Below are 72089 nucleotides of genomic sequence, written 5' to 3' on the forward strand. Positions count from 1 at the left end.
TTGAAATCCATGAGAAACATAAATACTCACATCAAGTTTTATTAAGAAAAATAAAATAAAGAAAATAATTATTCCTCCGTAAATTATAATCAGCCCAAAGTTTTAGTGAGAATAACATATTTTCAAACATAAACATTAGGGATGTGCGTGGTCCGGTTTGACCGGTTTTTGCTAAGAATCTCAACCAAACCAATGTAAACGGTTCAACGATTTTTTGAACCAACCCGTCCAAATTATTATGCCAAACCAAACCAACCAAAACCAATTAACCGGTTTGGTTTGGTCCAGTTAAACGGTTATCACACTTTTGACATACAATATATTAAAACTTCTAGTAATACTAACTTGCAAAAGTTTCACACATACTTGAAATGAAATATAAAGGGTTGAAAATGCATTAAAAAAAACCGAAAAGAAAAAGTAGAAATTACTATTTTGAATAGTGCATACAATTCGTGTATACCCGACGGGGGATTCATCATTTTAGGATTATAAAAATCATATATATTAGCTTGGTAATTGATTGTTAAAAATTATCTTAAAGATCGAGATAAGAATTTGAATATTTTCAAACTTTTGCAAAGCTAATATTTTATAATTTATAATATTGAATATATATATATATATATATATATATGTAATAAATTAATATAAATAAATGGTCCGGTTTGGTTAAACCGGTTTGATAAAAGTCTAAAACCATGAACCAAATCATAGGAGCGGTTTATGAAAAAGACAAACCGACGATCTAAGTTTTTGATTTCAAACCCGACCAATCCAACTAATTACTTCGGTTTAAACGGTTTAGCCAGTTTAGACCAAACCGTGCACATCCATAATAAACATAAAGTATATATAACCTTCATTGCACTAATAGTTTCAAATTTGTAAAATATACATTGCGAAGGAATAATTTTGACATACCAAAATGTCGATTGAATAAGTATAAGCCATCAGTTAATGCGGAGGTGAGTCATCGAATATATTTTTATTATTGTAAACCTTGTAACTATTAAAAGACACGTGAGGACTGAATCATTCGATAACCCATCGGTTGATCTCAAAAGAAATTTGCCATCCGAAAATTAATAAAGTGTGCATAAAACATATTGTAAAAACAGAATAAACATGAAGCAAACGAATTGCTTTCTTGTCATGAGTTAACTTGTACTTCAAATGATAGTTATCCAAATCGAATCACTTGTCGAACTAAAGATGATCGTAATCAAGTTTAGCTACCGTTAACGGTCAATTCAGATAAATCATTCAAATATACATGTATGACACAAATAATGGATACATGAACAAAACATATATTTTCTTTTTAAGAATGAGAGTCACCCAAATCCAAGTACTTGTTGAGATAAACAAGGCCGTAACCAAGTTCAAGTTTGTTAGTAGCAAATTGGGACCATCATAATTCAAAAGAAAAAACTTGTTTCATTCGATAACTTAATAATAATTATAGACATAATAATAATAAAAAAAACAAATAATGATATAATAACATACATCTAATTAAAAGGAAAATATATCACATAAATCTATGTTAACAAACATGCACTGTTCTCATGATTAAATTTTGTTTAATTAAGATCATATAGTAATTTAAAAGTGAGAATCAATAGACTAACAGGTGTCGAAAGTAATGTTTCATCTAGAAATAAATCTTTATTGAATTCATAATTGAACAACCCATGAGAAAGTATATGTGTTGTTTTCAAGTTTGTTTGTAGCAAATTCAGACTATCATAATTCAAAAGAAAAAACTTATTTCATTCGATAACTAAATAATAATTATAGACACAATAATTATAAAAAAAAACAAATAATGATATAATAACATACATCCAATTAAAAGGAAAATATATCACATAAATCTATGTTAACAAACATGTACTGTTCTCATGGTTAAATTTTGTTTAATTAAGATCATATAGTAATTCAAAAGTGAGAATCAATAGACTAACAGGTGTTGTTTCATCTAGAGATAAATCTTTATTGAATTCATAACTGAACAACCCATGAGAAAGTATATGTGTTGTTTTAGAAAAGAAATCAATAAATTTATTTACTCGTATATGTTTACCTTCTAGTTTGAAAATAATATTCTGGATCTTTTTGTTGATCTCAATGAAGTTGTCGGCTAAATTATTTTTTTTTGATTGTTTCAAATACTCAAAGGAGTTAATCGACCGGATTATGTTTTTAGGGTTTAAAGACTATTGTGCTGTGTTATAATATTGAGAGAAGAGTTGAGAAAAATTGAGAGGAAATTTTATTAATCATTTATAATATAGCCTTGTATTTATAGGCTCTGATGTGTAAAAATCTAGTTAAATTAAAATCCTTAAAAATACTCCGAATCGAATACCACACACAATCGGGCAGTGGACCCGTCCGTATGCAATATAGATTAAAGCAAGTAAAGGTTCGTTCCACGGAGACTACAAAGAGCTAGCGAGTTTTAAGTAGTTAAAAAGATTTTGGTTTTTAAAGACACCACGTCGTCTTGGTTTTTATTTTAAAAAGTTAGTTGATTGAAAGAGTTAGAAATTCCAAAGAATTTATCGAAAAGATAATTGTCGTATATCAACTAGAATTAAAAGATCATCCACTTTGACTCCATGGCACACATTATTTAGGTTGCATCTATATTAAAACCAATTCAACTTGTTGATTTTATAACGAGGTAGAACAAAGAACTCACTAATTGCGCACCTAGCTTATTACCCTATCCAACCCATTAACCAATTTTTCGACCCCTAAGTTCCGGTTACCACCTTCCCTATCAAGACCTACTAAATTGACTAAATTGTTGTGTTATTGTAAACAATCTTGTCTATTGATTTTACCAAACCGTTAACACTTTGAATTCTATTATCTATTGTCGTTTATTGTCTTGTTACCACAAGTCAACACCTATTAATTGTACCCAATTAACTAGAACAATGCACTTCTAAACCTAGATACCTCTAGATCATTCATACATTATCAACAAAATAGTAGATAAGAGCACAAGAACTCAAAACATGAAGATTATGACAAAACGTTTAACAATCAACTTCAATTCTAAAATTATGCAACCATTATTCAATGTGTCACTTCATCTCAGTGGATGATGAAGTTATTTAGCTAGACATAATCATAAATAAATCACAAATAGCAAAAGAAAGAGTAAACATCTTGTACCAAAGTGCGGAAGAGAATGAAAAGCTAAGAAAATCGACGTTTGAATGCCTTGAAACTCACGAGCAACCCTTAGATCTTGGTGGACGAAAAAGCTGCTGAATATTGCCTCAAAGAACCCTAAAATCGACTGGAAGTGAATGTATATCGAATGAGAGGGTTTTGGTCTTGTATTTATAGTGAAATCTCAAAAGAAAATCTGCCGACCTAGTTTATGCGCCGCACAAACCTTACTTTCCTTATTTTGCTCGCCCGATATGCGCCTCATGCTCCTCCTGTGCGCCGCACACCAACTTTTGCCAAATTCCCTGATCAAAATTCCTTCTTGTGCGCCGCATAAACCTTCTGTGCGCTGCATGAATTGTCAGAACTTGCGAAACTTGTATTTTTTGACTTGTCTTCACTCGTACTCGTCCAAGAACCATCCTAATGCATCTTTTATCCTTCCAAATGCCCTTTCTAACCAATGTACCTGTTCTAAGCCTGAAATCACTAACAATACCATCAAAGCATCGAATATACATGTAACTTACACATAATTAAGCTTAGAACGACTTAGAAACGATATGAGAATGTATATATAAATGGATATATCAGGCTCCAATAGAATGTTATAGAGAATATGCTAAGACATAATTAATAAGGAAGTGAATATTCATATAATAATAAAATATTCATAATATTTTTAGAATTATTGTTTTATACAACTATGAATCGCCAAGCTAGTGGGGGACTGGTCTATCTTATATCTATCGTGTGTTTAATATTTTTGACAAAGGATATTCTAAGATGAAGACTTTGATTGTTTGATTCATATGTATAAGATGTTGAATGACGTGTTTGATTCATATTTTAGTTTGAATTTTAAGAACTAATTGCATTTTTGGTCCCTGTGATATCATACTTTTCGCAAGAATGGTCCAAACTTTTCAAAAGTTGCAATTTGGGTGCCAAAAGTATGATTTCTTCGCAGGAATGGCCCAAACTGACGATTCCGTTAAAATTTCACCGTTAAATGCACCATGTGCACCTCACGTGATGAGCAATATCGTCTTCCTGCATAAACAAGGACCAATCTGACAATTAACTGATTCTTTATTTCTTTATCTTTTTACTTTATTTACCTCCTTATCCAAACACATACATCTAACTTATTCTCATATCTTCAATCACAACTCATTTAAAATCTACCTCCAAACCCATTCATATCCATTTTTGTACACAAAATATTAATAGATCTACATAACATTTATATTTATATATACATATATATCTAGAACGTATATTAGAAAGAAAGAAAAAGTTATGAAAATCCATTTTCAGATCTTCAATTTCTTTTTAGAGAAAAAAAAATATATGTGGTGGCGGTAGTGATGAAAATTGTGCTAAATCTATATAACAAATCTTGATTCCTATTAGAGAAAAGAAGGAAACAGGGGTGTGCCAAACTGCTAATGCTAGTGATGAAAATGGTGGTTGAGTGATGATGCTTTGATGGTGACGAACGATGACAACACCCATTCTATAAGATCTATGCGGTGGCGGTGGTGGTGATTGTTTTATCGCATTAGTGGTGGCCGGAGCTCGTGGTGGCAGCGTAGGGTATTGATGGCGAGGTGGGAGATATTAGATAGATTCAAATTAGGTGGTGGTGGTGGGTGGCTCTTCCTTTGTGTGTGTGACTGTGTATGTGTTTACCGAATTACTGCAGCCACCATTCTTCCCACCAGTTGTCTTGCTATTAACTTGTAATGGGAATGGTGAAGAATTCCCATCTGAATCGACGACCGGCCAAAAGTCGCCTGAAAACGCCAACAAAGCCGGAAATCGACCGAAAGTTGTCAGTCTTGCTATTAACTCTCATTATATTGTATGTATATATATATACATAATATAATTTATTTGTTGTTGTTTTGGAATGAGATTTGGGTTTTACGTGATGAGATTTGGATTATGATTGAGAGTATAAAGATCTGATGTGGTTGGAGCCCTACAACTACATATCATGTTCTTGTTTTTCTTGATTTTATGATTCAGATTGAAAGAAAATTTAAGATATTAGGGTTATAATGGAAAAAGAAAAGGAAGAGAAAAGGGGCAAAGGTGGAAGAACTTTATATGCCAAAACTACCCTTCACGTGACATGCACATGGGCACAGTAACGGAATAAAATGGACGGAAGTTGCAGTTTGGACCATTTTTGTGAAAAAATCACACTTTTGGCACCAAAATTGCAACTTTTGAAAAGTTTGGACCAAACGTGCGAAAAGTGTGATAACACAGGGACCAAAAATGCAATTAGTTCTTATTCTAACATTTACTTTTTGTAAAGATTTAAGTTTCAAATTTTGATTTGGAAGTCTACATGTTAAACAAATATTATCTTTGTATGTCATGTTTTGCTAAACAATAATTAAACTTTAAAATACATATAAAGTCTATAGAAAACATTTTTAAAAATGTGATTCAATATTATAAAAAAAACAAAGTTAATTGCAAGATTGGTCCGTGTGGTTAGTCCCTTTTTAACAAAGTATCGTTGTAATGAGGGTCTCTATTTTGAGAATTATTTGCAAGATTAGTCCCTTTTTAACAGAACCTTTAGCGGGTGCTGTCAAGTCTTCACGTGGTCATCAACTCATCACGTGCAGGGCAATATTGTCTTTTCATGCAACACATGGTGATATGTAGATGTCGTTCTCCTTCTATCATTCGAACCTCTTGGACATGTAATAATCCCGGGAGAAGGTTTTATTGTTGTGGAAAAATGGTAAATCTTTTTGCATCTTATATTAATCAAGTTAACAAATTTAATTGGAATCTTGGTTTTAACTATAATAGGGATCAAGTTGTGGGTTTATTTAGTGGTATGATCCACCAATGTGTACAAGAGGATGTTGGTGATAAGTTGGGTGTTTTTTATTGTTTGGTTTATGTTATTAGGTTGATTTGATAACAAATTATGTAAGTGTTGTAACAAACTTTTGCAAATATGGGAATAAAAGTCGATTATGCTGTTTAGTTTCTTTCCATTTTTTGTTTATTTTGTTTTGATGAAATGGCTTGATTGAATGTTCACTGACAATTGAATGACAAATGCAAAGACTTGGTATTCTGCAATGGTATTCAATGGTATTCTGCAATGCAAAAAATTTGGTTGACAATTGAATGTCAAATACCAAAAAAGTTTTTGCAAATATGCAGGAAATGTACCAACAAATTACCAAAAAGAAACTGCTATGGTATTCAATGGTATATCACAAACTCAACTACCCAATATTATGCAAAAAAGCATTAAAATTAAACAACCACATATCCAATATTGTTGCCTGATACATACCAAAAGAAACCATTCTTAACAAAAGACACCATTCTAAGCATAACATATGTCTAAGCATCATGAATAAAACACAAACATAATAGTTTAATATTGATGGAAACAAAAGGATAAACTAAGTTGCTTGAGAACCAACAGCTTGAGAACTTGAATTTGCACTCTTCTTACCACCACCAGCTTGAGAACTTGTAGTCTTCTTACCACCACCAGCTTGAGAAGTTGCAGTCTTCTTACCACAACCCTTGGAACCACCAGCTTCTGAAGTTGTATTCTTTTTTGGACATGTTCTCTTGTTGTGACCATCAAGTTTGCAATTTACACACTTCAGCTTAGCACCAGCCCTTGATATCCTGTCTTCCTTAATTATTTGCAGATCAACAACACTCTGCCTTCTCTTCTTCTTAGGCCTTCCAATTGGATTCTTTTTTTCTTTTTTTTGGGGGGGGGGGGGGGGGTAATTGTTATAAGCCATTCAGACTTAGGCCAGTGCACTTTACCTCTAATTGGATTAATCTTGAAACTGTACATTCTTTTCCAAGTTTGCAGCCAATAAACAGGATTAACATATGACTCTGGGCTTCCTATGGTGCCTTCATTGTCTGCAACATCGAATATAGAGGCCATAACATGCTTACATGGCATTCCGGTCAACTCCCACCTCCTGCATGAGCATGTCCTCAATTCCAAATCAACCACATGTTGATCCATCCATGGACCAACTACTTCAAACGTGGTATGCCCATTGAATGTTGCCTGTTACAATACAAGCTACATAAAGAAAACAGAATCTGAAAACTAATTACAGTAGATTTGAAGAAAAACACATACTCTGTACTTTGTAGCTTCTGTCTTGATTGCTTCAAACATTTCAGTAGCTCTTGGTGTTAAAGGGCCAGCACTTTGGTCAATATCCTTTTGCACTTTGGCAAGTCTCTTCATGTTATATTCTCTAATGAACTCTAAACACAGAATTATGGGTTTCTCCCTACCATCAACTAGTTGCCTATTGTAAACCTCACACACATTGTTCAATAAGATATCACAATTTGCCCTTCCTATACAGACAAATACAAAATCCAAAACAATTTAACAACTATTAGATTGCAAACTGGAAAACATACATGTGCCCTGAATATATAGAAAACATAATGAAACACAAGTTAAAAAGTAAATCCTTGTAAACTTGTCCCCTGAAAACAGACTTTGACCAATGCCTTGGTGGTATTTCCTTTAACCAATTATAAGCTTCTTGCTTCACTTTTTTCAAATCTTCCATGACCTTGTTAAATTCTGCAACTGTGGGTGAGTTTACAGCTTTCCAAAGAAAATCCTGGTAAACTTGCCCCTGAAGTTCAGATTCATGTTCTCATAAATGTGTTTTACACAAAACCTGTGCTCAGCACATGGGAATAATTGTGCAATTGCAGGTATTATCCCCAATATAATAAAGATATATACAAGTTAAATGACTAAAAAGTAAACAGAAATTACAATGTTACAAGTAAACAGAAATTACAATAAAAGATAGAATGTGTTTACCTGTTGCCTATCACTAATGAAAGTAAAGTTTGACATGTGATCCAAGTTTAGATCTTCTCCAAGGCATTCAAGGAACCAAGTCCAGGAAGCCCTATTCTCAGACTCCACAATGCCATAAGCAAGTGGGTAAGTTTGATGGTTTGGATCTACACCAACTGCAATCAACAGAATCCTTGTAGCAGGAGACTTCATGAAAGACCCATCCAAACCCAATAGATCTCTCTTTCCAGCTTTAAACCCAACCTTCAATGGACCCAAGCAAACATATACTCTTCTAAACTGCCTTGTGTCACTGTTAAGATCATGATTTGGTTCAAAGTTAAGCTTGACAGTTATGTCTGGGTTGCATGCTTTTAATTCAAGGATGTAATCCTTCAACATTCCATACTGTTGTGGGTAATCACCCATTATTCTTGCCTTTGCCTTATCAAAATCCCTGTAAATCTTGTGCTTGGAGACCCCTATTTGAATTTTTTTTGTAGTTGATCTCTAAGAAAGCTTGCTTTAACCTTGGACTCTGGGTTTAACTGCTCTTGAATCTGCTTTGCCAAAAACTCGTCATTACATTTTCTTAAGTTTCTTGTTTGTTGACATTTGTGTACTTGCTTATAAGTCCTCACCATCCATGTTCCTTCTCCTTTAGGCTTACCAATATACAATTGCCAAGGACACTTTTCTTTTTCTCCACTAGGTTTAGATTCTTTTTCATTTGATTTTTTTTTTGTCCATTTAATACCCTGTGGACTTTTTATCATTCCTAGACCCACAGTTTCCAAAGGAATATAATTTTTCTTCTGTTTGGGCCCACATGTTGCATCTGATTCAATTGGTCCATCTCCACTAGGCTGCTTCTGCATTTCAGGCCCATCTACACTGGACTCTGCTCCTGCATTTCTTTTTCTTTTGCACTGGGCTGTTCCTGGACTAGTTGAGTAGTCTGAGTAAACATTAGAATTGTACCTTCACATATCACCCTAAATCTTGTTTTATCATTTCTAGTTATTTTAAGTTGCCTCCTAGTTTCTATTGCATGCATGGTAACCATATCTCTCATTTCTAGTTTGGTCCCAAACACTTGACCAAGAAAAAGTGTGCCTTTTTATCAGGATTTGTGGTATGCTCACTTCTTAATTCTTTTAAAGCCTTTTTCCTAACTGCATCATCCTCCTCATCTGTTCCACTATCAAGATTCTCAAAATTAAGATTTTCAGGATCACCAGGTAAGTCTTTCTCCTTTGCAGTTCCTAAATTACATCCTACCCACTCTACATCAGCATCTATGTTATCTCTAAAGTCACTCATATCAATCTCAGGATCTTCCATCCTATGTTCATCATCAACTACAAAGTCAGAATCTTCACTCTTCCCATCACTGTCACCATCCTCCCCATCATCATGAGCCTCATTATCAGGCTCATCATCATCATCACCAGGCTCATCAAATTATGTATTGCCTACATGCTCATGACTGACATCATACCCCTTATTAATCCCACTACCCTGCCCAATTTCTTTTTGAACTCCCACATTCACAAACCTTTCAGTGAATACATCATCATTAAACATTTCATTGACTGGTGTACCACCATTATTAAGTATCTGATTCACCTCATTTGAACATATCCTAGGAGTTTGTTCAATCTGCTTTGGTATATAAGGTGAAATTGTAACAGTTTCTACTTCAATTGCTTCATTTCCACCCACCCCAGCTTCTGTTTTTTCTCCACTAGGTTCATTTCCCCCCACCATAGGCTGTGTTTCAACTTCAATTGGTTCATTTCCACCCACCCCAGCATGTGTTTCAACTTCAATTGGTTCATTTCCACCCACCCCAGCTTATGTTGTTTCAATTTGCAGTTCATTAATACCCAAACCAGTTTGTGTTTCACCTTGAAGTGTTTCACTAAACAACTTCCTTTTACGAACGCCCATATTTTTTACAGGCACATAAGGTTTTGTTAGGGCATCATCTATTTCCTTTAACCAATTAGGTACCTTATTCACAACACTTCTAGGGGTTATCTCTACATTGGTTTTCCAACTTTCTATGTATACTTCTATAATTTTGGATTTGGATTTGCCAATAAAACTCATCAAATTCCTAACATCATCGTCACTACCTAAAGCATGCAGGCCACAATCAAGATTATTACCAGGTTACTTAAAGTGGTACCACATTGGAATTTTTTCGCATACCCTATTTCTTTGAGCATAGCTTCTAGCTCGAGAACAGAAAACTCATCTCCATCTACGGAGTCTACATAATTGACCTTACCATTGATGTATTTCCTCCCTAGAACCGTCGTGAACCACCCAGCATGATGAATTTTCAAAGAAAAATATGTAGGGGATGCACCTACAAGAAAAATGAAATTTATGTATATTTTAGTATAAAAAATCACATACATACATCCATTTTTGTATATACTATATTATATATGCAGAATAAATTAAAAAAATGAATAAATAACTGAAGAAAATGAAAAACTAAATCACTCACCATATATCTAAGCAACATTCCATGCTTTATCAGTTGATCGAAGCAGCCACAACATTGTTGATCATTAATGGATGTTTGGAGTTAATCGTATTTTTGAAAGAGTTTTGGAGACTTAATCGATTTTTTAGTTTAATAAAATTAGGGTTTATTTTGGTATAAAAGGGGGAAAAAGACTTAGTGGGCGGGTGGGGTGGTTTATTACTTTTCTGCCCATGCACATGCCGATCACGTGACGACTTAACGTACCCTTCTAACGGAGCCGTCCAAAAGGGACCAAATGTGCGAAAAATAGTCAAAATAGGGATCTTTTTTGCGAAGATAGTCAAATAGGGACCCCTTTGCGAAATAATACAAACCACAGGGACCAAGTTTGCAATTAACTCTAATATAAATGTCACATATGGTATTTTAGTTTTCTATGTAGCTATTAGACATTTATGCAGATGGTTGATTTATAAATACTAATTAGTAAATGTACGTGAAAGTTTATTTTAATATAAATGCTAACAAATATTTTGATATATTTTAGATATATCGAGTAATATATTATTTATTTGATAGTGCGTGGAATTTTTTTTTAGCAATTTAATTAATAATTATAAAAAACAAAAAAGTATTAATAACTAATCAATTATTTAATAAAATCTATTCTTTAATGAAAAAACTAAAAAGTATAATTTAATGATGGATTATAAAAAAATCGAAATTAATAATACTTGTTTTACCATTACTATTAGTGATATTAGTTTTTTTTTTTTTCGTATTCTACAATTTTATCGGTTAATTAAGTTTTTTAGTTGGTTAATAAATCGTTAAATCAATAGTGTTTTAGTATAAAAAAAAGAAGATGATATATAGTTAATTTCAAGATTGGTCTATGTGGTTTACACACTTTAGTAATGGGGGTTCCTTTTCAAATTCATTAGCAATAAAGGTCTCTTCAATGTTGTGTGAAAAGACGATATTGTCCCTACCGTATTGTAAGGAGTAGACTTAACGTCACCCGCTAACGGATTCTGTTAAAAATGGACCAATCTTGCAAAAAAAAATCTAAAAATAGGTACCCATTGCAACGATAATTGAAAAGGGCTTGCCATTGCTAAAATGTACAAACCATTAGGACCAATCCTGCAATTAATTAAAAAATATTAACATCTGTGTTTGTTTTTATAGGTAAACATTCCTGAACTTTATCCATTTTTTCATTTACTTTATCGTGAGTTGTTTTTCGTAAGTCCCGGTGTTTGTTTCACATGAGTTGGCGGTAGAGGTGCAAAAAATAACCGGTTAACCTAACCGATTCGAAAGTTAACCGATAACCGAAACCGGTTAGGAACCGATAAGATACAAACCGATTATAGGTTACCAGTAACCGCCAGTTAGTAATCGATTTCCATTTTCCAAACCAAAAACCGATTAAAAACCGGTTAACCGATAACCGGTTATTTTTTATAATTATAACCGGTTCACCGGTTAATTTATTATACAAAGATGTTTTGTGAATGGATATGAATCATATTCTAGTACTGTATCTCTGGAACGTGACTCATCAAACTCTTATTAATCTCTAAATCCTCCTAATACATTATGAAGATAACATGTGGTATCCACTAATTCTTTTTTCTAATCATGCCCCCTGATTTTTACACATGTAATCATCTCATAGTTAAGATAATTAAATAGGCTATTTGGTTAATAGGATTGATCATTTCCGACAGAAAATATGAGACATGGTTTATGTCCTAAAAAAATAGAGATTAGTTTCCTGGATTGTAAAAAACTTTAACCGAATGTCTATAGTAGGAAATAACTAAAGTTGTGTGTATTGTATGTAAACAACTCGAAATAATGTTTATCGTATGTAAGAATCTCGTTTCAACCAATTAAAATCTGACAAGTGGCACCTGTATATGGTTGCCAAGTATGTTTTCTTACATACAATAAACATTTTTTCGAGTTACTTACATACAATACACATGACCACGTATCTTTAGTTTTTTCCTACTAATCCCAAAAAAATAAAATGAAATTGGGTCACTTGTAAACCATACTTGTCTTGGGTGGAGAACGTTATCCTAAAATCTACCAAAAGGTACAAATAGGAAATCCGCAATAATGTGACAACTGAGAATGGCATCGTCTTCTATACTACCATTCCCATTCACGCCGGTCACCGGAAATACTAAACGCCGGCAGCAGCAGCTAATTCACGCTTCCGCTGACCGCCAGGCTTTATTCAACCGCATTGCTCCTGTTTACGATAACGTAATCAATATTCTCCATTTTTTTTTCTCTTTTATTTTGGTATTTTTTATTCAAAATTTTCATATAAGATATATTATAATATAACAATTTATATATTTGTGTGCAACAGTTGAATGATGTGTTGAGTTTGGGACAACATAGGATATGGAAACGAATGGCAGTTGATTGGAGTGGGTAACCACTTTTTTTATTTTTCTAGTTACAGTTTTTTTTTATTAATTTATTGCAAATGTTAGTTGTAACGATTTAGTTGTTACTAAGTCAGTAGTTAAACGTCATTGCCCGGATTTGTCCTTCAAAGAGGCCATATTTCTATTTTGTCTGTATCAAAATAATTGTCATACTTTTAGTTAATCATTTCAAGCTATATAATGACGCCGTACTTTCACGTTTCTACTCGAGGTAGTTATTGAACTTTTGAATTTTGTTCAGTATATCGTCATTATGCAAACGGCTACGGTTTTAATATCTAAAGTTTAATTATGTGGTAGTTTTTTTAAAAATATATTTTTTTAACTCTGTATAGAACAGAACCGTCAAAATTATAAAGTTTAATGGTTGACGAGTGAAAGCTAAATTTTTGTCAATTTAAGAGTGAATATCCAGTTTCCGAAAAAAATAGGGACTAAATCTCATATTAGTGACAGATTCATTGTATTTATGGAATGGAGGATAAGGGAAGTTATTTGTTATCATGTATCATAGTATCTGAATGCATTTGTCGATTTGTGTTTTTAGGGCGAAAGAAGGGAGTAATGTGTTGGATTTGTGTTGTGGAAGCGGGGATTTGGCATTTCTCTTGTCTCAAAAGGTTGGACTTAAGGGTCAGGTTGGTTTTTCATTTTTTTCCCCTTCTCTGATGCATTTATATACATTGGTAATCTCGTTCTTTTATCTATAGTCGAATATTGTAGTCGGTGTATGATACTAATGAATCTTGCTGCCTGATCTCATAATAAATTTGAGGTTACTCTACTAACAATAATAGAATCCATAAATACCGTTTTGTTCTTTATCACTAAAAATCTATAGCCAGGTTTCCCAACCAGTTACGTTTTTGATCCAGAGGTACCTTTGTGCTTGTTAGCGATCTTTAATAGGACACATGAATCACCTGTAGTTAGTTTCTTTTGAACAGCCTTATGTTTCTACTTTATGCAGTATCATTCTTCTATCATTATCCTATTCAACACAAAAGAAACATACTTTTAATTGTAATTTAATAAAGCATGGTATATTTCCTAAAATGCACCAAAAAACCTGGCAATCATCTAAGTTTAATGAGAAAATAATGCATTCCCCAGGGGTATGATATTAGATTCTATGAGAGAGTATTAAAAAATATATATTTCAGTTTTTGCCTAATCATCCTTCTACCCTCTTTGGATATGTCAAAAACGAGCTGATGACTACAGGGGAAGCGGTTGACTGCATTCCATGTGTCCAGCTTAGCTGGCCAAAAATATTTTGATCAGTTTTGACTCCTTTATTCATTTGATAATGTTCAATTCAACCTAATGGTCCAATTTTAAAATTTCAAATATTATTTCTCACTGTTAGTGTATATTGTCTTTTTTATTTTCATTATTTTGGGGGAAGACTTGAGATCTTCCGCTCAGAAGTGCGCGTGGGTTCGTACCCCACAGCCACCAGCTTCTTATTGTTAAAAAGTTGTTTTAGCTGTTAACATCTTATATTTTTCATATTTTTATTTAAAGGTTTACTATGATCCCAATATCTTCACTGATTGACAACATTCAGGTTATTGGCCTTGACTTCTCAAGTGACCAACTAGCTGTAGCTTCTTCTCGACAGCAATTACTCTCAAAAATCTGCAACCGCAACCTTAAGTGAGCATTGGTATATTTAGCTCTTGTTTGAGTAAACATTGTATTGGTGAATGCATATTTGTATTAAAGATGACACTTTGACCCAATTACTCATGAATGGGTCGATTTTGGCCAATAGCCAGTTAAGGCTCAAAGTATGTATTTAATGTGTAAAACCTTCTAAATCATTTTCTTAAGGATTTAGATTATTTCTGAAATGATATAGTTTTTGGAGTCATCTTTTACACTTGTACAAAGATAAAATTTTGATATATAGTTTTTCTGACCCATACCAATACATTACCAGTTTGGACCCGTCACCCAATCACATTTTTTGCCACCTCTGACTTGTATGGTTTATACTCATCACTGTTGGTGATCTTGTAATGTGTTGTAGGTGGGTGGAGGGCGATGCGCTTGATTTGCCATTTTCTGACTGTTATTTCGATGCACTTACCATGGGCTATGGGCTAAGGAATGTAATCGACAAACGTAAGGCAATTAATGAGGTGTATCGAGTTTTGAAACCTGGGGCTAAAGCATCAATCCTTGACTTCAACAAAAGCAGTGACGAATTTACGACATCTATTCAGGTTTGTCTCAAATTGCAAATGTCTGACTCGTTTGTCCATCTCATAAAAATCACAACAGTTCGACTAATAAACCTCCCATATAAGTAAATAACTGCCTGAAACTGCATGTTGATATTAATTTGGGAAATGAACTAGTTGTTTGTCTAACTCCATAATGAGGCAGATTAAGTTTCAACTGGTCATTTTGCTTCTTATTATGCAAAGTTGAATTGTTTGCGAGCTCTGTGGCAGGGCTGGATGATAGATAATATAGTTGTGCCTGTAGCTGCTGCTTATGGTCTTTCAGATGAGTATCGATATCTGAAGAGCTCAATTCAAGAGTTTTTAACTGGTTGGTTTCTTATTGTTCTAAACTCTGGCGATCCGCTTGTATTTTTAAAACGGGTTAACAACACATAAGTTAGAGGTGGCAATATCAATACATGATAACAGATCACTTCCGGCTGGATTTTATTGATAAAAGTTCGAATGTACAAATAGGACAAAAAAAGGTATATAGATGGCAGGTCAAATGGATTGCAATTCACTTAAAGTGTATTTAGATGCTCACAAGTGCCACAACTTTTCAACTTATCATGTATATAATACAAAAGATTTTGTAATTATTTTTATGCTTTAATCACTCACCAGAAAGACAAATTTGACCCATATATGCTATAAGATAGTTAGGTTTGAGTCAATTGTATCGTTTCAGATATTGGCTTCCTCTCATGCTACATCTACAGTAACCACAAAATGAAAATGTTGAATGAGCAAGAAGACTAAGATCTAGACTTTAACTTTGTCACATTCTTTATATCTACATGTGTGCTTTCTTGCTAAAAACTCTGTTACTAATAGGTGATGAGTTGGAGCATCTTGCTTTGGAAGCAGGATTTTCAAGTGCAAAACATTTTGAAGTCGGTGGAGGACTCATGGGCAACTTGGTTGCTACACGATAAATCAAGCTTGAAAATATGCCCTTACAACCATTTCAACCATATGAGCTTCAAAATGATAAACCGTTTTTATATTACTTCATGCATTGAAATTTAGTATTTGATAAGCTTTTTATATGCATTTTCCCTTGTTTAAGAAATGTACAATATATAGCTCTGGAATTGCAGGAAACCATCTTACTCCTGAAATTGCAGGCCGTTCTGCATTTTTGATCCGGGGACAATATTAAGGTCAATATACCCTGTTTCTTTCATGGAAAAGTAAAATATAAATAGCAACCAATTTCGAACAAAGTTGATCGTTGGGGCTACAAATGACTGAATGAATGAATCAAGACTAGCTAGAAAACAATTACTTCATGATAGAAAAAAAAAGTGGTAAACCTGTGATACCTAAAGAGATGAATCCAAATAAATCCCAAACGATAAATTATCTAACTGAAGAAAAATTTCAATGTGTATAGCACTTCCTGAAGTACATTGAGTTTCCAAACCAAATGTTAGAAAATCGAATGACCCAAATGAGAAAGTGAATGCTTGTTTGATGATTTAGCACCCTTTTTGGAATAGCCAACCCAGATGTCAATATCCAGAGAACAGCTGTAGCTTGGCTATATTGTGTAGTTTGTTGTAATGAGAACCTTCATCACCAGAGGTACCAGTAGACTTAACCAACCTTGTTGCTAAGCTTAGTTGTCCAGTTTACAGTCAAGTTGGTAAATCTGGCTTCCCAAATGCTTAGAGGAGTGGCTCACGAGATCTAGTTATGTGATGAACTGATGGTTATCTTGGGCAGAAATGGCTGCCGGAAACTGTAGCAACTGATGAAGAATTATCCCCATGACTATAACCAAGTAACGTTTGTGTCATGCTGAGCTCCATCGTTTCCTCATCTGTAAAAGGGAGATTAGAGGGAACTGGTAAAGGTTCATCATCTTTTGCTAACATTCGTAGTGCCGTTGACATGGATGGTCTTAAAGATGGAGTTTCTTGAACGCAAAGAAGTCCTACGTGTACCACTCTTTTTACATCTTTCATGAAATGGATGTTAGGATAAATATGCATCATCAGGTTTGGGTCGAAGATTTCCTCCTCTGTCCTTTGCTTGAAAAGCTTCCATACCTGTTCTTCCATGAACAATATTTGACTAGGTTTATAATGTCTAAAATACCCTTTTGTAAGGAATATGCGATGGTAAATTGACATATATCTGAAAATGAAAAGGTGTCTTAGAGTATGAGGCGCTATATGTATACTTACAATACACACTACGCTGTCAGTATATTCTGTGTTTTTGCTTTTGTTGTTTTCCATTCCAGTGATGATCTCCAACAGTAGCACACCAAAGTTATAGACATCGACCTTTTCGGTTAAATGACCATGGGCTAGGTACTCTGGAGCAAGGTACCCACTGAGGCAATTCAAAAAGCACACAGATAAGTTAGCTTACTGTATTACTGTGTTATTTTACTATAAATGAATAGATTGGCCCAAAAAAGATGATATCATCTAAGTGGAAATTATTTTGTATCAATTTATCTTCCGATTCTCCCTCTCTCTTTTAACACGAGTGCAGATAACTTGGAGATCCGTCTTTACAAAAAGTATCTTTAGCAGTATAATTTTGTATTTACAATATATGTAAGATTTGGCGAATCAAAGCCAGCTTTACATCCAGTTTTTGGTTCTTTTTAGTTCATATACATATAACAACGCTAGGTAGAAAAAGTTCACCAAATCAAGGTACTTACAGTGTCCCTGCAATGGCGGTGCGTACGTGGCTCCGATCTTCTTGAAAAGACCTGGCCAACCCATAATCAGCTACTTTGGTACGAAACCTCAGGTCTAACAGGATATTAGAAGCTTTGATGTCCCTGTGGATAATCCGATTGATGGGATTTTCATGAAGGTACACCACGCCTTCTGCTATACCAATAATAATCCCAAATCTCTTCTCCCAGCTTAATTCCCTGCCTTTTGTTTCATCTGTAGAAGTTCGCATTTTCATAATTACTTCTCAGGTAATCAATCTTCATGATTTCAAAAAGTGAAAATCATTTAAAAAAAAAATTAAGTTACCAAAAATAAAGCGGTCAAGGCTCATGTTAGGTAGATATTCATATATAAGAATGCTTTCAGGTCCTGAACAGTTTCATCCCAACAGCCTGACCAGATTCTTGTGTTGAACACTGTTAATCATGTTAACTTCATTGTAGAAATCTGCTGCTCTGAATTTGTTATTTAAGAAGAGCCTCTTCACAGCTATTTCCCGTCCATCTGAAAGAACCCCCTGAATGAAATTAACCATTTGGGTAAGTTGTATAAAGGCGTCTACAAGATTACAGGAAAGCTAAAACCTTCATGCTACTAGTAAGTTTCTCTGAAGAGGCTTGACATACACTGATAGACGACAACCTTAGATGTGGTAATTTTAACTTCTGTGGTTATTCGTTAGTTGATTTTGGTCATACCTTATTTCCAGTGGGCCAAGTGGATAAATTAAAAGAGTTGCTTAACAGATAATAGGACAGACTGGTAAAATGGGTTATAAGTCATCTAAAGTGTAACCTTAATGCATAAATACACTCTAAATCATCTTTATTTAAAAAGGCAGATGATTACTGAAAATTTGTGATTCTTGAAATCATATATGACACTAACATTTTAAGAAATTTAGAAGTTTTGATTAAAAGTGTTTCAGGTCACTCCACCTGCTCCGACCTGTCTCTAACTTAATCTGTTATGAACTGCTATCCAACCCGTCCATTTTGCCAACTCCGGATGATTTAATTATTGTGGTTTTATTAAAAGGCACCTTGTAGACAGTCCCAAATCCTCCTTGCCCGAGCTTATTGGACTCATCTCAATATCCTGTTGCTTTCTCGCTAGTGGCGTATTTGAAATTTAAACTACTATCTGTAAGAATCTTAGCTAGTTCTTCGGCATCATAAGAAGCTGAAACATGAAGCAACTGTTTGTTTGTATTCACACTAAATATCGTGTTTGCTGTTACTAAAGTTTTAACAAGTTCACAAACATGCTCTGGGCTTGGCATTCAAAAACATGAAGTTTTGGAGTCGCATAAAGCAACCATCAACATAAATTCTACTCCCAGTTTTTGGATAGCAATTAGGAAGAACAACACGCATTTGGCCATAGCATAATTGACATTCTTGTAAGGAGAGATCACCGTAGCATTGGACAAGGCCATAGTTTCTGTCAAGCCCAGTCCCTGCAGTAGTTGATGCATTAAGCGTAGTTTGTAATTGGGCAGCAAGTGTTCTCATTACACTGACAAAGTTCTGAACAAACGCTAGTTTATCATTATTTCTGTCATCACAATACCTGTTGATGACTAGCTTGGACTCTGGCATCGATCACCTTGTGATCTATATACTAGTAGTTGAATTATGATCAAAGCAATGAAAAATGCGGGGGTGTGTGCTGATTTCCACATCATCTAGATTATTGATGTAACGGCGAGTAGCATAGGTTATTGATGTAATGCGGTTTAAATGTATTGTACATCATGCATTAATACGAGACAAAGTACCCGTGCGTTGCAACGATGAGATGGTAGGGGTAATAGGTCATAACGTATGATAAGTTATAGGAAGTGATAAGCTATAGAGTGTGATCGCCAAATGCCTTAGCCGTCCGTGCTTCGCCTCGGATTTAAAAATTCGTCGTAAGTATATTGAATGCCATCTCTAATGAAAGCGCATGAAATTTTAAGAATACCCATATAACTTTTATAATTTATCGATGTACGGTTCTTGAAATAAAAGATTTTGAATGAATTAGAGAAATAATATGATTTATGGAGAAGAGAGAAAAATAAGTGGTTAAGATTTCTTATAAGGGTATTATATGAATGTTGAATGTTGAAAAGTTGAAAGTTGAAATGTGAATTTGCTTTATAATACGAGACAAAGTACCCACGTGTTGCGGCGGTAAGATGGTAGGGGTGATATATAGGTCATAGGAGTTAATATGTCATAGAGTGTAATACCTAAATGCTTTAGTTGTACAGGCTCCGCCCTCGGATTTAAAAAGTCGTACCGTGTACCTGCTCTAGGGTTTAGGGTTTGAAGGTCGAGGGTTAGTCGATTTAGGTTTTGAAGGTCGAGGGTTAGCCGATAGGCTAACACTCGGGCTTCAAACCCTAAACCCTAGAGTGGGAACCCTCATCCGTTTTAGGTTTTTAGGGTTTAGATTTTCTTGGGTTTTTAGAAAGTATCCTCCCCCTCAGATTAGAAATTAAGCTTTAGGGTTTAGTATTTAGGGTTTTACATTGCGTCCTCATCATTTTTTAACTTTATAAGTAACTTACCCATGGGTAGTTTGTACTTACCCATGGGCAGGTTATACAACTCACCAGTTCCAGGTCTTTCCTACACATGTGTAGGTTGTACTTACACATGTGTAGGATGAACGTGATGGGAAAAAAAACGAAATTTAAAAAGTCGTCAAAAGTATATCGAATCGCATCTCTAATGAAAGAGGACGAAATTTCAAGACTACCCATGTTTTTTTTTCCGTCTAACGATGTACGGTTTGTGAGATGAAAGTTTTTTAATGATTTAGATATTTTTTGATTTAATAAGAGGAGAGAGAAAGAGAGTGTTAGACAATTTTTTTAATAATGACAAACATGCCCTTCCTGATCTTGATAAATGGAGGGCTGAGATTGGTTCTCGCATTCTTTTTTTTAGTGGTTCTCAAAATAACTCACCCCTACGTACCTATGTACAAATTGGCAACGGTGGATGATTTTTAAAAAAGTTTGTAATCTACCGATAAACTAAAACAGGATTGTAGACCTCTTAAATCGACATGTGCTATAATCTTTATACGACATGTATCTTTTATAAATTAAATTATCTATATTTTATTCTTTAGAATAAATAGATAAAAGTAATCAAACTCTATATTTATCTAGATTCTATACATATATAAATAGAAAGATATTAGGGGGTGTTTGGTACATGTGAATGACAAAGAATGAAATTAAAGAAAAGAATGGAATAGAAACACTATAGAATGATTCATCTGTTTGTTATGACGAGTGAATCAATTTTTACCAAAAAAAAAAAAAATCCCAAATAATAATAAAGCATCTATCCTATAAAATGAAAACTACAATTAAATTTAATATCATCACTCATTGTTGAAATTTTGAGTACCCCACCACAAGCTTTCATATTCCAAGACTCCATCTAAATAGCCACGAACAATTTTTGTTTTTCTTTACCCAAATTAAAAGTGAAGACAGTAATTTATTAAAGCAATACTCAAGGCTTGGTAGATTTTGAAGGAGGAGATCGAGATGAAGTGGCAGTGGTGGTGGTTCATGACGAGGTAGTTGCTGATGATGACCGAAAATGGATGGGCTAGTGATAGTGGTATGTGGGTTTCATGGTAGATACTAGAAGTGGTGGGTGATGGTGGTGACCGCCGGTAATGTTCGGTGGTGGTGGTGATGTCCAGTGGGTTTCAATGGTGGAGATCCAGAAGTGGAGGTGATGGTTGTGGGATGAAGTGTGGTGGTGGCCTGGTTGGACTAGTTTTATTCACATGAGAATGCTCTTAAGCTTAATTTCATCGTTCTCATCTTTTCACAGGTTTTTTTTGAAGGAACGCAAAAGTGGGAAAGAGAATGATAAAATGATTCTCTATTACCATTCTTTATGCACCACAAACAAGGGAATATTTCTTTTTTCCTTTCTCCCATTTCCTTTCTATCCTACCAAACACCCCCTTATAATATGGAGATTGCATTGCTTAGAATATATCTTAAAATTTGTTACTGTTTTTTATTTAAAGAAAATGATAATAACAACCCTAAATGTTGTCATTAACATCTTATTACATGCACAAAAAGTAGTATTTTATATATCAATAACCTTCCCCTGAATTTTCGCAATATAAAGTACAAAGTTTAATGTATCAAATTAATTAATACGGACAATCCTAAAGGTTGTCATTAACAAAACTCTTTATTTAAATGGGGTTTGCTAAATACAGCCCTTAGAGCTGTGTTTAAGGTGCATAAATTGTTTGTACATTTACCATGAAAATCAGGGGGCGAGCTTTTAATATGGAAAATACAAGTTTTTTTATGCACGTTAAATACAGCCCTTAAGGCTGTATTTAGCATTTCCCTATTCAAATACTTTTTATGGAGCATCCTAATCCTAAATGGAAACTAAATCTTAATAACTAAAGACGAATTCTAGCTTAGTTGGGTTGTACTTCTATAACTTTCTTACTTTATATTACCATTAAGTTATTTAGTATGTTTTTATAAATTGTTTTATTATTTATATTTATATTTTCTTTTATAGCGACATACAAAATTAAAAAAATATATATTAAATCAATCCGTGCATCGCGCACAGACATTAACACTAGTTATAGTGTATATAACATTCGTAAACTTCATTCGGTGCTCGGTACATGTCTCAAAAAGTGATGATGACTAACAGTTGGCTTCTCCGACCACCGGTTATAGATTGTCTTATATACGAGTATATAAAAATTGTGTCTTATTATGAAAATACTAGTCGTAGCACTCGTACGATTTACGGTAGTTATACAGATTGTATCTTAAAGAAATTTGAACATGCCTAATACATGATTCGTGAGTATGAAATAAATTGTGGTTAAAGTAAATCAATGACCGAAGCTAAAGTATAATAAACAATACTAATAAATATTATATTTATATTTATATTTATAAAATAAAAGACAACTGATCAAATAGCTTATTAACCAATCATAGCTCTCAATTTTATCAAATTGGGAAATGATGATATCATTATTAATTTAATTATAAATTAAAATTCTTAATATCATTATCAAATATATTAATATGTTATATTTATATTAATATTTGTAGAGAAAACCTCACCAATTTATACTTTTTTTAAATTTGTTTTCCATCAATAATTTATTTTTCACATGAAAATATAACTTAAACATAACTATTATATGGATTATAAACTTTGAATAACTTAAACAAATATAGTATGAATTTAAATATTACATGAAGTCAATTAATGTGACAACCGTCACCTGGGCGTATTTTCGCGATGTTCTTTTCCGGTAATTTTAGTTCATTTTGTTTGTGTACGTCCTTAGTCTTTAAGACTTTATTAATGGAATAAGTGAGTTGATGTTCTTTTCGGGCTTAATGAGCATTTTTGGAAAGATTGTGTGTGAGCTCAAGAACCGAATGAATACTAGTTGTCTTATAGAAATGTCAATTTAAGTAATGTACTTAAAAATTTAATAATTAAAGTTTTGATTATCAAGTACGGCCGTGTTTATAGTCGTTGGAAAGCTATTAAAAAGTTATAAACAATTATGTCGATACAATGAATTAATGAGTCTCGACTTTTCTTAATTTTTCTAGTCAAACGAATTTTACGTAAGGTCAAGAGTTCTTTCTGATCTTATTAAGTTCAAAAGAATTCAACTCAAAGATAATTAAGGTCAAAAGTTGGTTTTGTTGTTGTTAATCACGTACATAAAGTTTTTAACTTTAAGTTCCACAAAACTTAAGGTCAAAGCTTGATAGTCAATAAAACCCTAGTTCCTCCTCTCACTCCTGATTTCACACTTTTCTTTCTCCATCCTCCTTTTCCCCCCTTCTCAGCCGCAACACACACACACCTACGAACCATGTTCAATCTTCAATCTTGTCTTCTTTTCTTTTATATCTTGAGTAAGTTATATTGAATATATGCTTGTTCTTCATAAAAAATCATGTTTTCTTTCATATATATATATATATATAGGTTTTAGGTAAAATAAAACAAGTATTAAAGTAAAACATATAAAACAATTGGTTTTTCTTCACCAGAAATCACTGTGCATCATGATAATCATCGTGCACCAATATATATGTGAATCTCCGTGCATCAGTTTTATCATGATCTAAGGGTCCAGATCTTATCTTATTTGTTTTACATTAATATTTGTTTTACAATGACTAACCCCTATATATATATATATATATTCGACTGGTATGTGTAAAAACCGAATCTGAAAGGGATTCAAATCAGATTCAAATCGAAAATCAGAGATTTGGGTACAAAAACATGAAGAATCAGTGTTCCTGTGTTTGTTACCGTTCAAATCCTCCATGTTTCTCTTCAATTTTCGTCATTTTTGAGCTGGTCAGAATGAGTCAACTGGTCCTTTTTCTCCTTATGTTCATGCGTTCAAACTAAAATTAGGGTTAGGGTTTCTGATTTTTGATCCTTGTTGCCTTGATGTTATTCTGTTCGTCCTCTTCTACTTTTGCTGCTTAACTTTGACCCTATTTGATTAAGTTCAATGGATTTTAAGTAAAAGAGTTTTTAACCTCAATGATGTATATTTCGAACTCAGAGTTTTTTTTTTTAAGTTCAAGGAGTTAAGCTCAAAGAATTTAAGGTCAAGAGATTTTTATAAGTGTAACGAATCGATCAGATGTGTTTTACCTCAATGATATTAAGTTTATAGACATTTAAGTTCAATGAGATATTAAGCTCAATCGTTTGCATCTGGTCGCTTTCTATCATTCTAATTTAATCTCAATGAGTTTTAAGCTCAAAAGGAATGTTTTAGTTCAAAGGATTTAAGTTCAAGAAACTTCTTATGTGTCGACCGCTAAGTTAACCTCAAAGAAATTTAAGTTCAATGGAAATCAAGTTCAATGAAATTAAGCTCAAAGACATTTAAGTTCAATGGGCTTATGGATGTCGACCAAAACCTTTAAGCTCAAAAGATTTTAACATCAAAGACTTTTAAACTCAATGAAAGTTTAAGTTCAAAGCTTTTACCCTCAAAGCTTTAACTTCAATAAGATTAAGTTCAATGAATATTAAGGTCAAAGCTTTAAGATCAACGAAATTTAAAGTCAATGGAATTTAAAGTCGGAGAAAAATTAAGTTTAATAGTCAACGGCTTTTCAAATGTTTCAAGTACTACGATGTTATATATATATATATATATATATATATATATATATATAACACGATTTTATACAAGACGCATTTCTTAAAACACTAGTATAGGACATAGACATGTACAATTAAGTAAATACTTACTCGGTGACTTGTGGACAGTGTAGGACTTTTGGACAGATAGTGTTCGTATTTCAGGTGTACTTGACTGTTCGTGTTCTTATTGGTTGATTCTAGGGTGCTTGTGCTTGTGCTGCTTTCAGGTGAGTTTCGTAGCATCTCATTAATAAGAATTACTTCTTCTCATCTCTCAATTCTCCTCTCCATATTATAATACGTTATCATCACGATAGCCTCTAAACACTTATAATAATAAAAGAAAATTTATTCGGTCGGCAGAGTCTCTTGGAACAGGAGACTACTTGAATTCGTAAAAACAATAACAAAATATTGAGTGGACTCAAGATTTTTTTTTTGTTGGGCTACTAAGATGATGCAGAAGTAAAACAAACGTTGAAGGTACCAATTCATATTCATATTTACTGATTGAGGTAAATCTGCTCCTTGTTTAAATTTAATATATATTACTTAAATTAATATATATATATATATATATATGTTTCTATTATTGTTTAAATTTAATATATATTACTTGAATTTAAATTACATCTTTATTGATATTAAACAGTCATTGAATGAAACAAATTTTTTCTGTTGAATTATGATGGTCCGAATTCACTAATAATAGTATCTGAACTTGGTTACGACCTTATTTATCTCGATAAATATTTGGATTTGGGTGACTCTCATTCCTAAAAAGAAAATACATGTTTTGTATGATTCTACTATTTCTATTATACATATGTATATTTGAATGACTTATCTCAATTGACCGCTAACGGTAGCTAAACTTGATTAAGATCATCTTTAGCTGGACAAATGGTTCGATTTGGATAAGTATCATTTGAAGTACAAATTAATTAATGACAAGGAAACAATTTGTCGGCTTCATGCTTATTTTGTTTTTACAATTCATTGATAGAAAAAAAAATGTGATTTTAAATCGTTATTATCTTATGTATTAAATTTGATTAAGCTAATTGAAGATATTTAAAAGGAATCAAGTGAGTGTTTTGTTTTTCCCGGTCGGCTTAATTGAATGATACACTAAGATCGCTAACTAACGGCTGGATTTCTTTACAAACTTAACACCGATGAAAACGTTTTTTTCAAAAACATTAGTTTAACTTGATTGGTTTATGATTTTGATGATACGGTTAATGGTTTATTTATTTTTTTTCCCGAAAGTTTATAAGAAAGACAACTATCTTTACGATCTTTCTTTCTCATGTGTTAGTTTTTACTATATTTTTCAAAGGTTTTTTCTATTCGACTCCGTCATATATGTTACAAACATAATATTCATGAATAAACACTTGCTCATCTGGAAATTAGGAGTCGATGGTTTAATACTTTGATTATAACAACTGGTCTGATCAATTAAAAACAAGTTTGTGAGTCAAAATTTTGGATGACAAAAAAAAACACGTTGCATTGAGGTATGTCAAGGTAACATCCAAGAAAGATTATTTATTTGGTTTGTTTATTTATTTACTTCCAAAGATAAATTTTATGAGTCGACATGTTTGGCTCGATAAGCCAACCAAAGATGTGTATCTTTATAATTTTGGTATATTTTTGTGCTATCATCTTTTAAAATCAATATATTTTGCTTTTACGGTACATGTTATGTAAAACGAGAAACAAATAAATTCAAAGATTTTAATATTATTATTTTTGTATAAATTCGTTACTGTGTATTTGTTCTTATGACTTCTTTACACGGATATAACTTTGATTTCTCTATGAGAATCAAAACAACATAATCAATTATATTTGGTGAATATGGAGTTGCCATATGATTTTTCAAAGCTGAGACACGATATTTATTACTCGTATTAAAAGTATTGTATGAATCAATTATAGTTCTTAAAAGTATTGAAGAAATTCATGATTTTATGGCTTTAGTTATGTATAACAGAACCAATTGTTCTTTCGTCATTCACTAAAGTGAGTCATAACGTACTATTGTACGTTATGCATAAAAACCTTAAAGGTTTCCTCACTGATTGATTTTTTTTCGTTATTCACTAAGGTGAATCATAACTATGGCTATGCATAAGAAACTTAAATGTTTCAATTTTATTGATTGAATCAAAAATAACATGATCAAAGTTATAAATGAAAGAAAGGCTTTATGAGCCCTGTGTTAAAAGATCATGTAGTTCTTTGTTACTCTTTGAATTTATTCAAAGCATAGATAATTGTAGCTCATATAAAGTAAATAACAACGGTTATTTATAATGATAATTGAATTTGATATTTGTTAATAAACTAAGGTTTATTAAACAAATACTACAATGGACAACATATTCTCTTATTTTGTAGTTATAATGAAAAATGTGGGATAGGTAATGAGCATGCAAAATCAATGATTTTTCTCCAACATCACCTCCATGAGGATTTTAAAAACAAATATATAACGATGAAAGACTCATTGAAATCATGCCAACACTTGAATATTTAGCGGTGAAATACCCGTTGCAATTATGAGAAATCTCAATGGTAAATTGACAACTGTTCCATATCAAATGCTCTTAATGATTCTTTGTAGAGAATCATAACTACAAGTTATGTCCAATGGACTACATTTATTTTTGATTTTTTTGGATCAAAAATCGTAATCAGAAGTTACTGATTTGTATGATGGAATTATGATTTGCTAATAACATCAGTTTATTACACAACATGGTTATCTAATACCATGCAATTATGTCAAATATTTAAAAGAAATATCATAACTAGAGTTACGTTGTTTCAAAATTCTCCGTAGAGAATAATATGGATATGCCATTGATTACTATTACTTGTAGTTCGTATTTAATAAAGAACATGAAGTTCTTTGATGATCTTTTTGTTGATATGCAATGAAAAATAATAATAAGTTATTAAGTAAACTACGTCATGTAGTTCAAAAGTTGTTGATGATTCCTCGTTGGGAATCATAACTATAAATTATTGTGCAACTTTTGATTTTTTTGGATCAAACTTTGGTTTGATTATCAATATTCATGTGATTATGTCGAAAAATTGACATAAAATATTATATGATGAATTGGCATATGCAAACTTGAAGTTTTGAAACACTTCCATATTCTTGAAGAAAAGGGTCACAAAATTGGTGTGATATAATCACGAAGATCCATTATAAGAGCTCAATATGAGAGCACATCAAAATTTGTGACAATGGTCGCTCTAGTTATTTGCACACGAAGTTGCAAAATCGTAAAATATAAGAGAGTGCAACATCATATAGATGCTTATATCAAAGCAATTTGATAAACTTCTAAATCCATCTAGTGGTGTTGTATTCATTCACTAAAGTGAATGCAATTACATGTGATCGGAATGCTCAATATGTGTCATGGTCATGGAAATTCAAATATCAAGGTGTTTATTTTAAGAACACGAGATGACACTAGCAATGATCGACTTCTATACGATCATATGAACATGAGAGTTTACTAAGCATAATGTTTCCATTATGAACACGAGTTGTCACAATGAGTGACCAAATTGATAGTGACTAAAGAAAAACAACTATACATTATGTCGTTATTGTACTTCAAAGATATTTATATATGTATTCAAGATTGTCATATTATTGACATATTGTTGGTTCCTAAAGAGCTAACTCGATAGCTAAAAGATTTTGATCAAAAAGGAACAACATTTAAGAGTAAATGATACACTTTGGTATCATGTTGTATATGAACTATACAATGCAAAATGCACTTGAATCACATATGGTCATAACTAGAAATTTATGAACCCTGATTTTATTATTATTGTTTGGCATGACCGGTTAGACTATCCCAAGTCATTATGATGCAAAAGAGAATCCGTAGATTCTTCAAAGTAATGAGTTTATAAGCTCTCAGAAAATATCAATTATTCACCAATTGCTAGCCAAGTGGGGACTAATTCCCTTATATATTTAAAGATGATACAATGTAACATCCTAAACTTTTCGATCTTTGACCTTGACTTTGTCGTTAGTCAATCGACAACTTCTATCGTTTGACCGTTAGTGATCTTTGACGCCGTTAGTCTCTTTAATTGCTAGGTGATTAGTTAGTTATTAAATGATAATTAAGGTTCCTTATATGTGGATATATAATTGAGTTATGTGATGCTAAAATGGTATGTCGGTTCACCATTATGTGCTTAAGACGTTAATTAGTCATCCGTTGGTATACGTATTAGCTTCGGGCCTTAGTTTTTATGCTAAAAGGACTTTTTGGACTTGTTGGTGTGGACTTTAGCCAAGCCCAATCCTTATGCACGAAAATTAAAGATAAAAATTGGTCCATTAGGTTAAACCAAGTATTATAACCTCCTTTTAAATAATCATTATCATCTAATAACCTATTTTCACTAAGTTTTACCATTCTCTCACTTTTCTTCCTCTTTTTCTCTCAAATTTCGTGGGTCCTTTCCTGGAAATCAATAGGTAAAATATTCTTGTTCTTTATGTGTCCGTTACAATGATCCTTGCTTGTGTCCAGAGATTTCCATACCCGAAAATTAACGTTTTCGGAGTTATTTTAGGATCTCAATGATGACGGATATACAAGAAGGGTTGAGTACAGTAATATCATTTTTTTAATGTATTTTAATGTTACGTAGTTATTTGAAGTTATCTTGATCCACACGTATGGATTTCAATTCGATTTGTAAACGTGTTTAACGTCTTTTTCTTTAAATCTGAAGAAAGAAACATTTAAAATGGGATTTTCTTTTGGAATTATATTCTTTACTGAAAATCATGAGTTTTGTAAAAAGAATCACTTGATTTGGTAGAATAACGAACCGGGAATCTGGTTTTAAAGATTTATAAAGATGTTGTAACGTTTTTGTTGTTTATTATCTAAAAAGGAAAGTTAGATGAATTATTTTCTAGAGTTATAGTCTTTGATGAAAACCAAAGATTTTGCAAAAGGAATCATTTAAATTCATCGAGTAACAAAGTAGAAATCTTGATCTTAAGTTTCATATAATTATAGCATGATAAAGAAAAAAAGAATAAAACAAGCAGCTCATGATTTGGAGTGCAGCCCGTCGAGACCAAGTCACATCTTTGTGATGTCACGATGACGTCATCGTGATGATGTCAGCAACTAGCAGAATTTACGTTTTAGTCCCTGCAGTTTTAGTTTTGTATTTGTTTAGTCCCTGTAGTTTCAGACTTGTCGTTTTCAGTCCCTGAAGTTTCTGAATTGATGTAAAAAGTCCCTGAAGTTTCATCAAGCGACAGCTTTGATCCCTATGGTTTTGAAAGTGATGATTTTGATCCTTATAGTTTGAAAAGTGACAGTTTTGATTCCTGTAGTTTTGAAATTGACAGTTTTGATCCCTGCAGTTCTGAATTGACATATTTGGTCCTTGCAGTCTAAAAGATTGAAATTGTTGTTTTGAATCTTGTGAGATTGAAATTGTAATTTTTGAGCTTTATGGTTCATGATTAAAATTGTCAGTTTTGAATCTTGTGGTTCGAGATTGAAATTGTAATTATTGAACTAAAAGTTATTGAATATTTAACACCTTAAAGTAAATGTATTTATTAATAAAAGCATGATCTTGAGTCTTTATTAAAAGACAATGATAGTGAGTAAATTAGCAATTAATTAGACTCTTTTGTACATCGTAGGTTCTGAAGGTTTGATTATTCACTGTTGAATCTTAATTGGTGTGACACTTTGTTATTGCATTCTTATTGAGGTAAGATAACATCTATCGTCACCTGAGGGTACAACAAAACATAATTTTTATAAGTTAAAACCTCAAATGGATATAATTGCATATTTGTATGATTATGGGATTATATGGGAGGTTTTATGGGATATGTATGATTACCATTGATGATGTATGGTAAGATATGAATGTTTTAAAGGTATGATGTTATGCATGTGAAATGAAATGATGAAATGTTTTTATGAATGTTTGCATGGCTTGAACACTTGTCACTAGACATGAATAGGATTGCCATGACACGTGCACGAATAAGGGCCCTAAAGTAAAAGATGATGTATGTGATTAGTTTAGGTGAAAGTGTAGCCTAAGCTAATATAATTAAGAAGTCTCGAGCATATTTAAGATGTTGTGTTAAGCTTAACCTGTGCTAGTTCCTCGGAGCTAGGGCGTACGTGGTCACGTGGTTTGGGAATCATGATACCTCCCGTGGCATAGTTACGTTTGAGTATTCCCGGTGGAGTAACTAACCAACATTGCGTAAAGGCGTAAACGGTGTATTCAGTTGGAAATGACTTTGTCAATTCCTTAACGACGCCGATGGACCACCGAAAGGTTTACCCATCATGTCGGGTGTGAGGACTCCATGTATGGTCTACGACCGCCTGCACACAAACCCCACATCCCTATGTAAGTGGCATAAGTCATTTAGCCTACGTCTAGGCAAAGATACAAGTAAAGAAAGAAAGAAAGATACAAATGTAAAGTTAGGCACATTTAGGAAAATGATAATCCTAATGTGACATGTTTATTGTGTGCTATGATATGTATATAATATTAACATATAATTCATGTTTTTGTTAATATATTATGAAATGGCAAATGTTTTCAAATTATGTTATCTTACTTAGCTAATTTATTAGCTAACATTTGCTCTTTGAAAATGTTGTGCCTTCAGGATAAGCAAGCTTGAGCTAGGAAAGGATTAGCTCGGTGAGATGGATAGAAGTAATAAAGAAGACTAGCATAGAGTGTTGAATGCTTAGACTTCCCTTAGCCTTACGTTTTGACTACTTTCATTTATGATTTATGAATATATAATAACTAGTTGAATTGCCCCGGCGTTGCCCGGGGTCATAGTTTTCGTGTGTTTTTCGTACGATTGTACTTGTCCTAAAAACCCAAAACTTAGGCGTATCAGCGTATACATCACAAAACAACTACCAACAGTCATAATAATATAACGATAGTTAATTGTTCATCTCCGAAGGCAGTTTCTTTGGCCATACTTAAACATGTCATAGTTGTATATTAACCCACCAGTAGATTAAACGATATTTACTTAAAAATAAATGTAAACGTCAATGATAATAAGTTTAATAGTCTTTATGATATTCAAAGTTAATAAGAATGTTAAGTAAATATTTTCATAATTATGTTATTACAAGTAATAATACATTTTTAACAAAAATATATATTTGAAGACTTTGTAGTTTGTACCAAATAATTTTAAGAATAATAAAACAACTTACACTAAAATAGCTAGCGCAGCCACATACACAAACTTAAATTCACTACTATAACTTAAAGTACTCATTCCAACTTCATCCATTTTCTAATGTTTGAGCTTTTATTTAAGTCACATCTTATAACCTACAATATTTTAAACATTTAACTATTATAATTTTGATAAGTAAAATAAATACAAACCAAGTTTAATTTTTCAAAACCACACAACACATTGTTTTGAGTTTTGACCGATTGAGTGACACATGTTTTTGCAACCTAACTACCCCACTTCACTTTTAAAGGTCACCTGCCTTCACTTTACTTTTCACCGAACTTCAAACATATTATCAACCCATGTACATATACTATGATGCTAATATTTTGGTTGATTATTTTAATATTAACTACAGAATTTATGATGGTTAGAAAGTGGTAGTAGTGATTGTGACCGGAAAATGCTAGCGGTTTTAGTTCCCGAGAAGAGATGGCGGCGATGTTTTTGGCAGGGAAAGTCCGATGGGCGGCGGCGGTTGTTTGTATGTTGCCGGTTGCAGTTCATCTTTCCACCCCCAATTTCCTATTCTTCAAAATCATGAAGTGGTTAATTACCAAATTAAAAAGCAGACGTCATATCTGCTTACTACCAATGTTACTTTTTCCAAATGTTAAGATTATTATGGATTTTTCAAGCCCAAAGTTCCCTTTCACCTTCCTCTAACTTTCTTTATCTAGAATTAATTTTTATTTATATGAATTTTGTTGTAATATGTATAAGTATATGTATATCAGTATATGTATATGTGTATAATTTAGCAAATTTATAGGATTACATGAACCGTCGACGGCCGACCACACATCATCATCATCAGAGAACACTGCAGACAAAAGCCATCGACAAACACCATCAGCGGTTTCTTTTTCATCTTCCTTCTTTTTCTTTTCTAATTTAGATGTATGGTAAATTTTACATGCTGCTTATGTGTTTGTATATAGAGTTAATTTATAAATTATATATTAAAAAGCAAATGTGGCAGGCCATGATTGGAGGGGCTTAGTACTGTAGCTCCCCTCACATGACCGTCCCTTTTGAATTGTTATATATATATATAATGATGACATTTATGTTAGTGTCATAACTTGAATTTCATTTATATTGTTTTGATGATGTTAGTAACACCATTTTATAAAGGTACCATCCGGTTACGAATGGGGCAGTTTTTAAGTGATCCTTTTCCGCTACTTTTTAAACGCTATTTGGCAAAGTTTTTTGAAATCCAGGTTTTTAAAAGACGGGTGTTACAGAGGATGTATGTGGCATATACATCAAATATACCATTTAGTTATTCAAAAGCGATGCATCGTCTAAATGGTCATTTATCATGAAAAGCGCAACATGAAGTTGGTGTCAATAGTGGCTTAGCTAATAAGATTGCGAGTATTCATAAATGGTGGCGAATCTTAAAGTGCTTATTAAACATCTATTGTAGATTAAATGATTGTGAGAGCAAAGTTTCAAATTATATGTCTGGGGAAAGTCATTACACAATATGAGCTTGCATTATGCTAACAAGATAAAATACTTCCTCCCCATTATAATTGCTTGTGGTCAAGGACCATATATTTTGGATATGATATATGTCCTATAACAATGCGAAAAGATGTATTTCAAAAGTGGATAATTTATTTAAGGGGAGTGAAGGAACAATTTAGAATTATCATTTGTGAGCTTACTAAAGAAGATGAGCATAAGGTTCATATGGTGATTGATTCACTTGGGTTTAGCAATTAACATAAAGCCATATACACTGATTTCAATGCTCCAAATTGGATTGTATCTCAACAGGATGACTTATATTAGTCTATGGTACGCGCACAAAAAGATATCGATTCCAAATAAAAAGTCTCGAAAATAAAAACGATCAATAAATGTGATGGTCATGTCGAGGTGAAAATACCCAAACATGTGTCTTAGAGAGACAATAGACATGATGGTTCATGAAGAACCGATGATATTTGAATAATGAAAAGATCTCTCACAACCATATATCATGTCAAGTATTGCATTGAATCAAAAGCATGGAATCGAAATAAGATTGATGTCGACAACGATTATATGTGCTATATGAAGCTAAATACTATGCGTGCGAAATTTTAAGATCATATATGCTATGAGGTGCAGAAATTGAGATACGTTGGCTAAAAATAACAAGATGGGTAATGCTACTGAATATTTAAAGCCTATTATCGTGCACAAATTTTTGACATGAAGTCCAAATATAAAAATGTGTAGCATACTCTATATAAGCTAGTCTTTGCTAAAGCGAAATGAGAAATTGATATATTGACGTATATGGCGCAATTGATGCTACAATGAATTTTTGCAGAGACCTAATATATTTCTTCCATGGTTGATCATATTATTGGTAGATTTAAATACCGTGATATACAAATAGTTATTTGTATCTCTTTGCTATCATTGTAGTCTGCAAATGGCTTAAAGTTTCACATAGATATAAAATGCTTGGAGCATGAATCATATTTCTCATGATCAACATATGTATGAATGGTTCTTATGAACAATATTGGTTTTGAGATTATTATGTCATTATATGGTCAAACAAAATGTGTATGGAACTATTGTCAACATACAATATCATCAATTGCAAATTGGACATCCAAGGGGGAGATTTATAAATAATTAATGAATGGATGTCAAAAATCATATAACTAAATATCATGAAGAGATGGATATACTACAACTTAGTGTTGTATTATCTCAAAAATTTGAGCATAAATTGAATGATACTTTTGTCCATTTATGAAATTATATTGACAAAAGGTCAAAGAGTTTTAATATTGGAAAAGCTTACTCATTAAGCTATTATCGGTTTTCGAACCGCAAATGGGATGTTGATGTATTTTATCAGTACTAATGATTGTTGCATATCCCTGATATTACATCATTCTATAAATGTGTTAGCAATAAATGGTTCCGAATCAACAAGTTATCAGTGAATGAAATGGAAGACATACTTCAATACATGTGATATGAGTTATTTGATTAAAAAAGTTCACTTGCAAAGATGATTGGATATGTTGATGTTAGAAGCACAGTCACGAATATTTTAGTTTTTCACAAGTGATAATACTACAAGATTTCATGGAGATAAAGCACGCATTAACAGCTATATCATCTAACCATGAAAATGGTCAAAGTCAAAGATCAATAATGGAGACACCCAAGAAGAATGTAGCCTCAAGACTAGCAGGTAAAATTCAACGGTATCATTTGAAGACAATGTGGTGTATATAGCTCAAGCTCAAAGAATGATATATTCAATCTCGACACATGACAAACAAGATGGTGACACAATCAATGCTCATCAAATACTATCAAGCAATATTTAGCAGATTATTGAAGAAATTCTACATAAGATCAATATTCGATATTTTGAAGACGGATGTTCAAATGAGAGGGAGTATTATACGCGCTGCACTCTTTTTCCCTTCACCAAGTTTTTATCTCACTAGGTTTTTCTTGGTAAGGTTTTTAATGAGGCAGCAAACACCATATTTGCGTATAATAAAATGTGAATATCCAAGGGGAAGTATTATGAAATATATTGTGGTGGATATTCACCTTCCATATTAGAATCATTGTATCTAGAATGTTCTATTCAAGCCTATAAATAAAAGGGTATGTTGTAACCCTAATAATCCCTCATTAATAAGAAAAACTTCTTCTCATCTCTCAATTCTGCTTTCCATATTATAATATGTTATTACTACAATATTTAAAAATAGGAATGATTATGTAAACTAATATATTTTATAATAACATATTTAAATTAAATTTGCGTGAACAGTAGTGTTTTTAGCATTATCTTCTATTTTAATTTAAATATACAGTTTGTCAAATGAAAAACAAAGTTGATAATTGGCATAGTGGTTTTTGCTTTCACCTGTGGGGTTGAAGGTCCCGGTTTCGAAACCCCTCCATCCCCCTTTCTTTCTTTTTTATTTTTTTATTTTTTTTGCATTTTGCATTTTGCCCCCTCTTTTTTTCTTTTTTTTTTCTGCCCCCTCCTTTTTTTCCTTTTCCTTTTATGCCCTTCTGTTTCCTTTTTATTTATTTTACATCCTAACCTTATATAATTTGTGTTTTTTTAAAACATTTTTTTTATACTTTTTTCTACACTCTACCTTTTGGTTTTTTATAACTTTTTAAAATGCTATATTTTTATTCAAATGTTATATAATTTGTTTTTTTATCTTATTTCTTTTCATCTTTTTCTTTTGTTGCATTATATATTTGATTTTATTTAAACATTTGGTTTTTGTAATATTTAGTTTTCAATAACACTAGTTACATTAATAATATAAAGATTAATAATAACGTTGAAAATGAAACCACTTAGAATGATAGAGATTTAAGACTTTTCTGAAATGATTATTGTTATTATTAATATTTGTTAATAATTTTATTATTAATTATTTGTTATTATTAATTTTATTAATTATTATAATTTTTTGTTACATTTGTTTTTATTATTATTATTTATTTGTTTTATTTTATTTCTAATATTGATAATATAGTAATATTACTAGATTTTAGACCCGTGTCCGACACTGGACACGGACTTACGATATTCTCAATATTAGATCTTCATACATTTAAGTCATAAATAATTTTAAATATGTAGGTTTCAAGTGTTATACTTTGCAAGTTGTTGTACAATAATCACACATTCGTCACTGTCATTATTAGCTGAAACATATTGATGAAATTGTTTGTTGTAGACATATACTTATAATTTATCTATTATAGAATATTTTGAAACTAATTGTACTCAGAATGTGTTATTATTATGAAAGATAATTAAGAATTAAAATATAAACATACTTGTGATACTGTAATTGACATTCAAGTATATGTCTTTAACCATGATGCTGACCCATAACATGAATAGATTTATTTTCAATCATTTGCCCTATGGTAATTAAATAACAATTAGGTTTGTTTTCATATTATTTGATAACAATTAGGACTTTTAATTTAAGTTATGTAAACAAATTTAAAATAATATATATTTCTAGAACATTGAAAACATATATTGTATTTCATCTATGAAATAGTTTTTTTGAACAATATTTCATACGTTGAAATATTTTTTATTAGATAAATAGTTAAAATTTTCAAAAAAATTCATCTCAAGTTGATGGTTAAAAATAAATATAAATTAAACATTAAAGGGTAAAAAGTGTAAATTATTGTTGGAAAACAAAAAAGTGTAAATTTATGAAATTTTTTCTACAAATATTAATATAATAATATATTTGGATAATGATTATTAAGATTTTTAATTTATTGTTAATCTAAGTGATGACATAAGCGAGAGCCAATTTTATAAAATTAAGCGATTTGATTGGTTAATAAGTCATTAGTTCAACTGTCTTATAGTATATATATATTTATTATTATTTTTTGTTATTGTTGTTATTAATATTTAATAATACTTTTATTTTTATTTATATTTTATTATTAATTTTTTAAAACTGTTATTATTATTATCATTATCATTATTATCATTATTTTTTATTTTTTATTAAAAAAATAATCTTATCATTATTATTTATTATTTATCATTGTTATTCTTATTATTTATCAATATCTTTATTATTTATTTATTTATTATTGATAATTTTTTTTATTAATGTTAGTATTATTATCATTTTCATTATTATTTATTTGTTTACTTTTATTATTAATAAAATTTAATTATTATTTTTTATTAATAAGTATATTATTTATTATTATTTTATTAGTTATTATATATAAGTAGTATAATACTATTTTATTAAATTGAGTAATTAAAGAGTTTAATAAAGGATAACTTTCATATTTGAATTCCATTGACAGATTTTAATTCCATAAAAAATATTCTGCGAACCAAACGCTCAACACATGAAGTCTTCAACCGCCTTTACCGATATTCAAAAGTTGTTGGGTCCATGACTCCATGGTGTAATGTAGCATTCAATATATGCATTCTATGTAGCAACGAAACGGGTACGGAAAAGGGGTACGAGAACGGGGAACGGCAAAACAAAAAAATCCAGGATACAGGTACGACAATAAAAACATATACAAATATAAATAATATCAATTTTTTAATAAAGAAAGACTTGAGACTTGAGAGATTGTGTATAATTATATATGTAGAACTGTATAATACATGCTTGATTAGTGATCACTCATTGAATGTTTAGTGTTTAATAATTGGTTTTGGAATATAAAAAATTTAATGTTGATCAAATTGTATATAATATAGCATGTTTGGGTTTGGCGATTAGAAAATGTCCTTTAAAACCTTGATATTAATTAGAAACTGTATGGAAACTTCAAAAAAACGTTTTGGTATCTATAGAAAAATTCTAGAGAATGTTTCAAACGTGTTTCGTATGAGGAAACGTTTTCATGGAGTTTCAGAAACAGGTACGGCTACCTGTTTGGAGTTTCGGTGCATCATAGTATGCATTCCATTGTTTAATTTTAATCTACTGGAGCTTACTTTCTATTTATCGATTTATATAAAAGGAAGATTATATTATCTTCTGAGTTTGTAAGAATTTCAGACTTATATGTTTGATACAATCAAAATATACGTGTTAATGTAATATTATTTTCTAATTTTGTTTAAAGCATATGAAAACGTCAACGACGAGTCAACAAGTAGCAACGAAACATTATTAATTAGATGAAACTAAAAGCAAATGAAAAACAACTCTGGCTAGTATAAACAATAGCTAGCTAATAAATGATGATTAGCACTCACTGGAGGAGCTTAGGGGCCGAAAGTCACAAGATCATAAATGTGTGTGTATGTGTGGGGTGGGGGTGGGGGGGGGGGGGGGGGGGGGGGGGGGATGATGAAAACTAATATATATAGAGGAAAACAAATATTAAGACGACACACGTACCTTTTGGCTATTATGAAATATGTTTGTAGGCAAGACAATAATAGAATTATGGTTTCTCTTCTTGAAATTGTGATGGTGAGAGGGGTGTGTTATAAGTAGGTGAGGGGATTATTTGTATGTACAGAATTGTGTGCATAGACTATGTCAAGGATATAAGAGGAGGAAATTGAAATGGAGTTAACTAGTGACGTTAATGGAGAGTATGAAATGGGTGACAATTCATGAAACCGTTTTACAATTTGAGCGGAAATGCGGAATCATCTTAAACAACATAAAAGAATATCGAAAAATGTTAAATGCAACCCTGAAACTAAATGTGCATAAAAAAATTGTATTTCTTTCGTCCTATTTTAGTTTTTAAGCGACATAGTTTAAGACCCATAAATTTCAACAATTGAACCAAAAAATAAGTCGTTCTTCTTCCTCTCCTCCACGAATTACACGCCGCCGATCCCAATTCCATGTTATTCCATTAAAGTAGTCACTAATAGCGCAGTCTCAAAGAAATGTTATATTGAGTTGCAGATTTTCCTCTCTCAAGCCAATGTTCTTTCATAATAATATCGTTCTTGATTTTTTTTTTATAATAATATCAACTAGAAAATTTTGGACCCCGCGTTGCGGGGTCTCAATTCCTTTGTTGAAACGGTTATTTATTTTAGTATATATGTCATGAATTTTCGACAGCTTAATTAGAAATAATTTGTCATTAATATGTTTGTTTAAAAGTATGCAAGAAACCAAAACGTAACCCGTAGTAGAAACCTGAACGGGATGTGATATGACAAAAATATTAATATATTAATTCAGATATCAAGTGGATGTGATATAGCAAACTGCAAGTAGTGGTACGGGGTGTATCAAAATAAGGTTGAATCACAAATAAAAAGTGTGAAAAAAACAAAAGAAGTAACCCGTAATAAAAAATCCGAAAAGGAAAAACAAAACTAAAAAAAAAAGACGTGACAAAATCCGAACAAGATGCAATATGGCAAAATCCAAACTATAAGAAACGTGTGATGTGTCACTTTATAACCGATGCGACGTGTCAAGTTTTAATAAGCATGGTTACTATTGATAACCATGCCAAAAAAAAACGAAAGAAAAAACTCAAAATAGGATCCGTAATGTCAGAATCTAAACAGTGATGCGGGGTATATGATGAACCAATAAAAGAAATCATATAAGCAAAAAAAAAAGGTATCAAAAAACCAAGAAAAACCAAAAGATAAATAACCTTAACGAAAATAGAAATAACAAAGGAAAAATAAAATATTGTGTAAAAGTTTCCAATATATTAATTCAGAACACAAAAGCCAAAAAACTATGATGAACACCAAGAAAAATCCTCAAACGGGATCCAAAATGGCAAAATCTAAATAGTGATGGGAGGTATACGATGAACCAATAGAAAGAAAACACAAAAGCAAAAAAATTATGTAATAAACCAACAAAAACCGAAAGAAAAATAACCTTAACGGGATCCGATATAGCAAAATCCGAAAAAACGCGGGGTATAGGTGGACCAATAGAAAGAAAACACAGAAGCAAAAAAACCTATTTAGGAAACCAAGAAAAACCAAACAAAAAATAACCTTAATGAAATCTGATATGACAAAATTTAGGAAAAAAAACGGGATAGATGGACCAATAGAACAACACCATGTGGCATGTGACACTGTTCATTGGCCTCGCCTTTAATGAGATTACAATAAAAAAATTGGCTATGAATTGAGCCTCAAAAAATGTAAAACAAATCTTGTAGAACAAACCTTTGACCAAATTTCGTTACTGTTTGAATTTTTAAAAAATTAGTATGGAGTCGGACCCATGAATTACATTGATAACCTTTACTCAAATGGAATTTGCGTTTTTCACGCAAACAAATATGTTTTCTATATATAACTAAACTAAAAAATGATATATTTTTGATTATGTGACAATTATATTTTGTTGACACTTAGGATTTTTTTTAGGTGTCATTTTATCTTATTTGATTTAATATATGTAACGTATGTTATCATGTTGGAACTATTTATTAATTGTTAATTACTTTTGGATGATAAAATCAATCAATTATTTAATTGTTAATTACTTTTGGATGATAAAATCAATCAATTATTTAAATTTAAAATTTTTATATGTCATGTGTGTTGTCATGTTTTTAATTATTTATTAACTATCAATTATCATCGGAAAAACAAATAATTCAACCATTTATTTAAATTAAATTTTTTATTATATAATTAATAAAAAAGAAATTTGATCCTAATTAACACATAGAGTTAATTCTCACCTTAGATTCTTGATTATAGTCATGATGCTCATAAGTTCAAAATTATTTATCATCTTTTTCTATATAACATAATTATATTCTTATGTCATGTAAAATTTTTACTAACGTTTTGTTGTTAAGATGAATTCTTTTAAGTTTTACTAGCACGATACCCGCACAATGCGGCGGTGGTGGTAGAGACGACGGTCTAATGGTGGCGGCGACGGTGGTGGCGGTGTCAAAAGGTGTACACTACAAATTATGTTGCATTTATTCACACTTTTTAATTAGTGTGAACAAATTAAAATTTTGTCACGCTTTTATGTGTGTAAAAACATATAAAACTAAACATGTATAGTAATTTCTTCACACTAAAAAGTGTGTAAAATTAAAAGTTCACACTTTTTAGTATGAATTTTTTTTAATTATTTTGTCACACCCCATTTGTCCACACTAACATAAAGTGTGGACAAATGGAGCGTGACAAAATAATTAAGAAAGTTCACACTAAAAAGTGTGAACATTTAATTTTACACACTTTTTAGTGTGAAGAAATTACTACACTCTTTTAGTTACACTTTTAGTTATATATATATTTTTACACACATAAAAATGTGACAAAATTTTAATTTGTTCACACTAACTAAAAAGTGTGAATTAATGAAATATTTTTTGTAGTGATATATCGATGTAGATGTAATCAATTTAAAAGTGGTAAGTGAGATATTATAAATGATGAAAGTTTAGGGTGTAAAATTAGTTCATTAATGGCAACTAGGTTAATTTGTATAACTAATAAAGGATGGTTCATTAAGGGCAAAACAGTCATTTTTAAACTCTTCTTTTCTAATTTTTCAACAACATGGTATAATTTTTATAATGTAGTATAGATATGTAGTTATATGTGTAATATAAAAGTCAAAAATATTTATTAATCATTTTCCTATAATATTTCTAATAGATCTATTACATTATAGTTTTTAATAATCTAAAAGTATTAAAAATAACATATATTATTTACTAATTATAAAAATTCTGCTTAATTATTATAATATTACCGTCCAATGGACGGTTCTAATCCAGTAGTTATATAATTTTATAATTGTGCTGTTATCCATTAATATTTGAAAAGGAGCTGTTTTTTTTAACAACAAGACATTATATTATACTAAAAACAAACGGCCATCTAGCAAGGAACTAGAGGACAAAGTATAAACAAAACAAGCCTCGGGGGAGCAAGGCGAACATGTGTTACAAGGTTTGTGTTAAATATGAAGGACTAATAGTCCACAACTCCCGTGTAAAGGAACATGTGTTACAAGGTTTGTGTTAAATATGAAGGACTAATAGCCCATGACTCCCGTGTAAAGGACAAGGTGTTTTTTTTTTAAACTCACGAGTTACTAGTTAGTAGTTAACAGTTAGCATTTGAGATATTAGAGTAAGAACTAACTGGGCAGTATGCAAAGCTTGAACCATGAATTCTTTAGGAAGAAAACCAAAACTCTTGAACCCTTTCTTCCCTAATAATCCATTCCTATAAATATAAGAAATGAGATTCGAACTTTGATGGATTTTTTCAAAATCCAAGACCTTATGAATAGGCCACTAACCCATTAGCTTGACAAGGAAGTGTTAGTATGTAGTGTATTATGTGTAACAGGGTAAGAGAGTATACAAAAAATTTAACATGTGTTGTCTTTCATAAGGTAGTTATAAAAAAATTAGAAAAACTTATGTTATAAGTGACTAATAATATTAATGTGTAAGTATTTCAAGTTACAAAAACTTTACTATATTTAATATATAATATAGTATATTTAAATTATAGGGTTAAGTGCGCGAAAATGTAATTAACTAAGGCCGAAAAGTGATTGTATGCATGAACTTACAGAACCTTATTGTATGCATGAACCCTGCTAAATTTCTATGGTAGCATGAAACCGGGTAAAAGCTCATGTGGGTCCGGTTACATCCATGTAAACCCTCCAAATCAGCCCGTGAACTACCATCTTCATCCCCTCAACCACAATCTTCATCCCCATCTAAGTAAACCCTAAGGTCGCGTTTGTTTCACAGAATTTGATGGAATCTGATGGAATTGGAATTCAATTCTATTCCTTAGTGCGTTTGGTTGTTCAAAGAAGGAGGAATCTCATTCCGTATGCGTTTGGTTGTTCAAAGAAGGAGGAATCTCATTCCGTAGGAATGTAAACATTCCATCATTTGATAAGAACGGTCTTAAAATAAGAACGGTGAGAACACTTAAAAAACATCATTTTAATGCATTAAAAGTCCATAAAACTAACATAGTGTAGAACTAATTATCATCATTTAAGTGTTTAACAACACATTGATCCGTCAAAATAGAAAAAATCACGTTTTTTGATGGATGCATCATTTTGAAGAATATGCATCCAAGATGGATGCACAAAACAAAAATCATTGATTTTTTTCATTTTGACAGGCCAATGTGTTGCTATACACTTAAATAATGATAATTAGTTATGCACTATGTTAGTTTTATGGACTTTTAATGCATCAAAATGATGTTTTTTAAGTGTTCTTACCGTTCTTATTTTAAAACTGTTCTTATTTGATTGTCATTATATATATATATATTATATAATTACACATTTAACAAAATCAATTAACCGTGAAAATTCAAGAGATTAAAAGAACCTCAAATCAATATATAGAATCATTAACCGTCACCTTCTATCCAACATTTTATGGCTATAACAGGAACATTTTTGGGTGCAGCTTCTATATATAATTTGTTAGCAAAGAAGAAAACAGATTTACTTCACACGAAACAAACATGACCCGTCTAAAAAACCATCAGCACCTTGCACCTAAGGCCGTTCACTAAGCCTCTTCGATGGAGTCGTTGATGGGCTCGTCAACGAGTCAAGCTTAGGGAGCGACTTCGTCGACGGCTACTTCCTTCGAGTGGTTTCGTTCGGCCGAAGAGTGTTGACGAGGAGGAGGAGCGTGGTGGTGGGACCGATTACAACGTTAACTTGTTTTTTTTTTTTCAAACGGCTAGTTTTTTTTTTAAAAAAAAACTTCCTCTATAAAAACCAACTTCTATTCAACCATTCTCATCTCATTCACTTCTTTTCATTCATATATTTTTATACATAATAACACACACTCTATGCATTTTCATTAAATATGTCGAGTTCCGACGAAGATTCAGTTTCATACATGAGTAAATATACAATAGATGCCGAAATGTTGAACACTTTCGTTAATATAATCGAAGATGAAGAAGCAGAAGCAGAGAGCTCGAGAATGGCCGGCAGACCAAAAATACCGAGACGAACAATAACCAGAAACCATGTGGAAGCCTCCACACGTTTATACAATCATTGCTTTGCCCCGCAACCCGTTTATCCTGCCGATTATTTTAGAAGGCGTTTTCGAATGCCGAAAGAAATGTTTCTTTGTATAGTGAACAATATATATAACTTTGACGTCGTACAACCATTACCGCCCCACTTTGCATTCTTCCACAACGCTCCAACCGATGCTGTGGGTCGCCCGACGTTAAACATTTTTCAAAAATGTACTTCCGCTATACGCCAACTGGTTTATGGTTCTACTGCCGACCAGTTAGATGAATACCTCGAAATGGGTGCTCAAACGTCTGCCGATTCGTTGAACGCCTTCTGCAAACGTGTTGTTCAATTATATCACGCCGAGTTTTTGAGAAAACCAACACAAGAAGATGTTAACCACGTGACCGCTAAACATGAGGCGGTACATGTTTTTCTGGGTATGCTTGGAAGCGTTGATTGTATGCATTGGGCTTGGAGAAACTGCCCAACGGCATGGCAAGGCCAATACACTCGTGGTGACAAAGGACATCCGACGATTATGCTTGAAGCGGTTGCTTCGTATGATTTGTGGCTTTGACATGCTTACTTTGGGCCCGCCGGTTCGAACAACGACATCAACGTCCTTAATGAATCTGACTTGTTCGACCAGCTTCTCCAAGATAGAGCTCTTGCGGTAAATTTCACCGTTAATGGCCAACAGTTTACAAAGGGTTATTATCTTGCTGATGGTATTTATCCAGAATGGGCTACACTTGTCAAGTCTTTCAAGTGTCCCATGGACCCTAAGACCTCTAAATTCAAACGCTTCCAAGAGTCTGCAAGAAAAAACGTGGAACGTGCTTTTGGGGTACTTCAAGGCCGATGGAGAATTCTTCAACAGGGTGCGCGTCCATTAAGTATTAACAAAATTAAACGCATCATGTACTCTTGTGTGTTGTTGCACAACATGGTCGTTAAATATAACGGGCGTGCAATCAGTCCTTTGGATTTGGAGCTAATTCTCGATAACCCGCCAACGCGTTCTTGGGACGAACGTGTTGACATTCAGTTACGTATGACAGGGGAGTTACGTGATAGGGCAACACACAACCGTCTAAAAGGTGCCCTCGTCGAGCACATTTGGAACTTGCCGGAAAACCAACGTGAACGTTGAGTGTATTTTGTTTTTTCTAGTTGTGTTTTTTTAATTAATAAATGTAATGTATTGTTTTTTTTTTAATAAATGTATTGTGGTTTTTTATTTATTAATGTAGTGTGTTTTTTTTTAATAATTGTAGTGTGCTTTTTTAATATTTAATTTTAAATAAATGTTGAATTATTTATTTTTTATGTAAATATAAAATAAAATAAATAAAAAGTGTGGAAGAGGGGTTATAGGGAGTGAGTGTGGAAGAGATGAATGAAGAGAGAGAAAAACTGATGTGGCAATGTAGAAGAGGTGTGAAAGAGGGGTATATGTGTCTAGCTTAGTATAAGGTCTAACTATGTACCAATACCAGGAAGAACATCAATCAAATACCAAATTACACTTTCACAATTTATTTCAAATAATATAAAAAGGAAAATGATTGATCAACTTAACCAAAACAACCTAATAATCAACCTAAGTACATGATGATGACATTTGGCATAATCAAAAAAAGAGATTGAGAGAGATAATGAATGGATTACACATGTCATGTGATAAAAGCTTTTGGTTGATCTTATAATATCATTACTCATATAAAAAAAAGCCATAAACTATAATACTCAACTTCACAAAAAGAAAAAAAAAAAAAAAAAAAAATACAAATTTCAAAACTTCAGATTCAACTTCAAACTACCCACAGATAGATATTGGATATACTCATATACATCTAAAATCTTCATCGCAAAATTACACTTGCTACTATACCTTTTATTCACACAGATTGGGTGGGTATTTTATCACAAAATCGAAAGGCAAAATCCAAAATCAATGAAAACAACAAATCTATCACTTTTCGTTTTTTCGGCGATGGTGTATCAGTCGTAGTTTGGACGAAATCTGCCTCCGTCCGTCACCACCACCACGAGAGTATCCATCAACAACCTCAAAAATCTGAAAATGATGGGGGAAATATCGGTGGTGGTGGAGTGCATCGGTGGTAGTGTGACAGTGGCATCGGCGACATTTTCGAGGTGGTGGTTGCCTGACCACCGTGATCTCATCAGTTTATGGCTTTTCTTCCTCCTCGGCTTCCGGTGGCGGCATATCTTTTCTTTCTCCTCTGCTTCCTTCTTCACTTCTTGCTTGGGCAGTAATAATGGTGGTGGCATGTATAGATATATAGAGAGTGAAGACAGAAATATATATCTATATATTTAGGTATGGAAAACGGTACTAATAGATTTAGGTTTATGGATAAGGGTACTTGTTGATTTTGATTTTCATAATATAGTCATATAGATGGATAGATATGGCTTGTTGATTTTAGATTTTGATGGTGTGAATATATATATATATATATATATATATATATATATATAATACATGTATTGGGTAATACTCTAGTGAGAACAGTCTTAAAATAAGAACGGTGAAAACACTTAAAAAACATCATTTTGATGTATTAAAAGTCCATAAAACTAACATAGTGCTTAACTAATTGTCATTATTTAAGTGTATAACAACACATTGGCCTGTCAAAATCAAGAAAATCATGATTTTTGTTTTGTGCATCCATCTTGGATGCATATTCTTCAAAATAATGCATCCACCAAAAAACGTAATTTTTTTGATTTTGACGGATCAATGTGTTGTTAAACACTTAAATAATGATAATTAGTTAAGCACTATGTTAGTTTTATGGACTTTTAATGCATCAAAATGTAGTTTTTAAGTGTTTTCATTTATTCTCATTTTAATTTCATTCTCATTGGAAAGCCACTCTACATGTATTAATGTATATATATATATATATTTAAATATTTATGTTGATTTTCGGTTAACAAAATGTATATGTTTTCTTTTTAATCAGAAAAACTTGATGAACTCAAACTACTCGTCTACTTTATTCTTTATTTTAATAATCTCTACCTAATATACATATAATACCCTTAATAAAATTATTTTCAATATACTAAATTATTTACAATAAACTTAATCTCTACTTTATTCTTGGCTAAACCTGTTTTTTTTTTTAAATTTCTTTTAGATTTTTAATTAGGTACATGTGGCTTCCATTCTACTCTTTCTGTACATTTTCTTATACTTATACTACAGTACATAGTTTAAAGATATATAACAAATAAATTTTTTAATTTTTCAGTTTTAAATACATGATATATATATATATATTTAACTTTCTATTTTTTTAATGATATTGGACATTTTATGTTTTGGTTTGTTTCTACTAACTAAATTATTGTCCCGCGTAATACGCGGGTAAATATATTTTTATAATTATATATATATCTAAAATGCTATTTTCTTAATTAATAGTTAATAAATTAAAATATTCAATTTCATTTTATAAACATTTGTTTTTTTTTACTTTTATAATTTCACAAACATTTATTGTGTTACTCATTAAGTCTTACTGATTAAATAAATTATTCAATGTCCTTCACTGATTACCTCAGTGGTTGGACACCCAGACGTTTGTCCGTGAGGTCTCAGGTTCGATACTCTCGGGTGTAAGATTTATAGGCTTTAGGTTTCCTGAACCTTCGTGGAGCATTTACCCCGTGGGGCGGGCAAGGGGGAGGGAAACGGGTCTTAGGTCCACGGTAACCAGTCCTGATACCCGTGGCCCGACCGTTGCTGTTCTAAATATATATATATATATTCAATGCCAAAAGTTATTGCTTATCCATGTCATCACAAATATCTCAATGTCATTCGGATTTTCATGTCATATCATAAAAAATATCACATATGACACATTCTTTAGATGGTGTCAAGGCATACAACCTTCTAAACCAAGTTGCAAGATTGCCACCATCAAGCCAATGATCATTCCAAAATCTTGTCTTATTTTCACTCCTAACGGTTCTTTAATAACATCTTAAAGGGCCTAGCAATCGAATGTGTCTCAGATAATGAGGAACATATATTTGCCCATATATTATTACCATTTGTTATACACAGGAACACAAACTCAGAACCATGAATCACATTGATGATTTTAAATCTAACGCAATTCAGACTTTGAACCACATGTCATAACCATTTGTACATATCAATACTAAATGAAGATTATCCAGACCACCAAAACCTAAACCACCCACTTTTTTACCTGACAATTGCCTTACAGTAGATCCATTACATTTCATTTTCCGAGTTCAATCCCCCCCTCGTCCTCCCTTACCCCTTCCACCAAAAAAATGAAGTTGTGATATTTATCAATCGAAATAGAGAAAAATAATATATCCTAAATACTTTTAACTGCCGAGTTAGAATCCATCATAGACAATTCATTAGTATTGAGTTTAGATTTTATTCTATAATAACTTTGCAAAATTTATGAAATATAACCATGGATGGAGTCCCTACTCCAATTTGGTTAATCTTGTCTTTTTTCACTCCTAAGTGTTCTTTAAAAACATCTTAAGGAGGCTAGCAATCGAGTATACCTCAGAGATTGAGGAACATATATTTGCCCATAAATTATTACCTTTTGTTTTACACAAGAACACAGACTCAAAACCATGAATCACATTGATTATCTTACACCTAACGTACTTCAGATTTTGAAGCACATGTCATATCTATTTGTACACATCAATGCTAAATTAAGAGTATCTAGATCACCAAAACCTAAACTACCTACTTTTTTACTTGACAATCGTCTTCCAGTAGATCTATTACGTTTCATTTTTTGAGTTCGACTCCCCCTCCTCCCTTACTCGTTCCACCAAAAAAAATGAATTTGTAATCTTTATTAAACGAAATAGAGAAAAATAATAGATCCTAAATACTTTGAATTACCGAGTTAGAATCTATCATGAGAAAAATAATATATCCTAAATACTTTGAATTACCGAGTTGGAATCTATCATAGACAACTCATTAGTATTGAGTTTAGATTTTATTCTATAATAAATTTGCCAAATTTAAGAAATATAACCATGGGTGGAGTCCCCACTCCAATTTTGGTACTAAGGGTATTTTTGTAATTTTGTTCCTACCAAATATTAATAAATAAAGAATACATACAAACATTCACTTTGTTGTCATAGGCTTCTTCTTTGTAAGTACATCACTTGGTTGGAGACATCATTTTTGAGATAAATCCCTCTATTGGTAGAGTAAAAATTTTAAGTTGTTTTTATTTTTAATATAATAGAAAAAAAAAGGGTTGGAAAAAGGGTTTTTTCTTTTTTGGGTAAATGTACAGTACATTAATAATATAGTTGTATGTAAAAATGTTATATTTTTTTCAAATTTCTTTATAATGGTAATCACAATAGTCATACATATTTAGAAGCTAAATTATATATCATTAATTTCAATAATTCATTTTATGTTCTTTAATGGAGCGCAACTTTTCCATCACCACATGCTCTAAAATTGCAGATCAATTTTAAAGGTTGACGTTCTCAAAGTTGTCGCTCACCTAAGCTAAACTCGTTCTTCTCAACACTATCGTTGATAATTTATAAACCCGACATTATTAATATTCAATTTTATTTTTTCATGGTATAAAATATAGCTTACTATTTTTATTAATAGAAAATTGATCTATATATTTTATATGAAACATATCTTAAATATTTCAAACTAAAATATGTTTTATTTTTTTCATATGATATTAACTATTATTTTATTGGATAAGATATAAGATAGATAATACTATTTTATTATTAGAATATATATTAGCTATTAATCTATTGAATATTTGATATTAGAATTATTTGGTAAAAAGTGTAAATTTGTAATGAAAAATCAAAAAGTGTAAATCTCTCTCTCTATATATATAAGGCTATCTCCAAGTCCTCACATGGCACTCTTTAAGCTCGTCACCTCAGCTTTTTCCAACGTGGCATCACCATATTAATTCGAGCGACACATCAGCGTACCACGTTAGCACTATATACACCACATAAGCATGTAATCTACATATTTAATTAATTATATAAAAATGAATGAGGTGGGGATGGAACCTATAACCTCCCATCTAGCATGTGTTAGGATTTGCCACTTGAACCACAATGTTTTTGATTTATTTTTGGGAAAACATAATAGTTAAACAAGACAATCCATTGATTTCATTAATTATTTTAATGTCATATTTTTTTTTAATTTTTGAACGACAATTTAAGGCATTAATTGGATTTCATATATATGGTTAATTGTTTATTTCTGTCGTTATACCGAACGGAGTCCAGTTTTTTTTTTTTTTTTTTTTGGTTCATCATTGCTATATTGTTAAACAATTTTCTATTTTAATTTTTTTCATAATATTATTCTTTTTTTATTTTTCTATGGTTTAATTGGTTTATTTTATTTTTCTTTAATATATTATTGTTCTTAATTTGTGTTGTATCATACAAACACTTTCATAATAATGCTGCTAATTAATGTCTCTTCATCTAAAGCTCTGAACTACCATTTTGCACTAATTGGTACTCCGAGTCCTATATTATCAGAGAGATATATCTTCATGTTTACTAACAACTATTTTCATCGTCATTTTTATTGTTATTATCATTGTAATTTATTTATAATATTTGAGGTCATGTGAGATTCTTTTTACTTTTTTAGGTCTCTAACCACTTATACTTTTAGATCTCTATCCTTATGTGAACAAAAAGGATAGCGTAAATAGCGTAGTTACAACGTTTTTTTAGTCGTAGATCCATTTCACTAACGTCTATCATATTCAACATTTTGTCATTAAAAGTATCCGATTATTAGTTTATCCGTGTTATTTACGCTATCCTTTTTGTTCACATAAGCTTATATTATACGAGTAGCTTTGTATTATATATTATTTATTTGTAGAAATCTTTATAACAAACTAATAAAGTACACATGAATGCTTACAAACTAGAAAATTGTTTACACACATCATTCAAATGGTTTCGTGAACATGAAAGAACGATTGAGTTAATATTTACAAAGTTTGTTATTTATTTTACATAGAAGTATTATTATAAATTTGAATTTACAATTTATAATATTAAATTAATGTTTTTTATAATATATTAGAGTAGTATAGATGTAACATTCGTAAATTTTGACTCATTTGACTTGTAAATTAAATGTGATTAAATGTGAAAGATTTTTGTGAGTTAATATGACTTATGGGCGTCTTCTCGAGTTTTAACGTAACGTTGAGTTTGTTTAAGTGCACGGTTTTGTTTTAGCATTTAAATGGTTAACATTTAGCTATTGGTCAAACTTAGCAGAGCGGGAGCCACTTTTAGACCTCTATAGGCCGGCCCCCAACTCCCCCTTCTTTTCCCTTTTCATTTCTTTCTTTCTCTTTCTTTCCCAAAAATGTCGTGTTAAAGCGTCCCTGTCCTTATTCGGTTGAACCATAAAGACGTTTGAGTGTTGTGGCATGACCAAGTCGAGTCCCGATTGTCATTCAAAGTTGATTTACCCTTATAAAGCTCCGATTAGGGTTTGACTTGTGATTTTAAAAATGTGTATTTGATAGGTGATGCACACGAAGCGATTGTTGGACGTTTATAATTTGACTTTAACTTGTTGTAGCCGCTCAAGGTGAGTTTCGTAAACCCCTCCCTACTCGATTGAGATTCGGGCTGAAAAGTGTACATACTTGTTTTATCGTTGACTGATTGATTGATTGTTCTATGGGCGTATTGACTTATCACTTGGTTGATTTTGCTTTCGTTATGAATACATGTTGTGGTCGTTAACTAGATACATTATGATATGATTCGAGATGTTATGTTGTGGTCTTGTTAATGGACGTTATATGTGATGTAGGATGTTATGTTGCGATACGTCTTAATGGACGTTATATGTGGTGTAGGACGTTATGTTGTGATACGTGTTAATGGACGTGTATATGTGATGAAAGTCGTTATTTTATACTATTGGACGTTATATTATATACCTTTTTATATATATATGAGGACGTGGATGTGGACGGTGGATTGACGAATCCACACCCGGTATGATCATTGCCACATTATAACAATATCTTGTTAAAAAGTATATTTTTATATATTTTGTAAGACGTGGACGGTGGATTGACGAATCCACGCCCGACATGATCATAACCGTGGATTACGGGTTGTTTAACCTGCATATGGACGATTATTGGACGATATTATATACATGGAGGATTATTAGATGATAATATATGTATAGACAATTATTGGACGATAATATATATATGTATGGACGATTATTGAATGTTGACGTTGACCTGTATTGATTTGTGATAACGTGAAACCTTTTAGGGTTTCCTTGGACGTGATTAGGTATTCTAATTCTCGTATATGGTTAACGGTTGTTATCCCGACACTTGTCTCCTATTACTTGCCCCCACGAACTTACCAACTTTATGTTGACCCGTTATAGTACACTTTTCAGGTGACAGGTTAGCTCATAGACGAATTGGATGGTTGACTGCTTGATCATGCTAGAATTGGACTTGGACTTCTTGGATCCATGATTCATTATTTTCCCGATTAGGGGATTATGCTTATGTGTGATCTATTGAATGGTTCGTATATATGGATTACTTAATCCTTTCTATGCATTTAGATTTACTCTACATAATTTCCATGTCGTGTTGTGCTTTGCTTGTGATGCCCCATGATTCCGCCTTGTTGGGGTGTTACAATAGATATATTGATTTTCCATCAACAACTATTTCTAAATGATTAATTCACACAACACACGTGTATATATAATCATATTGGGTATATATATAGATAATTGTGTTTCCATTTACTCAAGTTCTATTAGTGGCAAAGACATAATTGAGTTAGGATGAATGTATGGGTTTCTAAATATATGTTTTGGTGGGAGGTAAGTTAGCTTTAAATTGCACCAATACTAAAAAATAGTACTGAATATATACAATTATTCATACACATTATAGGGTTGTTACTACCAGCTTTGACCTCCGTGTAGCTCTGTCATCCTTTTTGTTGTACGTAACTTATGAGAAATCATTGAGAGATAAAATAGTTCGGGGCAACGCCCGGGTATAACCTAGTTAAATATAAAGGGGGATTTTTTTGTATAGTTATAAAAAGTATAAGTATTAATATTGTCATTTAATAAAGATGAAATAATTAAATTTGATCTAATGATTCTAAGTCAAAGATAGAATCCATCCAAGGGTTCTTGTTTATTTAGGAATGAATTTAACACCTTGTTATATATATATATATTAGTAGATTTTATTTTAATTTTCTACTTACTAATTTATTATCCATCAAGTTTTATATTAACTGTTATAAAGTTATTATATCTCAAAAATTTCTTTTACGTATAATTACTTCTTCATTTAAAAAATCAATGTCAATTCATTTTCGGAACTGTATTAAGTTTTTTAAAATTCGTAACAAATTTTATATGTTATCGTACACAATTAATGTAATGTTTCCCGGGTAACGCCCGGGTGACATACCTCGTGTATATATATATATATATATATATGCGCACATTATTAGCCATCTAACCGTATTGTAGGAACTAGAAAACATGAATATATAATCCAAAATGAGCAAACAAGTGCGTGCTAATATTTATATGGTTTGTTGGCATATCTTGAGGGAAATCGCGACGTGTGGCACACTGGTTCGTGAAACCAAACCCAGATATCAAAATCTTGAGAATCTTTTGTAACACGCCTATATGGTATGGTTCAATTTTTATAACCATGTTGGTTGCTTGCTTTTGAAACACTGCAGATGCACAAGGGTGTGGATGGATAGAGATGGCCTGAAGTTTTCATCGACTTTATTACTAACTAAGTTTACCTTGGGTAGAAATGGCTGTGTGAAACTGTAGCAACCGAAGAACCTAGTGAGTTTTGAAAGATGTCGAGTTCCATTGTTTCCTCGTTTAGAAACGGGGGATCAGAAGGGACAGGTAACGTTTCATCGTCCTTTGCCAACATTCTCAGTGCTTCTGACATGGATGGTCTTAAAGATGAAGCTTCTTGAATGCAAAGAAGTCCTACGTGTACCACTCTTTTTGCAACTTTCTGGAAAATGATGTTAGGATATTTATGCATCATTAGGTTCGGGTCAAAAAATTCCCCCATTGTCCCTTGGTTGAAATGCTTCCATGCCTGCTCATCCACAAGTAGTTGTTATACTACGCTTTAGTAATTTGACATCCTGAAAATTAAAAAGAGTGTTCCTGTGCTAGTTTAAGGTTTTATACTTACAGTAGATACTAAGCTGTCTGTGAATTCCGTGATTTTGCTTCTGTTGTTTTCCATTCCTGAGACGACCTCAAGTAGTAACACACCAAAGCTATAGACATCGGCCTTTTCGGTTAACTGACCATGGGCTAGGTACTCTGGAGCTATATACCCACTGGTGAGATTAAAAAAGTTAGAAAGAAATTCGCATATTATATTTATGTATATATTTATATCTAAATGATATCCCAAATAAAAGACTATCAACTAAGAGATCATCAACTCGTATCAATGTGTCTTTTACTTATTTATACTTTTAACATATTATGGTTTATTTTTGCTGAAATTATCTTTAGCAATGATATTATTATTTATTTTTTAGATTTGCAAATTATTCAAGATTTGGCTTACAATTTGAGGTACTTACAGAGTTCCTGCAATGGCGGTACTGATGTGACTCTTGTCATCTTGAAAAGACCTGGCCAACCCAAAATCAGCTATTTTGGGTTGAAGCCTAAAGTCTAGCAGGATATTAGAAGCTTTAATATCCCTATGAATAATCCGACTAACTGTATTTTCATGAAGGTGAATAAGGCCTTCTGCTATACCAGTAATAATCTTAAATCTATTTTGCCAGCCTAATTCTGTGCCTTTTATGTCATCTGCAGAAGCTCACATTTTTATAATATACATCTTAAGTCATCAGCTTTATGAACTTTGGAATCATATGAAAATATTTGAAATTACCAAAAATGTAGCGGTCGAGGCTCATGTTTGGTAGAAATTCATATACAAGAATGCTTTCAGGTCCTGAACAGCTGCATCCCAATAGCCTGACCAGATTCTTGTGTTGAACGCTGTTTATCAAGTTAACTTCATTGTAGAAATCTACTGCTCTCAATTTGTGGTTTAAGAAGAGCCTCTTCACAGCTATTTCCCGTCCATCAGAAAGCACCCCCTGAGAGATTTTAACGATTAATGTAACTAGTGTAAAATCTCATATGCTACTAAAAAGTTACATGTGATGAGGCTTTACAAAGACGACCTTAGATGTGGCAAATATTAACTGATGTAGTTATAATTTAGCTGGTTCGGGTTAACAATCATCTCTGAAGGGTCACAAATGGATTAAATTACAGAATAGCTTAGCAAAAAATAGGAAAACGTGGTCAAAATGGTCAAAGTCAAATGGGTAAAAATTCACCCATGGTGCATCTTTAATTCATACGAGAGATAATGCCCGCGCATTGCGGCGGTGAGATGATAGGGTGATAGGTAGTGTTGTAAATATCGGATTTATCGGCCGATATATCGGCGATATATCGGTTATCGGCCCTTCACCGATAAGAAAAATGACTTATCGGGCAATTTATCGTTTTGGTTAAATTTCGGTCAAACTCGGCACTTATCGGTCAATATCAGCACTTATCGGTCAATATCAGTAAAAAAAAATTGGTCAAAATTTTTTTTTTTTTTTTAAACTGGGTTTTTATCAAATATTAGGGTTTATTGCTTTCTTTAATTCAATTTTTTCTAGCTATTTTTAATTAATTCTTTACTTTTTGAGTTAATCTTTAAGAATCTTTTAATTTCTAGTTGTAAATTGTAATTACTTTCTTTACTACCATTTTCCCTTTTGAATATAGTCTATGGATACTTAAATTTTGAAACTTTAATGGTAATTATTTTCTTTTTTATAGTTTTATATTCTAATTATTAATGTTTTGCATTACAAACTGTTTATTTGTTACTATATATATAAATTTTAGATAAATTCTTTTACAATTTAGGGTATCCGATATATCCCCGATATATCCTATATATCGTTTATCGGGGGTCGGCCGATAATAAACCGATAACCGATATTTACAACCTTGACTGGCAGGTCAAGTCATAGAGTGTGATAGTCAAATGTCTTAGCCGTACGAGACCGGATTTAAAAACTCGTCGAAAGTATATCGAATGACATCTCTATGAAGGAGCATGAAATTTTAAAAAAACACCCATACAATTTTTATAATTATCGACATACGGTTTTTGAGATAAAAGATTTTGAATAAATTAGAGAAATATAAAATGATTTATGGAGTAGAGAGAAAAAAATTAGTGGTTGAGATTTGATGAAAGGGAAAAAAATGGGTGGTTGAGATTTAAGGGTATTATAGGTATATTAGGTAGAGATGTTTAAATTAATGAATAAAGAAGAAGGTATTTTTATCGGTTCATATAATCTTTTCTTTAAAAAAAAGAAAAAAGGTGCTCCTCTTTTATAAGATAATATAAAAATATAGATATAGATATACTTAGTTGACTGACAATGACAAAAGCTTGCGAAACTAAGTAGGGCCTTTTGAATTGATAGACATCTCATATTAGTTGGAAGGTTACCGAATATTATTACTTAGATTTTGTAACTTTTGATTTGGGTCAACTCAACTTACAACCTGTACCAAAACTCCAAAAATAGCCGGCATGACCTGTTACACAACCTGCCCGAAACACCCATTTTGGCACGTACGTACAGGTAATCTGCTTGGTATTGTTATTTATTTATATTTGTACTACCTTGTATACGGTACCAAATCCACCTTGTCCGATCTTATTGGACTCATCCCAATTTCCAGTTGCTTTCTCAAGAGTGGAGTATTTGAAGTTCAAGCTAATATCTGTTAGCATTGTAGCTAGCTTCTCGACATCATAAGAATCTGAAACATTAGCATATATACTGTAATTTGATTGATGATATATATGGATTATGTGTATTGTTACTAAAGTTTTATCAAGTCCAAAAACATGATGTTTACTGCTTTGCATACCTTTTCTCTTCTGATGTATGTATCTGCGTTTTGCGATAGACACGACAATCATTACTGCAACTATGAAGACCACCACAGAACTAATTGTGGAAACTACTATAGCGGTTATCCTCCCTGCGAGACACGTAATTAAATAAAAAAAGTTTCAGGTTTTGTAGAAAGCTTTTACGTTGCCGAATTGTGTGATTTTGACATGTCTAGCAGTTGTTTGTAAGTGAAAGACTCTATATATCATTATATTGGCAACTTTATATATATATATATACATTTTTTGAACGGCAATTGTATTATTATTATCATAATAAAAAATGGCTAGAAAGAGACTAGCCGAAATGAATAATTATGTATGGGAAAGAAAAGATATTCAAAAGGAGTTGAATTCAGTATTACGATCGTTACCTCTATTGCTAGAGTTGCTTGTGGCTGGTATCGGGTTAAGAAAATTGGTATCAGAATACCTCATGAAACATCCAGTATTCAATGCTCGCCCCTCTGACCATGGCAAACAGTTTGTTATTGATGCAGACGCATTCATCAAACACGCCCTACAAGAGCTCGGACTTAAAGTTTTCCAACATTCCGCCAGCACATAAACTGAATCATTAGAACCGGCCGTTGTCACCTCTTCCCTAGAAAAGTAGCTACGGTTTCTTAATGCATCCGTCACAGCATCCTTCACTGCCTTCCGTGTTGAGTCTTGAAACATGGTACTTTTCCTTAATTTATTCCCACAAACAATAGTGTCACGACTCCCCATATACTCCTCAAAAAAACTATAACTTTGGACTCGCATAAAGCAGCCGTCACAGTAAATTCGAGCCCCAGTTTTTGGGTAGCAAAAAGGAAGAAAAGTCCGCATTTGGGCATAGCAAAGTTGGCAATCTTGTACAGAGAGGTCACCATAGCATTGTGAAAGACCATAAACCTTGTTGGGGCTGGTTCCCTCTGATACTGTTGCGTTATGTGAAGTTAGCATTTGCTTGCTAATTATTTCGGCAAACCTGATTGCGTTATTGAGATATTTTGGTTGATTGTTTTCCCTTCCGTCACAAAACATCTCGATGATTTGGGATCTGGCATCCCCCTCTGATGTAGAAACTAGTAATAGGATTACGCCCGAAGCAATGAAAATAATAATCGTATGTATTGGTTTACCCATCTTCAATTGCAGAACCTGTTCAGAACCAGAATTACATATGAAATGTATAATAGTCATAAAAAAGGTACTGCAAGAAACTTTATTGAACTGTAATGATGTCATCAGTTAATGTAGTATATACTTACTAGTTCTTACTCAACAAATATACAAGTTGTTGAATTTTGGAATGGTAATAAAATTTTAGCAGGTATTCAAAAGTTATGGCCTTACCATGTTGTTTAGCAACCAATATTGCCATTTCAGAAGCAAATGAAATACCGCCTTAATTATAGTAATATTTTATGGTTGACGATCATTAATCAAATCAGAACACCGAAAGCTTAAGTAAACACTTGATAATTATCGAGACATCAGAATAGCTTTGATCATGCTAATTAAAAAAAAGAGAATAAAAGAAGAGACAAATTAAACGAATTCTTGAATACCTTTTGGTTACGTATGGATATTTTCTTTTTTTTTTTTTTGAATATTGAATTATGATATATATGTGGCTTGGAGGGACAGGATGAGAATTCTAGTTTTAGTTTGTTTACTTGAATTAGTCCGGTGTGGATTAATCTAGCATGTTTTTATATACAATTCTATGCATAGAATATAAAATAGGTTAGAAATTTCAAAGTCTGTTAAGAATCTGAAGTGGATGATTTTGATACGATCCAGTCCCATCAACTAAAGGCCTAAGAGAGAGGCTGATAACAAATGTGTGGTGAAAGACCAGTCTAATGTGGGGAGAGCAAGTCTTTTTGGGGTTTCTGGAAATGGAAAAGAGCAATGAGGACAAAGGTGGAAAACAATGAATGGGACAAAATGGCTATGCTGTTGGGGAGAACAATTAGGAGAAGAAGACAGAATTAGGCTAAACAACGAAGAAGACAAATGGGAATCCACATGGATTAAAGTTATTTCTAACTAAAGATAATCTTTGAATCTTAACCTTTGATTTTAATACAAAGGTGAAAATGTTTTCATTTTTATTTGTAAAGTTGGTTGAAAGCAACTTTAGAGGATCTCTATTCATAGATAGGAGACATGTATAAAGAGCTAAGATGACCCACCACACTAAAACTTTGACGTCACGCCAACATTTTTTTCATTAACCCCAACAGAGCGATTTGAATGGCATGAAACATTTTTTTCATTAACCCCAACAGAGCGATTTGAATGGCATGTCAGCAGCCATAAATGTACACTTTATATTTAAAAAAAAGATGGTTATGGGTCTCAAACGCGCAATCTGTTGTTTAGTCGCAGCGAATGCTTACCACTTGAGCCAATGGAGGTTTTGTTTACAATTATCAAACTCATTATTAATAAAGATCAATCAGATGGCTTTATTTTTTGAAAACAGTTTAATCTCATCGGTCACTATTTACGTTAACCAAATTCTTTCCCATTTTTCAACTATCCAAAGTTTTTTTATAAGGAATAATTATTGCTTCCCCAAATAAATTACAAACCGTAGAAATAAGTTGAATAATTTTTTATATAATCAAATCCCTCTAGGGTTGAGACTGATTTTAAATGGGGATTCAGAAACGACTCACAAACAACCCTAACTTTACAACCACCTGCAACAGCAATTTGTAAAGAAGCAAGGTTAGTTATCCTATTCAAATTTTTTGATTTATGGTAGTTTTATTATTCTTGTGCTCTTAGTAATGGATTTTATTGCCCTTTTATAAATTTTTTTATTTCAGTTATATATTTGGATTCAAGGATTTTATGGAATAGTGATGGATTTTGATAGTAAATGGAATCCTTTTCAATTTATATTGGCCTTTTATTGGCCTTCATGTGTTAATAATAGTTCGTATTCAATTTATATTTTCGGTTTATAACACATTGTTACTAATGAATCCTTTTCGTTTATAACACATTGTTACTAATGAATCCTTTTTTCATTTATACTACTGAATGTGTTTTTCGTTTACGAATCTTTGTTACTAATGGATCTTTTTTCCGTTTATGATTTAGAACTTTTCGTTTATAAGAAATTAGGATCTTGATTTTATAGGGTGTTCTTACTAATGAATCTATTTCGTTTATACTTTGTTGTGCAAAAAATTTGTTCAGTTGGCTTCTTTTCATTTATAAGTTACTACTTACTACATTATAATGCTCGGTTTATTCGTAAAGTCGATCCTCCAAATTTAATCTTTAGGTAGAAGCATATTAATCTTTATTTTGGTGACATATATGGTGATTTATTATTTCATTAGTTGATCAACCATTACGAAATGATTAAGGAGTCTAATGATGAATTTAATTAGTTGTAGCTGTTTGTTTTTGTTATGTGACGTGAGTTTTTATCCCGATTATGTTTCTGTGATACAAGTCTAATGTGAGTTTTTACTCCCCTGTGAATTATATTCTTCTTATTGAAGTTATAATTGCAAAATATAGTCATTCATGAAAATTGAGTTTATATATATGTGTGTACATAATGATACATAAGTTTTTTTGACTAACATATTTTCAACTCATAAGGTTTCAATCATTATAACTCAAGTATGTTATCGATCATCAAACCGGTTGGAATAATTCGTATAAAATGCATATACTAATGTCCCTAAAATTATCTATAGGTGTCACCAATTTACAGACTCCTAGAAATTCAATGAATGATCATTTACAGACAAAAGGATTTAATCCACTCTTTTTTATTTACGATAATGTAGTTTTTTTCCTCTTAATGTATTAAATAAATGACTGTGACAAGATGACGGAACAAGAATGCTAAGTGTCCTAGCTCCACTTACTATTCTCAAAGAGATCAACGTCACTAAGCCGAATGTACTATAGACCAATCATTTTCCCAACATCATCATGGCATAAGCAATATGCAATTTTTAGACATCAATACAATTCTATCAACTAATGTTTTTTTCACCATAACCAGATTGAGTACCAGGATGAAAAGGTATGTCATAAAATGACTTTTTTCTTATTGTATAGTGTTAGCTACTTAACTTTGTATGTTCATGTTGTAGTTATATGAATTGCTAGCAAGTAGGGTGCTTTAAATAAAAAATAAATGGAATTATCGTTTGGTATTGGGGAATGTTGGTGCTTAAAACTGGGGATGAGAGTCTAGGAAAGTTTCAATTTCCACATTAGGCCTCAAATTAAAACTAGAATGTGGCAAGTAGAAGCACTGGATTGTCTTTTCCTAAATATGTGCATAAGGTGTGTACAAAATATACATCATGTTGTATATATCAGTTATATATTAGTAATAGTCAACTATGTTGTATACTATCTTCTTTTCTATGCTAAATTGGTCACTTAGTTCTTCTACTTACATATGTTTGCTGGATGTGTAAAGGCCAGGTGCTTAGCAAATGCAAGCGGTCCAATTGAGCAAGACACATATATTATGTGGGATACCATTTATTGCTAAGCTTATAGGGAGTCTTTAGTCCGTATCCAATATATTTTGCAAGTATACTTCATTATAATCTGTAGGTATATTATTAGTTGAAAATATATCTGATTTATGCAAGTCGGCAAGCTGTTATAATCTGTACTTAATATATAATATAGATTTACGTAAATCAATCAAACTTGGTTAAACATTTGTTTCCGACGTTTCAATTTACCTTAATTAAACTAAAATTTTATAGTTTTTATTTAGTTTGTTATTAAGTTTTTTTTCACTGTATAAATTATTAACTAAGACAACTTATAATTTTTTGGCACTAACTATATGAGTTAGTTTTTTTTTGTTATAGTTGTTTTCATACTTTTGTATATATTTCTATCTTTTTATTATTAATGGAAATTATTTGCGTTTAGATGGGCCATTGATATTATTGCATAGGATCTCTAAAATTCATGGGATGAGGCATTTTCTCCTCAGAAACTGGAGACTTATGAACCAAAATGTCAGTGCAATGCACGGCTATCCCTTTATTGGCAGGTCAGGTTGTTAAATTTTGTAGTCTTAGTTGATAAACTAATTGTTTTGCTGAGCAGAATATGAAAAATAGGTTTTAAGACCTGTTCTGAACCAAAACCTATGGACCATAGCTTATCCCCTGCCCTGACATGACCCTGTTATGATCTTTAGTTATTAGTCGCGTGACAACTTACGGGTGGCCTTATTTTGAAAGTTTAGTCTTCTGATATCCATAACGGCCTATGCATAGCAAGATTATCTATTAATACCATGATGCACTTATGTTCATTTTATGTCTAAATACTATGCATTTCTAGATTACAGTTTTCCTTTTGCATTTCAAGACTATCGCAATCATGTTTCACCTATTAAATTATTCAAAGATGTTTGGACCTAAAAGTAATTCTATGATGGCTAATAGAGATAAGAGTTTGGACAACCTTCATGTATATCCTGTGGGCAATGTTGTCTACAGTGATATCTCATAAGATGAGAATTTAGTGCTTAGTTTTGATTATTTTAAAAATAATTGACAAAAAATTGGTAAATATAAGGTTATATAATTAAGTTATTTAACTTCAATATTTGAGCTTATTTTTTGGTTTTGGAAAATTTCTATTACTTATGATCCTGTTTGTCTTTCTGTTATTAATGTTCGGAAGAAATTGCAAATGATGATAATAGTGTAACCACAATTACAGAAAGGGCAACAACGGCTACACTTATAGGTACGGATTGGCCTACTCCTATTTTCTCATTCGCACTTTACATTTATATAAATATATTAATCCTATTTACCGAATAATTAATTTTTTGAGTTCCCTTACATATAGTGCTTATCCAAACATTGATGAAATCATGAGGTAGTAAAGATGTACATGTGATCATTGATATTGTTGGAGTTTATGTTGCCATCTTAAGTTAGTTATAATAAGCCTTCTATTGTTATTTCATAGCTTGCTCCAGCTATTCATGGTCCTTAATTTAAATCTGTGTACGTTAGATTGTTATAGCCAATGTGTAATTAAATCTGTGTACGTTAGATTGTTATAGCCAATGTGTAAGAACTTACATTGACAAATTGTCTATCATCATTTTTTAGTTCGAATCAATTATGCAATTTTTTACTTCAAAGATTTAATACTTTTAGTATTGTGGACTTTTTTATTGTTTAATCTATATTGATTTTTATTTAATTTAGAGTTAATTACTGAAATGGTACCTAATGTTTGCGTCATATTACTGGTTTCATACCTTTCCTTTCGAAATTACGCTGATCATACCCAACGTATGCAAATTTCCACTCGGACCATACTGAAGGCTAACGCCGTCACGTGTCCGTTAAAAACTCTCCCACGTGACTTGCACGTGAGGGGTAAAGATGTAATTTCATGTTTCTTAATTACTTAAATAGTACCTAACGTTTGCACGATATTTCTGATTTCATACCTAATGTTTTTCTTAATTACTTAAATGGTACCTAATGTTTAGTTATTAAGTTTTTTTTTTTTATTTTTTTTCTTTTGAAAGGTGAATTCCGTTTTAAGTCAATGTCTTAAAAACTGGTATTTTAGTCCTACTAGTGTGGAAATTTTTTTAGTATTATCGGTATTACTAAAAATACTGGCCGGTACGACTATTTTTAATTTGTTTTATTATTCTTGTATGAAAATTTTCCAAAACTTGTTACAATTTAACGAAAATAGTCAAAATACACTTATAATCTAGTAAAAAATAATACCAAATAAGTTTTTCATAACAAAATATAAGTTTAAAGTTTACAAATAACCAAAAATAGCATTAAAGTATCATAAAAATAATTTTATAAAAAATTCAAAATTTCTTTTTCGAAAATATTGGGAATACCGCAACGGTAATACCAGAAATATCGGTCGGTATTTACCGGTATTTAAAACATTGCTTTAAGCTTCGTGTCGCAGTACATATTGACCGGTATTTCTGGTATTACTGGAATATTCCGGTATTACCATTGCGGTATTTCCAGTATTTTCAAAAAAGAAAATTTGAATTTTTTTGAAAATTGTTTTTATGATACTTTATTGCTATTTTTGGTTATTTGTTAGCTTTAAACTTATATTTTGTTATGAAAAATCTATTTTGTATTATTTTTTTACTGGATTATAAGTGCATTTTGACTATTTTCGTTAAATATAAACAAGTTTTGGAAAATTTTCATAAAAGAAAAATAAAACAAATTAAAAATGGTCGTACTGGCCAGTATTTTCAGTAATACCGATAAGACGAAAAAAATTTCCACAACAGTATGACTAAAATACCAGTTTTTAAGACATTGACTTAAAATAAAATTCACCCTTTAAAAGAAAAAAATAATAATAAAAAAAAATTAATAACTAAACATTAGGTACCATTTAAGTAATTAATAAAAACATTAGGTATGAAATCAGAAATATCGTGCAAACGTTAGGTACTATTTAAGTAATTAGAAAATGTGAAATTACATCTTTACCCCTCACGTGCAAGTCACGTGGGTGAGTTTTTAACGGACACGTGACGGTGTTAGTCTTCAGTATGGTCCGAGTGGAAATTTGCATACGTTGGGTATGATCAGCGTAATTTCGAAAGGAAATGTATGAAACCAGTAATATGGCGCAAACGTTAGGTACTATTTCAGTAATTAACTCTTTAATTTATATACTCCTTATATAAGATTGTTTTATTATATTTCATTTACATAAAATCAGTTAGAAAGCAAACTAAGACCTAGTAAAAGTATATGCCGTATCGCGTGACTTCATTTTTGCTAGCCTCCAAAGGGAACTTCATGTGTTTCGTCTATTCATTTTAGTGCTACCTTTTATTTACTATTAAATCATATACTAACTCTATTATTACATTATTTGACAGGATTTTATGTCCGTCATGACTCATGAGTGATACTTTAAGCACCGCTAAAAGTCCTCATGGTAATCAATTCAAGTAAAACCGAAGATGATCATGAATCTATAAATGTTTGCTGAATAAGTTACAAAGGCGGCTACTTTGTATCGATAAAAAAAATGAGTAGTATATGGTGACGAGGAGTAATAAGTTGTGATTGAGTACTTGGTTTATTCAATAATTATTTGTAATCCATTTAGAATTGGTTTTTTTAGCCTCGATTTTGATGTTATGTTTTAATATACGATATTTTATTGGTGTTGATACTTTTGATAATTGCTTCATGTAGTTGGATTGAATGTTTTCTTTATTGCATTCCATTTACTATGAATCACATAGAGGATTAAATAGCTCGATGCAACGCACGAGTTTCACCTAGTATATCTATATAAATATTAAAACAATAGGAATCCTAGCTTTTTAAAACCCTCTTTAATTTAAAACTATTTTTAAAATTTGCCACATAAGATTTTATCCTATGTGTCATCTCTATAATTTTCCACAATATTTATTTATTTATGCAATAAAAAATATTAAATATATATTGGTATGTAAAAAATAAAATTATGAAATTAATAAAATTGATTTTGTTTCCTAAAAACCAACATTAGTTTCATATATAGATTACATAATTGTGTCGACACATCACACCATTGTCACATTTTTTTTTTAAAGTTGGTTTTTGATTTCATCTTCAAATTCTTTTCGACTTTTAATATGAAAAGTAATTATGTTGTTAAATTTTATGTATTTTATATATCATTATATTTCTCAAAAAATTTATATGCTTTAATGTATTATCATATATTAGTTTATGTTCATTTTTATTCGCCCATCGTGCGGGTAAAAAACCTAGTATAATATAAAAGTAAAAGGCATGAATCAATATCTCTCCTCATAATAACGTGTCTTAATGTTAATTTAAGTTAATTATATGATTTATATATCCCGATTTATAGTTTGAGCATTAATCATCATATAGGTTATAGCGAAAACTTTTGCTTTGTTAATTTACAGTTCCCTTCAATGCATTAAATCACATATTATTTTAAGTATCTATTTTCTTCCCATGCAAATGAAACGGTTTCATGTCTCTCATATATCTAAATTAAAATATCTTTTTTTTTTTTATTTTGATGGAAATTTGATTTGGGGCTTGCTTCATCGAAAGTCGACGGAAGGTGGAGATTTTTAAAATCCCATGTAAAATCCTTACAACTTTATTTTAATTTTGATATTAGTAGAGATTTTGGATGTAATATACATAAGTATTCTGGACTTTTTCGAGGCCCATAGTGAAGTTCAAACCAAACCCTTTAGATGGTTATATATTTATTACTATATTCATGTTTTTCAATTTACTTTGAATTTTGTTGATAGTTGCAGGTGCTGTCTAATTTAACAATAGAGCGAATTCCTCAAAGACGATTGTTGATGGTGCAATTTCCTCTAATTATTCTCTTAGGTTTCTGATGTTTTTTCTTTTTTTCTTCTTTTAATCCATTTTGTATTTGTATTGTTTTAGAATTAGAATGTAGTATGTATGGTAGTTTTTTTTTTTTTTTTTATGTATATTAATACAATTTGAGTCTAAAAAGTAAAACAAAATTTCATTTATTTCATTTGCACAGGAAAAACCAAAAAGACTCATGGTGGACCTTGGGATTTGTTGGTCTCTTGCCACTTTTTGACCTGCCAAGGCATGGTAGTGCTGAAACAATATGACGGGCATGCACCTTAGCTAACCATTGGCAAAGAGACGGGCCGGATGCTTGGAATGGGAACAAACTGTTAGTATATAATCACGTAAAATGAACGTATGTTTGGAAATAATTTAAGCCTACGGGCTCACATGAAATGACACGGTAACTCTATATTATTAATTAATATATTAAAGTAATATATTAATTAGTTTAATCACGAAATGATTAATTTAAATAAGTTAAAGAGTTAATTGTATTTAAATTAGTTAAAGAGGAGGATTAAATGTGAAAATAGAAAATTAATGTTGGACCCTAATTTTCCTAATGGGGGGGTGTGGGGGGGGGGGGGGGGGGGTTCTATCAAGGGCTTTTTAAGCCTTGATTTAACTTGTTTTCCAAGATAATTAAACCCTAATTATTCCCTATATATAAAAGGCTTAATTCAAGGGTTTTTGATTCAATTCACACATAAGTTTCTCTCCTCTTTCTCCCTCCTTTTCTTGGTTTGGCCGAAACACACAAAAACAAAGGGTTTTGGGTTTTGTTTGGTTCGACTAATAGGGATAGTAACAAAGGGTTGTTCGGTTCGTGATCGGGGTACTAGCATACGGTATAAGGGGTGTCTAGTGTGCGAACGTAGAGAGATTTACTTCAAATCCTTTTAAAGTTCTTCACTTTATCATCTACGTTAAAAGGTATTCCTTAATCCTATTTCAAGGTTAATTATTTGATTACATGGTTTTATTTGCTTCTGTTGCGTATTCGTGAATAATGATATTTAGTTATATATTCCAGCAGTGGTATCACGAGTCACCCATGTGATTTTTAATTACCTAAAAATCAAAACTTGAAGGGGGGTTAGGGGTTTATATTTTTCAAATTTATATGTAATTATTTTGATTATTTTATTAATTAATTGTTTTAATTATAATAAAATAATGGGAAAAAAAATAATAAAATTATTTTTTTAAGAAACCCTAATTCGAAAATCTGGAATTAAATAAAAAAAAATTGTTTTTGGAAACCCTAATTGCAAGTTTTGATTTATTGCATGATTAATGTGTTAATTGCATGCGTTTATGGTTTACTTTTATTTTAATTGTTAAATAGAAGTAACAATCATGAGTTTTTACATGAAATTAATTCATGATTATTACTTAGTTATAATGATAAATTTACTTGATTACTAGGTCTATTTAGGTGGATAATTAAAATAATTAATTGTTTGACAATGTGATAATTATTTGTTAATATTGCTGCTTGATACCAGTCCATTAAAATGACCATATCTTTTAATTCATGAATAGTTAGAAGTCGTCCTTTGAACTGTAGATACTAGACTCATAGGGCTACAACTTTGTAGTTCTGTGCTAAGCCCAGTTCGGCCATCCTCTAGGCCTAAATGAGTCGTGAAGCTGCTGGAATTTTCCAATCAGCACCTTATGTGTTTATGTGATAAATTTGTTATTAAATTTTGGCTTACGCAATCAAGTTTACTTGATGTATGCGGTCCTTTTCCTTGAGAAAGGGGAGCCAATCTTAAACAATAGTGGCCTAACCAAGGATGGATACCTAATTGTTACGTGTTTATGTTTAGTAAGTTTAGTTTTGCCCTTTAAGAAAATTGTGTGCAAAATTGTTCTTGGAAAATTAAACTCGACTAAATTATATTGAAATAATGATTTTGTTTATAAAATTGGTGCCCTAAAATCAAAAGATACACTGGCTCACCCATTTGAACAAACTCTGAGAGAGGTATAAGTCGAGGTGCGTTAGCCTTCTAAAAGGGCGGGTTTTTAATTGCGTCCATCGCAAACCTTTGCCCTTGCGCTTCTTTGTGAGTTCAAATGGAGCTACCGAGCTCTTTTGTATTTAAAGGTAATAAAAATGAGTTTTATAAACATATTATGTTTAGAAGATATGCATGAATATTCAAACATAACTTTTTGATCACTCATCAAATTGATTGACCCAATAAACTTAAGTCATTGTCATCCAACTCGTAAAGGACACTTGTGGTTGTTGTTTTACTCACTGGTACACAGTGGTTAAATGGCATTCGCATGGCAAATCCCACACACTGGTACACAGTGGTGGACAAATTTGCGCGTTTTTGGTTAGACGACTTAAAGTGAGTTAAGCGGTGAGACCTTAACCCGTGGAAAAAGATAGGACAAAACATGACTACAAATCACTTGATGAATCAAGTGTCATTTGTAGGTCCCATTCTTACCAGGAATTGCACATGTAATGCAATTACTGCTCGTCACTTACCTTTTGAGTACAATCATTTCTAGCGGATCAACTGATGAAATGATTGTATGTCAATTGGATCCTAGCCTTAATGAAGTTAATTGTTTATTCTATAAACATTGGGTAATTGATTTATTAAGGATTTATTATCGAAAATACTGATTTTTGAACTTAATATGTTTTGTAGATGGCAATGAATCCTCCTACAAACACCAATGCTTTTCGGCAAATGTTTGAAAGAGAAAAGCTTAATGGATCAAATTTCAATGACTGGTATCATCAACTGAGAATTGTTCTGAGAGTTGAAGAGCGCATGGATGTCATTAAAAGGCAATGGCCAGCCGAACCAGGTGTTGAATCAAAAGCAGCTGAAAGAACTGAATATAGAGTTCAATACACTAGATTCAATGAAGTTTGTTGTTTGATGCTTGCGAGCATGTCTTCCGAGCTTCATAAACAATTCAAGCATTACACTCCATATGATATGATCAGAGAACTTAGATCCCTGTATGAAAAACAAGCTGGAGTGGAACTATTCGACTTAGTCGTGGAACTTCATGACATGAAACTTGAATTTGGTAAATCGGTTAGCAGTCATGTGCTCAAGATGAAGAGCATTTTTGACAAATTGGATTCAATGGAGTACACTTATCATAAAGAGCTAAAAGTTGGCATGATTCTCAAATCCCTTACTAAAGAATATGAGGGCTTTGTGCAAAACTATATCATGCACTCTATGAAAAAGAGCGTCACTGAACTTCATGCTATGCTCATTGAATATGAGAAGACGATTCCAAAGAAGGCCAATGACCCAAATGTTCTTATGATAAAAGGGGGTCGGATCCAGAAAGCTAAGAAATCGTACCAAGCTAAAGGCAAGTTTGATGGTAAAGGCAAAGGTAAGCAAGTTGCTAATGCCCCCAAACCAAATAAAACCCCTCTGGCTAAGAAAGAGCATCCGGCTAAAGACCAGACCTGTCATCATTGTAATGAAGTCGGGCACTGGAAGAGGAACTGTCCCAAGTATCTTGCCGAGTTGAAGGTGAAGAAGAAGCAAGTTAGCGGTGCTAGTACTCCAGGTATCTTCACTATTGAATTATTTTCCTTTACTAAGTGTAAATCATGCGTTTATGACACTGGCTGTGGAACTCATAGCTATAATGAATTACAGGCACTTAGGAAAAGGAGGAAGCTGAAGTCGGAGCTTTGCAGCTGTTCGTGGGCAATGGTCTACCAACACCTGTTGAAGCTATTGGAGAATATTATATAGTTCTTCCTTCTATAAATTTAGCTATAAAAAGGGTTCTTAGAGTTCTTTCAAAAATAGAGGTTCTCATAATAAGGACTCTCTCTCTCTCTGTATATATATATATATATATATATGAGTTCCATAAACTCAACTCTTTCACAAACATCTACTTGAATTCATCATGCATTCTATTATCATGGTGTTTGGCAATTACAAAACATTTTAACAATTTTCTATTATCAACTTCATATCACCATTTAGCCAAACATCCAAGACATAATGTTTATTACCTTGAGTTTCATTACAAAATTCAATTGCATTTACCCAAAGCTTTTCCTTTTAAAATTTCATTAGGGTTCATTATCAAAATCCCCAAAATACCAATTTCCCAATTTTACTAGCCAAGAACCCTAAACTTAAAATCAAGAACCCTAAAATTTGTAATTAAATGATTTGGAGAAACCTTACCTCAAGAACAACAACTCAATTGAAATTTTCAGATTTTCCTTCTTTCTTCCTTGATAATTTCGGCCCCTCACTAGACCACCACAAGCCCTCACTTTGCTTATTATTTGATTGAATTGATTAATTGGATTTAGGAGGGTGAATTGCATGTAAACCTTTGATAGATTTGAAGGAATGGAAGAATCGGGAGGTTTGTGTAACATCTCATTTTTCAGAAGTATTAATAATACTAAAATTAATA

The 72089-nt window shown here is 31.9% G+C and overlaps 4 protein-coding genes, 1 long non-coding RNA gene and 1 pseudogene across 8 annotated transcripts; 3 read left to right on the forward strand and 3 right to left on the reverse strand.

The window, feature by feature from the left end:
• Positions 1-6641: 6641 nt before the first annotated feature.
• On the reverse strand, positions 6642-8473 carry LOC122584785. Its single transcript, XM_043756844.1, has 5 exons — positions 8066-8473; positions 7648-7871; positions 7355-7529; positions 7082-7279; positions 6642-6884 (listed from the first exon to the last, which is right to left on the reverse strand). The coding sequence occupies exons 1-5, from the start codon at positions 8471-8473 to the stop codon at positions 6642-6644; spliced, it is 1248 nt and encodes a 415-aa protein (XP_043612779.1).
• Positions 8474-12644: 4171 nt separating this feature from the next.
• LOC122609095 (2-phytyl-1,4-beta-naphthoquinone methyltransferase, chloroplastic) lies at positions 12645-16379 on the forward strand. The gene is made up of 7 exons (XM_043782157.1): positions 12645-12830; positions 12940-13004; positions 13569-13659; positions 14592-14680; positions 15057-15252; positions 15484-15583; positions 16093-16379. The coding sequence occupies exons 1-7, from the start codon at positions 12696-12698 to the stop codon at positions 16191-16193; spliced, it is 777 nt and encodes a 258-aa protein (XP_043638092.1). The 5' UTR covers positions 12645-12695; the 3' UTR covers positions 16194-16379.
• Positions 16380-16973: 594 nt separating this feature from the next.
• LOC122584801 lies at positions 16974-19564 on the reverse strand (annotated as a pseudogene).
• Positions 19565-23799: 4235 nt separating this feature from the next.
• LOC122585869 lies at positions 23800-31939 on the forward strand. 3 transcript variants are annotated; one of them, XR_006321808.1, is made up of 4 exons: positions 23800-23919; positions 25307-25407; positions 25544-25663; positions 31914-31939. It is a non-coding gene; the product is annotated as an uncharacterized LOC122585869 (long non-coding RNA). The 3 variants fall into 3 exon arrangements; XR_006321806.1 differs by lacking the exon at positions 31914-31939 and having other exon boundaries at positions 25544-25705; XR_006321807.1 differs by lacking the exon at positions 31914-31939 and having other exon boundaries at positions 25312-25407; positions 25544-25705.
• A 12958-nt stretch (positions 31940-44897) lies between these two features.
• On the forward strand, positions 44898-46217 carry LOC122584814. Its single transcript, XM_043756876.1, has 2 exons — positions 44898-45614; positions 45714-46217. Exons 1-2 carry the CDS (start codon positions 44898-44900, stop codon positions 46215-46217), a joined length of 1221 nt encoding a protein of 406 aa, XP_043612811.1.
• Positions 46218-54701: 8484 nt separating this feature from the next.
• LOC122578041 (cysteine-rich receptor-like protein kinase 2) lies at positions 54702-59899 on the reverse strand. Of its 2 annotated transcripts, none has more exons than XM_043765420.1 (8): positions 59787-59899; positions 58602-59376; positions 58203-58316; positions 57952-58091; positions 56134-56344; positions 55814-56048; positions 55411-55561; positions 54702-55311 (listed from the first exon to the last, which is right to left on the reverse strand). In XM_043765420.1, exons 2-8 carry the CDS (start codon positions 59359-59361, stop codon positions 54994-54996), a joined length of 1929 nt encoding a protein of 642 aa, XP_043621355.1. In that variant the 5' UTR covers positions 59362-59376; positions 59787-59899; the 3' UTR covers positions 54702-54993. The 2 variants fall into 2 exon arrangements, with proteins under 2 accessions (XP_043621355.1, XP_043615177.1); XM_043759242.1 differs by lacking the exon at positions 59787-59899 and adding an exon at positions 59572-59722.
• Between the last annotated feature and the right edge of the window lie 12190 nt (positions 59900-72089).

This window comes from Erigeron canadensis, chromosome 1, assembly GCF_010389155.1.
Source record: "Erigeron canadensis isolate Cc75 chromosome 1, C_canadensis_v1, whole genome shotgun sequence".
Lineage (NCBI taxonomy): Eukaryota > Viridiplantae > Streptophyta > Magnoliopsida > Asterales > Asteraceae > Erigeron > Erigeron canadensis.

Bases quoted from the DNA above. Each gene is read 5' to 3' on its own strand.
- LOC122578041 (XM_043759242.1), bottom strand. The intron at 56,049-56,133 runs GTAATTTCAAAT...GAGCTTCTGCAG, and splicing joins CCTCGACCGCTACATTTTTG to ATGACATAAAAGGCACAGAA. The intron at 55,562-55,813 runs GTAAGTACCTCA...TAATCTCACCAG, and splicing joins ACCGCCATTGCAGGAACTCT to TGGGTATATAGCTCCAGAGT.
- LOC122584814 (XM_043756876.1), top strand. From the start codon at position 44,898: ATGTCGAGTTCCGACGAAGATTCAGTTTCATACATGAGTAAATATACA. The intron at 45,615-45,713 runs GTTGCTTCGTAT...TTGTTCGACCAG, and splicing joins CGACGATTATGCTTGAAGCG to CTTCTCCAAGATAGAGCTCT.
- LOC122609095 (XM_043782157.1), top strand. From the start codon at position 12,696: ATGGCATCGTCTTCTATACTACCATTCCCATTCACGCCGGTCACCGGA. The intron at 13,660-14,591 runs GTTGGTTTTTCA...GACAACATTCAG, and splicing joins AGGTTGGACTTAAGGGTCAG to GTTATTGGCCTTGACTTCTC. The intron at 15,253-15,483 runs GTTTGTCTCAAA...GCTCTGTGGCAG, and splicing joins AATTTACGACATCTATTCAG to GGCTGGATGATAGATAATAT.
- LOC122584785 (XM_043756844.1), bottom strand. From the start codon at position 8,473: ATGGGTGATTACCCACAACAGTATGGAATGTTGAAGGATTACATCCTT. The intron at 7,530-7,647 runs GTATGTTTTCCA...GGTTTACAATAG, and splicing joins TCTATATATTCAGGGCACAT to GCAACTAGTTGATGGTAGGG. The intron at 7,280-7,354 runs GTATGTGTTTTT...GTATTGTAACAG, and splicing joins CAGAAGCTACAAAGTACAGA to GCAACATTCAATGGGCATAC.